Source organism: Xiphophorus hellerii, chromosome 10 (assembly GCF_003331165.1).
Source record: "Xiphophorus hellerii strain 12219 chromosome 10, Xiphophorus_hellerii-4.1, whole genome shotgun sequence".
NCBI classification, from domain to species: Eukaryota; Metazoa; Chordata; class Actinopteri; order Cyprinodontiformes; family Poeciliidae; genus Xiphophorus; species Xiphophorus hellerii.
The window spans coordinates 21,487,801-21,548,748 of NC_045681.1; the positions used below are offsets into that span (position 1 = coordinate 21,487,801).

A 60,948-nucleotide genomic window follows, 5' to 3' on the forward strand; every position below is an offset into this window, starting at 1 on the left:
AAATTAAATAGTAAAGAAATGGCTACAAAACGTGATATGTCACTTTTTTATTTTCAAATCTTTATTAAATCTTTATACAAAATTATATTAGTAACAAACAATCTAGAATAAGCAACAATAAGGAAACATGGAGATGTATTTATCTATCCTTACACCCAATCTATCTCAAACAAAAGTAATAAAACATGAATCAAATCAATATTTTGGAGACAAATATACATTACATTAAGAGCACATTTATCCATCCATTAATTATCATGAATTATCCCTATAGTTGGGTCATGAGGGCTGCTGACCCTGGACATATCGCCAGTCCGTCGCAGATTAAGAAAACAGATATAAACAAATGAAGTTCAAATAATTCAGGAATTGTATTTATTAAAAGAAAAGTAAAACATTTCTGTATAACTGTGCAATGTCATGTTTTAAAATTTCCCAAGAAACAATAAAATATTTTGAAAAGAAAAAACATTTCACTGTAATTTGTATGGTTTTTGCTCATCTATAGTCATGTTAGAAGTTACATCTCTCTTTTCATAAATGTAAATGATCATTTTTGTATAATTTCATTCCAGTTTAATTTAAAATTTTATTTCTATGACCAAGCCACACAGGTGCACCCAGGTTGTATCTGTGTGGCTCTTGAGTGGAGACTGCCTGAACTCTGGGAAAATAGAGGATGCATAGTGCTTTATTGAAATAGTAGAATAAATAATAAGTGGGCAACTCATACAAAAAGGCCTATAACTAAAGTTGTGGAGAGTGTTATCCTTAAAAACTTTAATACAGGGGTCTCGAACTCCAGTCCTGGAGGGCCGCAGTCCTGCAACTTGTAGATGTGCCTCTGCTGCACCACACCTGAACAGAATAATTAGGTCATTAAGGCTCTGGAGAACTGATCTACACAAGGAGGAGGTCATTAAGTCATTTCATTCCAGTGTTTTGTACCTGTGGCACATCTAAAAACTGCAGGACTGTGGCCCTCGAGGCCTGGAGTTTGAGACCCCTTCTTTATTATAAACACGTCATGGCTTTTTTGTCATATGAAAGGAGGAGTCCAAAATGGAGGGTGGAGGGATAATTGCTGATTGGGGTCAAAGAGACAAAACAGAGGTGATGTAAAAGCAACAGGGTTCCCTGCTTATTATGACAGGTAAATGGAACAGTCTGTGTGCAGGATGTGTGGAGTCCTTCATGATGTGAACACTGACGTTTGTAGCTTTGGGACAAAAACGTGCAAAAGTTACAAGAAGGAATTTTCATGGCATCTGACCTCATTGTCCTTTTCTACAGGTGTTGCATGTTAAGTGGAGTTAGTGATGCTCTGAGGTTATGCAGCCAAAGTCGACCAGCAGTTGCTTGCTAGAAGCTCTTTCCCTCCAGGAAGGTGCGTTGTGCAATTGATACCTGTCATTTTTATGGTCTTTCTGCATCAAAGTCTATGAATCGCTCTTGGTCTGACCCCGCCCTGAAGCCTTTATGCCATGTGAGACCCCACCAGAGATGAAACTCACAGACAGCCAAGACTTCAAAACCATAGGGGTACTCAAACCCCTCCACCACGTTAAGGTGGCGATTCTGCGAAGGGGAGGAAACCAGCAGATTGCATCAAAGCTCAGGATGCAATCCCCCACCCTGAGCAAGCACGGGGCGACAGTGGAGAGGAAACACTCCCCTTTCAAAGGAAGAGACCTCTAGCAGAACCAGGCTCAGGATGGGCGGCCGTCTGCCTCAACCGGCTGGGGTTGGAGAGGACAGGAAAGTGGACAAGACAAACAAAACATAGACTGGAGCTCTGGCTCTGATGGAAGAACAGAACCTAAAAATCAAAGACAAGGGGCAGGAGAGAAAGTGAGACAGGATAGGATGAACAATGGAAATGTGACTAATGACTAGCAAAAACAATATGCATTGCACAAATACATATGTAAACTACTAATTCAAGGATACTTTGTTCTTCATTTTCTCGGCTGCTCTCTATCTTTGTGTGCATGAAACTATGTGATAGTGCCTGTGGTTGTGTCCTAACTGATTTACCTAATGTGAAATCTGCATTTTTATTGTTAAAGAAAGTTATCAACAACATGAATGTACTGTAGGCCATTCCTATGCAACAAATGCCCCATAGAGGCATCTCACCCTGTATGGACTCTAGAGGACAGGAACAACTTATAACATATAAACTTGTAATTCAAAGTTTAATGAAAACAGTTTAAAATGCTTTGGGGATTTTTAAACCACCGCTGCTAAGTTATTGTGTGCAATGGATAAGAAGTGGAATAAAACCTAAACAACAACACATACCAAAGACAATTTTGCACACTCTATATCATCTAAAGATGATGCAGAATCTCCACCTAACACGTGTTTTATTTTTTCCAGAGGGTCAAAAATAGATCACCTAGTAAAATCTCAATGATCTCTACTTGAGCTAATGGACCCTTTTTAGTCTAATGGGAAGAAAGGAGCATAAACCTATTAATCTCAATTTGATCCAGCAAATTGTTTTGACTCAAGGATTACACCGGAGCATCCAGAGAAAATCCATGAAACTCCAATTATGCTAATAAACACCCATGGCCATAGATGAGGTCATAAATCCTAAAAATCTCGGTTTAAACATCGTCCCTCCAGCATGTCCTGGGTCTTCCCCGGAGCCTCCACCCTCTGGGACGTGCCCCGAACACCTCACCAGGAGGCGTCCAGGAGGCATCCGAACCAGATGCTCCAGCCACCTCATCTGGCTCCTCTCGACGTGGAGAAGCAGCGGCTCTACTCTGAGTCCCTCCCGGATGACTGAGCTTCTCACCCTATCTCTAAGGGAGAGCCCAGACACCCTATGGAGAAAACCCATTCCGGCCGCTTGTATCCGCGACCTCGTTCTTTTGGTCATGACCGAAAGCTTATGACCATAGATGAGGGTGAGAACGTAGATCAACCGGTAAATCGAGAGCTTCGTCTTTTGACTCAGCTCTCTCTTCACCACAACAGATCGGTACAGCGCCCGCTTCACTGCAGATGCTGCTCCAATCCGCCTGTCGATCTCCAGCTCCCTTCTTCCCTCATTCGTGAACAAGATCCTGAGATACTTAAACTCCTCCACTTGGGGCAGGACATCCCCCCCGACCCGTAGAAGGCACTCTACCCTTTTCCGGCTCCAGTACCCTCTTGTTCCGGGGCAAACCCCAATGTACAGGCACCGAGATGGGGGGCAACAAGTATGCCCACTCCTGCCCGGAGCCTCTCACCGTGGTCAACTCCAGAGTGGAAGTACATCCAGTCCCTCTCAAGGAGACTGGTTCCAGAACCAGAGCCATGCGTCGAGGTGAGATCGACTATTTCTAGCCAGAACCTCTCAACCTCACACACTAGCACTGGCTCCTTCCCCACCAGAGAGGTGACATTCTACATCCCAAGAACCAGCTTCTGCAACCGAGGATCGGACCGCTAGGGCCCCCTCCCTTGGCCATCACCCATTCCACACTGCACCCGACCCCTTTGGCTCCTCTCACAGGTGGTGGGCCTATGGGAGGGTCCTGAAAACATGCTAGAAAAACAAATGTTCAACCAGAGGAGGAAACCAGAGACCCCATAAAAACCCCAACTTACAAACCTGTCCTTGAACCCTAAACCTTAATCCTCATCCCAAACTAAACTAAACTAACTACCAATGATTAAATTTAATAATTTAATGTTTGTGTGAGGTATAGTTAAGAAAACCATCGGTGATTGAGCAGCTCTTCCAGTGTGGGACGCTCCTCTGGGTTTGTCTTCAGGCACCTAGTCAGAATATCATGGCAGTCTGGAGGGTCAGGGGTCAAAGTGCAACAACAGTTAGAGTTGCGGATAGATTTATATATGCTGTGAGAAGATATAATACAATGTTTATCTCACTTTTGGGAAGCCTCTTGCTGATCTTTAGCTTCTTTTTGAGAAATTTGTTGGTGTCAAAATTTGTATCGTGGAGAATTTCAAACAGGACCACTCCCAGCTGCCACACTGTTGTGGGTCCAGCAAAATATTTCTTTTGTGTGCGATACTCTGGTGATTCAAGAGCATGGGTCCCTAGAAAATGTGTCAGAATTCAGAGAGTCAGAAAGAAGAAGAACAGTAAAAAGAATCTTTGTTTTTTCAGAACTGGCAGAAAGAAGCAGGATATCGTACCTTGGAAGATGGTAAATTTCCTTCCGTGGTCAAAGCAGCTTAGACCGAAGTCTATGAGATAGGCTTGTAGGCCTTCTGAGCTCCTCTCAATAAGGACATTTTCCAATTTAATATCTCTGTGGAAGATGTTTGCATCCTGAAGTTGAATCGTTGCTTCCACCAACTGTTTTAAAATGACCTAAAAGACAAAAATGATTTGAAGCTCATAATTCTGCACATTGATGTTGGACTTCAGTGAGAAATACAGTGACTTGTAAAGATTTTTATTTTCATATGGATATTTTTCACATTGTCACATTACACCCACACACTTCAATGTTTGTAGAGACATTATGACATGCATTATTTTAAGTTTTACAAAATTGTTTTGCGGAGGGATTATTGCACTGTATTTCATCTCTCTGATTTGATCACATTCAGTATGAAACAAAATCCCCAACTGAAGCAGTAAGTGACAATATTTAAAAAAAAAACTCGAATTTCCATCCAGCAGCTTACCTTGGCGTCCTCCTCATGTAGACAACCTCCATTCTCATCAAGGTAGTCATTGAGGTCCTGCGAAGGCGTGGGCCTCTCCATCACTATGAGCAGCTCCTCCTCCAGTTCATACCAGTCCAGCAGGGACACGGTGGCTAACTGCCCTGATGAACTGCTACTCAGATTCTTCAGTTTCAGCATGATGGCCACCTCCAACGCCATCTCCCTACCGTTCTCATCCTGAAACATCGAAGCAAACAGGAGAAACCCACAATGCATCTGGAATCCAGTAGGACTTAAAGTCAGTCCTAGATGATGTTGCTCACTTACGTTATGTTTGCGGTCCACCTTTTCCTTTGGAATGTGTTTGATAGCCACCTGTACAATAGAAACAAAGCATTGCTCAACAATGGGAATGTTCAGATTTCTGAAGTTGCTTGACGTTGAGTTATCAGTATTTTGAGTATTATGATTGATGTGCGGAATGCATTTGTTGTGAATGCACCATTAGAATTGAAAGAAAATGTAGCTATCTAGTTTGGTCTTTCCCAAATCTAATTTAAAACTACAAGAACTGAAAATGTTCACAATTGTGCAATTCAAGTATGTATTAGTAAATACATGTACCTTAATTCTTAAAGTCTCATTGGTTAATGAAATTATTTATCTAATATAGTCTTATTTTACGGATCTGAACTTTTTCAGTTTGAGATGTTATTAGCTAAAATCAGCTAAAACAGAGTCTGACTAGCTGTTAGACTTGCACCTCTATGAGGATATTAACTCTTTTTTACAAACTTTGACACCTACTGGCCACTGTTAGAAGAACTATTACTGATAACTTCACAGAGTCTCATTTTAAGTATTCCAAATACACCTACAGGTAATTTATCCACCTCTCGATGTCCAGCAAACACAGATCCATAGCCTCCTTTTCCCAGTAGATGCAGCTCAGTATATTTTTCCTGGAATTCAGCTAAACACATGAACGCATCTTTAAATTTCATAAAGCATCAGAATAAACTATGTTCACTAATGTTACCTTAGATCTAATTATCACCACACCTTAAGTCTCTCTAACAAATGTTTATATTACAATTCTATTGTGACTTAAACTCTGACCTCTTTGGGAATCCATTTCTTTTGTCTTCTTCGTCTTCTTCCTGGTATTCTTCCTCCTATTCCTCAGCTGTGGTTCCTCAATGTCCTTGTCCTCCTTCTTCAGATTCCTCTTCCGTAAATCGCCTATTCCTGAGCTGCAAAGTACCAGGCTGGAGCTGTTGGACTCTAATAATGAGAAAAACCCATAGAAACAGCATGAGCATTTTAACAATATTTTCCATAAGAGAAAAACATCCCGACAGAAACATAAGACTTATAGTGACTTGTAAAAACACTTGTCCTCCTTGCTTTTTCACATTTTGTCTCATGACAACCACAAAACTTAGGTTATATTACAGGAATTTCATAAGAAGGACCAATATAAGGTAAAGCATCACTTTGAAGTGCTGAGCATATATTTATAAATGTAGATCTGAAAAGTTGTAGCATGGAACTGTATTCAGCCGCCCTCTCTTTAAAGAACCACTTTTTGCTGCAACTTCAGGTGATAATCTTTTGAAGTTTGTCTCAATCAGTTTTGAATAATCAGATATATTCAATCCTTGCAATAGATTATCAATCTGGTAAGAGAAAATTAACAGAGGTTTCACCAAAGTAGCCAACCTGTGCTGACGTCCACTGAGGATGGGGGCTCTTTGGTTGCGTCCTGCTGCAGGAGTCCCTTATTCTCATTCTCTGCCGGTGTTGGAGATCCCTCTCCTTCTTCTGTTATTTTTCTCCTCAGTCTCCTCACAATCCTCGTTCCGTCCTGGTGGCTTTTGGATGGTCCAAACATCTTAGTAACCCTGGTCCATTTTCGGCGGGTCTCTTTTTTAGCCCTTCTCCTTCTCTTCGGTGTGCTGTCTCCAATGGACTCAGCACACCGTGGCATCGTGCTGCTGCTGTTGATCTCTAAAGTAAGAGATGTTGGGAATAAATAGTGATTATTTTTTACATGTTTGCTCTGTCAACAAAAGCCAATGAACATTAGTTTCATCAAAGCAGCCAACCTATGAGGATGTCCACTGAGGAGGAAGACTCTCTGGTTGGAAGCTGATCCTGGAGTTCTTCCTTCCTGCACTTGGCTGGTGTTGAACCTTCTTCTTTTCCTTCTGTCATCTTCCTCTTCAGCATCCTCCTGGTTCTGATCAGGTCCTGGCAGCTTCTTGAGGTTCCAGGGATCTCAGAGGCCCTGATCCTTTTCCCGTGGATCTCATCACCAGAATTTCTCCTGTTATTTGGTCTGCAATCCTCAGCAGACTCACCACTTGGTAGCTTCACGCTGCTGCTTCTCTCTAAAGTAAGAGAAATCCGAGGAGAATTTGTGATTTCGTTTTACAGTTTGGTCTGACATTTTGGTCTGTCAACATACAGAAGAGAAAATGAACATTAGTTTCATCAAAGCAGCCAACCTATGATGATGTCCACTGAGGAGGAAGACTCTCTGGTTGGAAGCTGATCCTGGAGTTCTTCCTTCCTGCACTTGGCCGGTGTGGAACCTTCCTCTTTTCCTTCAATCATCTTCCTCTTCAGCATCCTCCTGGATTCGATCAGGTCCTGGCAGCTTCTTGAGGTTCCAGGGATCTCAGAGGCCCTGATCCTTTTTCCATGGCTCTCTAAAGAAAGAGAAATATTGTGGAAAATTAAGGATTGTTTAGAGTACATGTTTAGTATTTCTGAATCACCTCACATACTGATATCTGATCAGGGACTTTATTACATAAACTGTTGAACATTTAACTCATTTTCATCCAGATTCATGCTTCTCCAAGAAGCCAACAGAGATTAACACATTTCAATGTTCCTAACCAATGGAAGTTAATAAAACAGAATTTCTGAGCAATAAAAATTCAAACTCTCTTAACTATATATTAAGAGGTTTACAAGACTGTTATTGTTAAGTGTGTAAAATGACTTGTTAGATCCTCTACACTCTAAAACATTTGAGCCACATTTAGTTTTGTCTACTATCTTCTACTCTTTAAATTGCAGCATTAAGTTAAAACTCAATTCAAGATTAGTGAACTTAAAAAAGAAGTTTGAATAACTTGTCTCTTGTTAAATCAACTGCATGAACTTTAATTTCTTAATTAAAACCAATAAAATTTTCTTGTTGACTTCAGATGCATTTTCAAGGCACCAGGCGGACTTTCATTTTCAAGTTAAACCACCGTCAAATATTTTACAGTATAATTTTCCAAAAAACTGAAACATAAACCTTGTCTTAATAAGTAAGAGTGAAACTCAAACTCATTACCTTTAGATCTCCTGGAGGCTGGCCTTTTGTGTTCCTGGTCAGATTTATCCATTTTGGTGTAAATTTATTCACAAGAGAAAGCTGGTTTAACTCACAAAGTTACGTCTTACTCTATCAGATTTCTGACGAACTGAGCTCAAACAGAATGTTGGGTTCTGACACCAACCAGTGTGACATCAGGAAGAACATTCCAAACTTTTGGTCACAAATGTTAGCATGGAATGATGATGCCTAGTTACCCTCTGACTTAAACCTAAACAAACCCACAGAACAGAAAAATCCCCCCAAACAAACAAAAATGATATATTTGCTGTTGGTTTACCAGGAAAGAGTTAGAGGAATGAATCCCAACTATTATAGCCACACAAAGCTCTTCATTAGTTTTTATTTGCTTCAAAATCTTAAGAGCTTCAGCTGCTATTTATAGCGTTTTATTTATCAAAAACGATTCAAAGCAGCAACTTAAAGCATTTCCAAATAAAATTTCATTTGACAGGCAGACTTGCACCACCGGTGTCCGAACCTTTTGCCATGTGTGCCAAATATGTTCATAATAAAAGAATGCAAATAGGCCAAAGAAATATACTTTTATATTTTATGATTTTTTTTTTCATTTTATCTGAACAAAAAAAACAAAACAACACAGAATATTTTAATGAAACAAGCATTGTAAAGTATTTTCCAGACTATAGAGTGCACCTTACTGCAAGCCGCATCTACAAAGTTTTGTTTTTTTTAAAATCTGGAAACGTACATATAAAAGCCGCACAGGGCTATAAGCCGCTGATATCTCCGTCATTCTCAGTTTTTCACAAGGACCCAGCAGAGGGCTGCACAGGGGCGGATCTAGAAAAATATCTATGGGGTGGCAGCATATGCCACCATATTCACACACACACACATATAGTATATATATATATATATATATATATATATATATATATATATATATATATATAATAAATAGTAAATAGTAGCTTTAGCCAAAATAAGTGGCCATTTAAAGAACAAATCAAACAAATAGATTAATAGATTAACAGTAAATACATAAATATTTCCTACGTTACATGACTTTCTGTGTGTTTTATTCAAAAATGTTGATATATGTTAAGTTGCACAAAATTTGAGACCAAACTTCAGCTTTAAAAGAGAACAAACACAGCTTTAATTAACATTTGCAAATGGAGAAAACATACAAAGCTCACATCTCAGTGAGAATCGGATGAGTTCTGACTTGGGGCTGAACGTCCCCTCATTTACATAGGATACATCACACATTACTTAGTCACACCCCCTGGCTCAAGTGTCAGGTAAAAATCTATACGTTACTTATCTGTCAGTTTCAGTCGAGCAGAGTTGCATACACATTCACAGCTCAACTTTAGGCGTTTCTCCAAAAAACCTCTCTGCTGATGGCTAAACAGATACTAGAAACTGAATTTCCACAACCTAGGCTTATAACCTTAGCCATGTCTCACATTTCTAACTGCTGAACACCCTGTTCTTCACTTCTTTGAGGAGGGTCAGAAGAGCATATATCCTGTTGAGCTGCAACTGAATGCAAACCTTTAATAGAAACATCATAAAGTGTACATTTAAATTTATTCAAACTTTGCTACTAAATCTTTCCTTCACATATACTTTATGAATAATTGTTCTTGCCACACCAAGAGAAGCCACCAGATCCGCATAGGCCACACTAAGCAAAAATGCACCAAACCTGCAGCCCAGGAGCGCTTCTAGACTGGGGGCCAAGAGGGGTTCTGAAGAAATGATACTAAATAAATGTCTTTTAAATATTCAATGGAAGATATTTTTTAAATCTTCACAATTTTATTTTAACAATGAATTAAAATTATAGTACTGCACTTAAAGGTATTAGCTGCTATATGGAGATAGGATCACACTTTCCATCTGCTAGATCAGGGATCTGCAACCTGAACAATTTAATATAAACACGTCATGGCTTTCTTGTCATATGAAAGGAGGAGTCCAAAATGGAGGGTGGAGGGATAATTATTGATTGGGGTCAAAGAGACAAAACAGAGGTGATGTAAAAGCAACAGGGTTCCCTGCTTATTATGACAGGTAAATGGAACAGTCTGTGTGCAGGATGGGTGGAGTCCTTCATGATGTGAACACTGACGTTTGTAGCTTTGGGACAAAAACGTGCAAAAGTTACAAGAAGGAATTTTCATGGCATCTGACCTCATTGTCCTTTTCTACAGGTGTTGCATGTTAAGCGGAGTTAGTGATGCTCTGAGGTTATGCAGCCAAAGTCGACCAGCAGTTGCTTGCTAGAAGCTCTTTCCCTCCAGGAAGGTGCGTTGTGCAATCGATACCTGTCATTTTTATGGTCTTTCTGCATCAAAGTCTATGAATCGCTCTTGGTCTGACCCCGCCCTGAAGCCTTTATGCCACGTGAGACCCCACCAGAGATGAAACTCACAGACAGCCAAGACTTCAAGACCATAGGGGTACTCAAACCCCTCCACCACGTTAAGGTGGCGATTCTGCGAAGGGGAGGAAACCAGCAGATTGCATCAAAGCTCAGGATGCAATCCCCCACCCTGAGCAAGCACGGGGCGACAGTGGAGAGGAAACACTCCCCTTTCAAAGGAAGAGACCTCTAGCAGAACCAGGCTCAGGATGGGCGGCCGTCTGCCTCGACCGGCTGGGGTTGGAGAGGACAGGAAAGTGGACAAGACAGACAAAACATAGACTGAAGCTCTGGCTCTGATGGAAGAACAGAACCTAAAAATGACAAAGAACATGTTAGTGGGTCGATATTGTTGTCTGAGTGGAGTTACAAAAACAGCTCATAGACGTCTTCAGGATGACGTAGGAGGAAAACATAGTCAACAGAACACCTAAACAACTAAGTGACAGTGACAGTCTTTTAGGCGTATACCTCCCACTGCAGGTGGGAGGCTAAAAGCCGGTGGGAGCTTTTAACCTCCCACCGGCATACGCTTTTACACAGAAATTTTTAGAACATTTTAAACTGAAAGAAGAGGAGAGCAGGATTTTAACTAACCATCATTTTACTATTTCTATTGTGCAGGACTGGAGACCAGTGACTCCAGTGCGCGGCCTCCAGTGCGGAAATGCCACCGCAGTTTGGCGCAACGTGAGCCATCCCGTCTTTCCAAACAGACTCCAGGACTTGTCATGGATGATGGATCATCCATGGTGATCATGGATCACTATGGATGACAGACTCCTCCATGGGATCATCCATGGAGGAGTCTTCAACTGAGGAGGAAGACTCCTCAGTGGACTGGTCGGAAGCTGCTCCTGGAGTTCTTCCTTCCTACACTTGGCTGGTGTTGAACCTTCTGGATGACAGACTCCTCCATGGGATCATCCATGGAGGAGTCTTCCACTGAGGAGGAAGACTCCTCAGTGGACTGGTCGGTAGCTGCTCCTGGAGTTCTTCCTTCCTACACTTGGCTGGTGTTGAACCTTCCGGATGACAGACTCCTCCATGGGATCATCCATGGAGGAGTCTTCCACTGAGGAGGAAGACTCCTCAGTGGACTGGTCGGAAGCTGCTCCTGGAGTTCTTCCTTCTTACACTTGGCTGGTGTTGAACCTTTTGGATGATGGATTCCTCCATGGGATCATCCATGTGTAGTTAAGAAAACCATCACCCATGAGCAGCTCTGCAGTGTGGGACACTCCTCTTTGTGTGTCTTCAGGCACCTACTCAGAATATCCTGGCAGTCTGGAGGGTCAGGGGTCAAAGTGCAACAACAGTTAGAGCTGCGGACAGATTTATATACGCTGTGAGAAGATATAATACAATGTTTGTCTCACTTTTGGAAAGACTTTTTCTGATCTTCAGCTTCTTTTTGAGACATTTGTTGGTCTCAAACTTGATATTGTCAAGAATTTCAAACAGGATCGCTCCCAGCTGCCACACTGTTGTGGGTCCAGCAAAATATTTCCATTGTGTGCGATACTCTGGTGATTGAAGAGCATGGGGTACCTAGAAAATGTGTCAGAATTAAGAGAGTCAGAAAGAAGAAAAACAGTAAAAAGAACCTTCTGTATGATGGACCACTCATTTCAGGTAATTATGTTACATTAAATGTCAGTAATTTATGTCGTCAGTTATGTTTGCCAGTCTGTCAGTTTGTTTTAAAATCGAGCACATTTCTTAAAGAACACATTACATCTAACAACTGTAAGCAGTTATAATAATATTGTAATCAAATTAAATATTGAAATAGTTTATCTTACCTTGACCAAAGCAGACTCGGAAGCAGAATGTTCCAGAAGCTTCAGCAGCTTGGGAATACGTGTCAGCCAATCAGAGATTGTAATTTTCCTGCGTGTATGACGTGCTGCTGCCTCATGCCCTGTCCTTGCTACTCAGGAGTAGGTGTCAGGTTACATTGTGGTGCATTCAATGTTGTCGGGAAAAAGAGATTCATGCGCTTAACGTCTGATTTGCCATAACTATTTATTGAATTCATAGTCGCCAGCTGGGGTGGCAAGGCTCTCATTTGACCCCAGTAGATCCGCCCCTGGGGCTGCATCCTTAATAAACCTACTGGATTTATTGGATTCTGATACTGGATAATGGATTCTCCAACGCTCAACCATGGATTCGTTCACGCAGAGCTTACATGCAGCGGCTCTATTTCCCTCCTGTACTACCAGATCGATAGCCCTCAACTTAAAAGCTGCATCAAATGAACTTCTTCGTGTGGTTTCCATGATGAGGGGGTATAAGTTTGAAGAAATTTCTCCGTGGAGAAATTTGCTGCCAGCATGTGCTTGTTCTAAATGAAAATTAGCTCTTTCTTCAATGACTCACGTTCTGCTAAGGAGCCCCGTGGCGGTTGAAGAAAAATCCACAAAAAAGCCACACCGGGCTATCCACCTTATTCCTGCGAGGCTTACTGGGGAAACGATTATGGGTCTAACTTCTGGCGCCCACCGGAAGTAGCTGTATTTCACTGTCATTTGTCGCTTCTCTGCCTTTTGGCTAAGACAGCAGTCCCCTCCATTGGGTGGTGATAGTGGTGGTCTTTGTGACTTGGCTGTTACCACTGATTTAGAGGTCCATTAAATCAATCAATCAATCAATCAAATTTTATTTGTATAGCACATTTCAGCAGCAAGGCATTTCAAAGTGCTTTACATCATTACAAACACAGAAACACAATGCAACATAGAATCAACAATCAAAACACAGCATTAAGTCAAATTCCATCAATAAATTTGTAATTGATTACATTTCAAATACAATTTTAAACTGATGGGTTTTTAGTTGAGATTTAAAAGAAGTCAGTGTTTCAGCTGTTTTACAGTTTTCTGGAAGTTTGTTCCAAATTTGTGGTGCATAGATGCTGAAAGCTGCTTCTCCTCGTTTGGCACTGGTTCTGGGGATACAGAGCAGACCAGAACCGGAAGACCTGAGAGGTCTGGAAGGTTGATACAACAACAGCAGATCTTTAATGTATTGTGGTGCTATGCCGTTCAGTGATTTATAAACTAACAACAGTATTTTAAAGTCTATTCTTTGAGCTACAGGGAGCCAGTGTAGGGACTTTAAAACTGGTGTTATGTGCTCTATCTTCCTGGTTTTAGTGAGAACGCCAGCAGCAGCATTCTGGATCAGCTGCAGCTGTTTGATTGATTTGTTGGACAGACCTCTGAAGACGCTGTTGCAATAATCAATACGACTGAAGATGAACGCATGGATGAGTTTCTCTAGATCTGGCTGAGACATTAGTCCTTTAATCCTGGAAATGTTCTTCAGGTGATAGAAGGCTGACTTTGTAACTGTCTTTATGTGGCTCTGGAGGTTCAGGTCAGAGTCCATCACTACTCCCAGGTTTCGGGCTGATCGCTGGTTTTTAGTTGTAATAACTGAAGCTGTGCATTGGCTCTAGATCTATAACTCTAGATCGTTCCTCTTTAGGTCCAAAAATAATAACTTCAGTTTTGTTTCTGTTCAGCTGGAGAAAGTTTTGGCACATCCACACATTTATCTGTTCTAAGCATCTGTTCAGTGATTGGATGGGCTCTGAGTCACCTGGTGACATTGTAATAAAGAGCTGTGTGTCATCTGCATAGTTATGGTAGCTAATATTATTTCCTGTTATAACCTGAGCTAGTGGGAGCATATAAATATTAAATAAGAGGGGTCCTAGGATTGACCCTTGGGGTACTCCACATGTGACCTTTGACCTCTTTGATGAGAAGTTTCCAATTGAAACAAGGAAATCCCTGTTCTTTATGTAGGATTCAAACCAGTTAAGCACTGGACCGGAGAGTTCGACCCAACTCTCCAGTCGATTCAGTAATATGTCATGGTCAACATTGTCAGAAGCTGCACTGAGGTCCAATAGAACCAACACTGTGGTTCTCCCACAGTCTGTATTTATATGGATATCATTGGACACTTTTACGATGGCGGTCTCTATGCTGTGGTGAGCACGAAAACCAGACTGGAAGGAGTCAAAGCGGTTGGTTATCCGGTTATCCATTCAGTATACTAAACATGGCTAATAAGTAAGAAAAATTGCTTATAGCTTATTTAAGCTAAAATGCTTAAATAAGTGATGCGCCTTTGTAGTCCTAATCAGCTGCTCTGTGTTCCGTTGCTATGGTAATTAAGCATGTCTGCCAGCTGTGAGTGAGACACAGCAGCTCCCCAAGCTTTTTCTCACTCTAATGGAGCGGCAGTTGGTGTCATGCTGGTGACTCTCCCCATGCTTTTCGAAAAAGCATGGGGAGAGTCACAAGCATGTTGACTAACATGGACTTGAACCATTCAATATGATGAAATTATTGTATATGCTAAAATTGGCTAAAATGCTAATGTAAGCCTAAATGCTATTGTTATTATAATATAATATTAGTTCAATAATATTAAACATTATTTAATTTTTCTTTGAAATCAATAAAATATTTTAAAATTTATACGTTAGTTACTTTTGTCACTTATACAGGTAAATTAATGTACTTCATAATAGTGACAAAAGATTTTATTTAAAAAACCCACACAAACAACAGATCACGTTTAAATATATATTGAACTTATGTTAAAGATTTCTACAAACTTTTTACAGGTAAAGTTTACAATGAACAAAAATTACAACTCCTTCCCTAAATGCTGTCAATAGCATGTGGGGTATCATTAGAATGTTGTGTGTAATTGACCTACTCCATTCAGTATATTAAACATGGCTAATAAGTAAGAAAAATAGCTAGTAGTTTATTTAAGGTAAAAAGCTAATGCTAATGAACCTCAGAGAAAAATATAATGCATGCTAATGTTATTGAGGGGGATAGTGAGGCTTTTATTTTGAAAAAAAACCCATAAGCTTCATACTAAATGATCACACTAATCCAATGTCTGACAGTGTTTGGGATAAATTCGTTATTTACCGGCCAAAACAGCCAGTAGTTCTAAATGGCAGCTCAGCCCTCTGTTTTAATTGAATGTTGATTAGAACTACAGAGATGCGTATTTGTAGTCTTAACCAGCAGCCAATCCCCTCCTGTGTTCCGTTGCTATGGTTATCAAACCTCTGCTAACTGTCGTGTGTGTAAGACAGAGAGGTGGAGAAAGAATTCTATCTTTGTGAGACACTCAGTCAGTTTATATGGAAAACGCAGTCTGAACAACCCTTTCCCGTTCAGGAACCGAGAGACATATTCGAAAACCGTTTGAAGCGTATGAGAGGGCTATTTGTCGTCTCCCATAGTACCGCGATTCATATTTGTAGCTCACTCACAGTAATTGCAGTGATGAGACAAAGATGGTGGGTGTTGAGCTCAGAAATTTTTCAGGAATACATGGAAGTGAATCTGGGAGATCTGTCAGTTACCCTGGCGCATGATTTCACTCTGAAACACCTTGACAGAAAACCGTAAGCCCTAGAGAAATTTCGAAATCATTTCAGGCATTCGTATCAATGTCATGACCAAGTTTGATACCAATAGCGCAATATTTGTGGGCGTGACAGCAATTTCAAAATTGTTTTGGGGTCAAAATCCACTTCAATTCTCACTCTAACAAAGCGGCAGTTGGTGTCAGTTATGCTCTGCGTTTCGGCAGTTGGAAATTTTGCTCGTTTTTCGCTTTTTACGTCGCCATCGTAACTCCAATTCCCAACAAAAGTAATGGGCTCTTTGCACCTCAGCTTCCGCGTTCGAGGAAAAGCGGCTCGATCGTTTCCGATCTATTGAAAATGGCACTTTACACTGGGTATTTGCAGGGCTTGTCCAAGGTAACAATTAATGATGTACATCGATACGAAGCCCCAACAAGTAAGCTGGAGAAAGGTTTTAAGATGTTCGCCTCGTTATACACAGATACGAAGGTGAGTTTTACTTTCTTTGAACTTTGTGGCTAACATGCTTATGCTAGTAGGCATTATTCTCAGACATTTTTCTTGTAAAAATGTGCTATTTAAGTATCTAAACATTTTTATCCATTCTAATGGACAATGTTTTTACCTTATTTTCAAGTATATTACATGTGTTTATTGTCGTTAGTGTCAGAGACCAAGTAACGGTGGATTTTACGGTTCAGGCTTTTTGCTTCTGAAGCCTGAGGAACAACAAGCCCATAGCTTAACAGTAGAGCAGCTCTGGTGTCGGAGTTCTAGTTCAGCTGACGGTTCAGGTTCAGAGTTGTTGCTTTTAGAAAAATATGGCCGTGTTCCTGAAGGTCTCCGTGTTATTTCGCTTTATTAGTTTTGCATGCTTCTTGTGAAGCAGGACAGTGTTTACAGCAGTGTGTACAGGCGGATCAGTAGCTCGGCTGTCTGGCTCTGGTCTGCTCTCTGGTTCCCATAAACTCGCTCTTTCAGGCTGAATACAGAAGTGATTCATTCATGGAAATAACACAGAACGGCTCCTCTACCTTCTTCTTTAGACTGAAGAAGTTGATCCGGAGTGAATTGAAGGCTGCAAACGTTGCTGTGCAGCTTTAACTGGCTTTAACTGGTAGCGACGAATATTTACAAGCCATCGTCTTCTTAATTTGGACCGTTTGGAAATCCATGAAAACTTAAAAGCCCATTATATTAGGAAGACAACAAAGTGCATAGTATTGTTTTATTTGCGTCTGAAATACGACTTTGTCTTTTCTAGCCGTCATGGTAACTCAAAGTGGGAAAAAGAGAGCCGCATTTGCGCATGCAGTTGTGACGTCAGCGAGGCAGGTGCAAAGAGCCCATAGCTCCCCTCCTGGCATTGAGCTGCACGTTTTGATACCACTTTTGTGGGTGGGCACGCAGCGGTACGAGCCGCATTAACGGTAGTAGGAAGCGGCAGTTATTTTGAGGTGTAGAACAATAGGTGCCTGCCATGCAATGCATGCTTTGCAAGTCAGTCACTGCTCTCCTTATGCATTGTTATGGGCAGGCCCCAATAATAGGTGGGCAACTCATACAAAAAGACCGATAACTAAAGCTGTGGAGAGAGTTATCCTTAAACACTTAAGTGTCATCATGGTTTTTCTGTCATATGAAAGGAGGAGTCCAAAATGGAGGGTGGAGGGATAATTGCTGATTGGGGTCAAAGAGACAAAACAGAGGTGATGTAAAAGCAACAAGATTCCCTGCTTATTATGACAGGTAAATGAATAAATAAATAAAAAAATAAACAGTCTGTGTGCAGGATGTGTGGAGTCCTTCATGATGTGAACACTGACGTTTGTAGCTTTGGGACAAAAACGTGCAAAAGTTACAAGAAGGAATTTTCATGGCATCTGACCTCATTGTCCTTTTCTACAGGTGTTGCATGTTAAGCGGAGTTAGTGATGCTCTGAGGTTATGCAGCCAAAGTCGACCAGCAGTTGCTTGCTAGAAGCTCTTTCCCTCCAGGAAGGTGCGTTGTACAATTGATACCTGTCATTTTTATGGTCTTTCTGCATCAAAGTCTATGAATCGCTCTTGGTCTGTCCCCGCCCTGAAGCCTTTATGCAATCTGGTGATGGACATCTGGTGCCATCACCACATGATGACTTTGATCATCTGGTGATGAGTTTCATCATCTGGTGAGTTTCATCTCCACTCACAGACAGCCAAGACTTCAAGACCATAGGGGTACTCGAACCCCTCCACCACATTAAGGTGGCGATTCTGCGAAGGGGAGGAAACCAGCAGATTGCATCAAAGCTCAGGATGCAATCTCCCATCCTGAGCAAGCACGGGGCTACAGTGGAGAGGTAACACTCCCCTTTCAAAGGAAGAGACCTCTAGCAGAACCAGGCTCAGGACGGGCGGCCGTCTGCTTCGACCGACTGGGGTTGGAGAGGACAGGAAAGTGGACAAGACAGACAAAACATAGACTGAAGCTCTGGCTCTGATGGAAGAAAAAAACCTAAAAATGACAAAGAACATGTTAGTGGGTCGATATTGTTGTCTGAGTGGAGTTACAAAAACAGCTCATAGACGTCTTCAGGATGACCTAGATGTGGAGGAAAACATAGTCAACAGAACACCAAAAAGACTAAATGACAGAACATTACAAAAGCATCTGAGGTTTGTTGAGTCTGGGGCCCGTCTAATGTCTGGATTTGATGAAAGACAAGAAATCGAAGACAAGGGGCAGGAGAGAAAGTGAGACAGGATAGGATGAACAATGGAAATGTGACTAGCAAAAACAATATGCATTGCACAAATACGTATGTAAACTACAAATTCAAGGATACTTTGTTCTTCATTTTCTCGGCTGCTCTCTATCTCTGTGTGCATGTAACTGTGATAGTGCCTGTGGTTGTGTCCTAACTGATTTACCTAATGTGAAATCTGCATTTTTATTGTTAAAGAAAGTTATCAACAACATGAATGTACTGTAGGCCATTCCTATGCAACCCATGCCCCATAGAGGCATCTCACCCTGTATGGACTCTAGAGGACAGGAACAACTTATAACATATAAATTGTTTATAACATATCAGTTATGCCAATAAACACCCATGGTCATAGATGAGGTAATGAAGTCTAAAAATCTCAGTTTAAACATAGCCCCTCCAGCGTGTCCTGAGTCTTCCCCGGGGCCTCCTCCCTGTGGGACGTGCCCGGAACACCTCACCAGGAGGCATCCGAACCAGATGCTCCAGCCACCTCATCTGTCTCCTCTCGACGTGGAGAAGCAGCGGCTCTAATCTGAGTCCCTCCCGGATGAATGAGCTTCTCACCCTATCTCTAAGGGAGAGCCCAGACACCCTACGGAGAAAACCCATTCCGGCCGCTTGTATCCGCGACCTCGTTCTTTTGGTCATGACCGAAAGCTTATGACCACAGATGAGGTTGAGAACGTAGATCAACCGGTAAATCGAGAGCTTCGCCTTTTGACTCAGCTCTCTCTTCACCATGACAGACCGGTACAGCGCCCACTTCACTGCAGACGCTGCTCCAATCCGCCTGTCAATCTCCAGCTCCCTTCTTCCCTCATTCGTGTACAAGATCCTGAGATACTTAAACTCCTCCTCTTGGGGCAGGACATCACCCCCGACCCGGAGAAGGCACTCTACCCTTTTCCGGCTCCAGTACCCTCTCGTTCCGGGGTAAACCCCAATGTACAGGCACCGAGATGGGGAGCAACAAGTATGCCCACTCCTGCCCGGTGCCTCTCACTGTGGTCAACTCCAGAGTGGAAGTACATCCAGCCCCTCTCAAGGAGACTGGTTCCAGAACCAGAGCCATGCGTCGAGGTGAGGCCGACTATTTCTAGCTGGAACCTCTCAACCTCACACACTAGCACTGGCTCCTTCCCCACCAGAGAGGTGACATTCTACATCTCAAGAACCAGCTTCTGCAACCGAGGATCAGACCGGCAGGGCCCCCTCCCTTGGCCATCACCCATTCCACACTGCACCCGACCCCTTTGGCTCCTCTCACAGGTGGTGGGCCTATGGGAGGGTCCTGAAAACATGCTAGAGGAGGAAACCAGAGAGCCCATAAAATCCCAACTTACAAACCTGTCCTTTAACCCTAAACCTTAATCCTCATCCCAAACTAGACTAAACTAACTACCAATTATTAAATTTAATCATTTAATGTTTGTGTGATCTGTAGTTTACGAAAACCATGGGTGATTGAGCAGCTCTTCCAGTGTGGGACGCTCCTCTGGGTGTGTCTTCAGGCACCTAGTCAGAATATCATGGCAGTCTGGAGGGTACAATGTTTGTCTCACTTTTGGAAAGACTTTTTGTGATCTTCAGCTTCTTTTTGAGAAATTTGTTGGTCTCAAAATTGATATTGTGAAGAATTTCAAACAGGACCACTCCCAGCTGCTGTCATGTTGGGTTTAACGTTCTTTGCCCACATGCAGAAACACTCACAGAGAGACTGGTGTAAAAGTTCAAAAGGGTTTATTTTTCTTATTCACAAAAACTCAGAACTGGTAGTTGGACTTGGTATCAATAAAGGGTTCCGGGTTCAGCCACTCATTGTGGGAGTCGGGGTCCGAACAGAGGAGGAGGAAGGCCAGGCACCAGGAGGTGGGTATGTCCAAAGGCGACAGCTGGGCAGAGAGTCGGAGGGTGGAAAGGTTGTGCTTAGACCGCACGGAGAAGTAATGGAGCTGACTGCCAACTGAGGACTGCACCGGTAAGTAACTGGGAAGGTGATGGTGAGGCTCGGGCTCCCAGTTAGAACTCTGACAGCGCCTCTGGAGGATTCCTTCCAAAGAAGGGATGGCTCGAGTTCTCCTGAAGGCTTCCTGGAAAAAGGATCACAAAGGGAGTTTTAGATCTCCAAACAACTCGAATTTCAACAAGTGTACTCAGCGAAACAACTCTAGGGGGCTCAGTGTACCAGTTCAGGCAAACACTCTGGCGAAGATGTGCTGGCAGTCAGCTGCTCATATACTCCACCAGGAGATGGCAATTCCCCACAGGTGCGTCTGGTTAGGACCTGCCGGCATGCCCTCCAAGAACCAGCTGTCATCAGGCGCCCTCTGGTGGATGATCCGAAAAGAACCCACCAGCCTGGTACCTAACAGCTGCCACACTGTTGTGGGTCCAGCAGAATATTTCTTCTGCGTACTGAAGCAGCAAGTGACAATATTTAAAAAACCCACTCGAATTTCCATCCAGCAGCTTACCTTGGCCTCCTCCTCATTTAGACAACCTCCATTCTCATCAAGGTAGTCATTGAAGTCCTGCGAAGGCGTGGGCCTCTCCATCACTATGAGCAGCTCCTCCTCCAGTTCATACCAGTCCAGCAGGGACACTGTGGCTAACTGCCCTGATGAACTGCTAGTGAGATTCTTCAGTTTCAACATGATGGCCACCTCCAACGCCATCTCCCTACCGTTCTCATCCTGGACCATCGAAGCAAACAGGAGAAACTCACAATGCATCTGGAACCCAATAGGACTTGAAGTCAGTCCTAGATGCTGCTGCTCACTTACCTTATGTTCCCGGTCCACCTTTTCATTTGGAATGTGTTTGATAGCCACCTGTACAATAGAAACAAAGCGTTGCTCAATGTCCTTAAAGGGAATGTTCAGATTTCTGAAGTTGCTTGACGTTGAGTTATCAGTACTTTGAGTATTATGGTGAGTTCACACCAAACACTTTTTGAGTGTCAGGCACTTTTGGTTTACATTCAAAGTCTATGTGTAAGCGTGTCGAGGGCTGTTGTTTCGACTTTCCAGCGAAACGTGATTTGAACCGTTTGGAGCATTTGACACGTCAAGAGCAACCGATGCGCCTCCACATAGATTTATAATATAAACCAGCGACCAGATTTTGGTCTTTCCAAAATCTAATTTAAAACTACAAGAACTGAAAATGTCCACAATTGTGCAATTCTAGTATGTATTAGTAAATATTACCCATCTGCACCTTTATTCTTAAAGTCTCATTGGTTAATGACAGAGCCGGGGCGAAGCCTGGGAACAGGCTGCGGAGGAGAGCCGGGGCGAAGCCTGGGAACAGGCTGCGGAGGCGAGCCGGGGCGAAGCCTTTGGGGCTGGCTGCGGAGGCGAGCCGGCGCGAAGCCTCGGGACCGGCTGCGGCTCCAGAAAGCGACGAGGGGCCGGGTGCACCGGCGGCTCACGTCGCTGTCTCCGAGCGGGCAGCGGAGGTGGCGGCTCCGGAAAGCGACGAGGGAACGGCTCCACCGGCGGCTCACGTCGCTGTCTCCGGGCAGACAGCGGAGGAGGTGTTTCCGGAAAGCGACGAGGGGCCGGCTCCACCGGCGGCTCACGTCGCTGTCTCCGGGTAGGCAGCGGAGGTGGTTCTCCCACAAGACGACCAGGGGCCGGATCCACCGGCGGCTCAGGTCGCTGGCTTCCCAGACGGAGGTATCGACGGGGGCCGAATCCGGGGGGTGCTAACACCAGCCTAGTTCCCCGGAAAAGCTCCCGCTGCAGGTCGGCTAGAGCTTCAGCCAGCGCCCTGTCCTCCCTGCCGGACCTCCGCCTCGGGCTGCTCTGCCCTTTAGGAGGTAACCTCACTCCAGCTGGGTCCATAATAGCAGCCTCACCGATCGGTATGGTCGGGTCCTTCTGTCATGAAGTGGTGAGGTGAGGGATGGTGAGGCGAGGGATGGTGAGGCAGAGGCAGCGGACCCAGGTATGATGAATAATGATATTTAATGTCGAAAACACAGTCCAAAACAACAGGCAGCTCGCACAGAGACGCATCGACAAAACATTGACAAGGACCCGACGAGGAACAAGGAACACAGGTGGAGTTAAATACACGGGAGGGTAATCACAGAAACGAGACACACCTGGGAACAATCAAGGGGAGGACAGGACAACGAAGAGACTTAAGGACACAGAAAACTCTAAATAAACACAGAAAAACACAGATCCTGACACCAACCTGTTCTGATGACCACTGAGGATGGGGGCTCTTTGGTTGCGTCCTGCTGCAGGAGTCCCTTATTCTTCCTCTCTGCCGGTGTTGGAGATCTTTCTCCTTCTTCGGTTATTTTTCTCCTCAGTCTCCTCACAATCCTCGTCCGGTCCTGGTGGCTTTTGGATGGTCCGAAAATCTTAGCAACCCTGGTCCATTTTCGGCAGGTCTCTTTTTTAATCCTTTTCCCTTTCTTTGTTGTGCTGTCTTCAATATACTCAGCACACTGTGGCATCATGCTGCTGTTGATCTCTAAAGTAAGAGATATTGGGAATAAATAGTGATTATTTTTTACATGTTTGCTCTGTCAACATAAGCCAATGAACATTAGTTCCATTAAAGCAGCCAACCTATGAGAATGTCCACTGAGGAGAAAGACTGTTTGGTTGGAACCTGCTCCTGGAGTTCTTCCTTCATGGCGCTGTTGAAGATTCATTTTCTTCCATCGTCTTCCTCTTCTGTATCGTTTTGGCTCTGATCAGGTCCTGGCAGCTTTTTGAGGTTCCGGCCACCTCAGAGGTCCTAAACCTTTTTCCATGGCTCTCACAGTCCTCAGCAGACGCTTTATGTTGTAACATCATGCTGCCGCTTCTCTCTATAGTGAGAAATATTGTGGAAAATTAAGGATTGTTTAGAGTACATGTTTAGTATTTCTGAATCACCTCACATACTGATATCTGATCAGGGACTTTATTACATAAACTGTTGAACATTTAACTCATTTTCATCCAAATCCATGCTTCAAAGTTTGTAAAAAAAAAAAAGAAAAAAGAGTTAATATCCTCATAGATGTGCAAGTCTAACAGCTAGTCAGACTCTGTTTTAGCTGATTTTAGCTAATAACATCTCAAACCTAAAAAGTTCAGGTCTGTCAAATAACACTATATTAGATCAATTATTTCATTAACCAATGAGACTTTAAGAATAAAGGTGCAGATGGGTAATGTTAAGGAGGAAAGTTATTAGGTTAGCTTAAACTTTGGAAAAAGCATGGCTCTCCTTCCCTCCTGTTAGCCGGGTCGCGAGCGGATGTCTTCACGGCCGGCAAGGAGACGGCGAGGCAGAATGACGTCACAGAGATACAGAGTTTAATTCAATAGAAAACACCGTATGAATTTAACAAGAAACTTCAGAGTATACAGAAGCACATTCTTTACCTGAGACAAAAGAATTAAAAGAAAAAGAAAACAAAGGCGCCTTTGGAGACAGCTGATGCCTAAAAGCAAAACAGGGCAGTTGTCTAAATTCTTATTATTGAGCATTCCCTTTTCTAGTGAAGGCGTTTCTCTTTGTTAATATATGCAAATAGGGCGTACCTCTATTTTGACCAACCAAGAGCTACCTTGGAAAAACTTAAACCTTCCCCTGAGCTTTAATGACAAATATCAAGAGTCATTTTAGTTATTAAAGTTATAAGTTATTTTCACAAAACCTATCTTGCTCCTCTGCAGTCAGCTTCTCCAAAGATTTGAATCTTTGCCTTATCACAAACAATAATGAGATAGAAGTCTTTTTCAACCTGTAAAACATAACATTCAAACCATTCCCTTTTTTGGTTCCGATATTGTCATAGTTAGTACATTTTCAAATACATTCCATTTACTAAATTAGTACTTGTAACTTGAGTAATATACTTTAATCTAACACACTATTGCTATTAATATTAAGAAGGTATATCAGAAATTAAACCTAAGTGTTTCCAAGATTCCTAAGTTTGTGATCAACTCCAGATGCAACTCTGAGCTCCTGAGAAACCCCCGACCTCTGACCTGTGAGCCGGGGAAGATATTCTTTATGGCCTCCTAATTTAAAGCCTTTCAGGAGCATGTTGTTTTATGGCTGCTTTAAGTTACAGCCTTGACAGGAGAATGTTTATCTAGGACTGTTGATCTACTTAAACACACATGGCACTCGCTTAACTATATTAAACAATCAAAAATAGCCATATTTCCTTAACAGTAATATTTACTAATACATACTAGAATTGCACAATTGTGAACATTTTCAGCTCTTGTAGTTTTAAATTAGATTTTCTAAAGACCAAACTATATAGCTAAATTTTCTTTCTATTCTAAAGGTGCATTCAGAACAAATGCGTTCGGCACATCAAATATGCGTCCAACGCTTCAAGTTCAACGCGTGTTCCCTTTGAATACAGACGCTTGACATATCCTGCGTTTCGCTGGTTTATATTATAAATCTATGTGGAGGTGCATCGGTTGCTCTTGACGTGTCAAATGCTCCAAACGGTTCAAATCACGTTGCGCTGGACAGTCAAAACACAACAGTCCTCGACACGCTTACACATAGACTTCGAATGTAAACGGAAAGTGCCTGATACTCAAAAAGCGTTTGGTGTGAACTCACCATAATACTCAAAATACTGATAACTCAACGTCAAGCAACTTCAGAAAATCTGAACGTTCCCTTTGAGGACATTTTTATTGCTGAGCAATGCTTTGTTTCTATTGTATAGGTGGCTATCAAACACATTCCAAATGAAAAGGTGGACCGCAAACATAACGTAACTGAGCAGCAGCATATAGGACTGAAAATTATGAGCTTCAAATCAATTTGGTCTTTTAGATCATTTTAAAACAGCTGGTATAAGCAACAATTCAACTTCAGGATGCCACAGACATATTAAATTGGAAAATGTCCCTATTGAGAGGAGCTCACTAGGCCTATGAGCCTATCTCATAGACTTCGGTCTAAGCTGCTTTGACCACGGAAGGAAATTTACCATCTTCCAAGGAACGATGTCCCACTTCTTTCTGTCAGTTCTGAGAAAACAAAGATTCTTTTTTACTGTTCTTCTTTACTGACTCTCTTAATTCTGACACATTTTCTAGGGACCCATGCTCTTGATCCACCAGAGTATCGCACACAGAAGAAATATTCTAATGTTGTAGTGCTTTTGTAGTTTGTAATTGTGCTTCGTTAATGTTGTAGTGCTTTTGTAGTTTGTAATTGTGCTTCGTTAATATAGTGCTTTCTTTAATGTTGTAGTGCTTTTGTAATTTGTAATTGTGTTTTGTTAATGTTGTAGTGTTTTTGTAGTTTGTAATTGTGCTTCGTTAATATAGTGCTTTCGTTAATGTAGTGCTTTTGTAATTTGTAATTGTGCTTTGTTAATGTTGTAGTGCTGTTGTAATTTGTAATTGTGCTTCGTTAATGTTGTAGTGCTTTTGTAATTTGTCATTGTGCTTCGTTAATATTGTAGTGCTTTTGTAATTTGCAATTGTGCTTTCAATTTGCTAAAGTGGTTTGCACCTCAGGGCCACCCTAATTAAGTGACCACTGAACAATTATTCATAAAATATATGAACTTTTCCGAATAAAACACAGAAGGTAATGTAATGTAGGAAATATTTATGTATTTACTGTTAATCTATTCATATGATTTGTTCTTTAAATGGCCACTTATTTTGGCTAATGCTATTATTTATTAAATATCATCCAACCTCGACATCCTAAGCAAAAAATCAAACCACAATACTGTAGTCAACTAAAATCACAATAAGAAACTTAATCAATCATAACAAAATGTTCTGTACCATATCAGCATCAGGAGATGATTGACTACGAAGAAACTCTGATTCTTTAGAGTCTCTTTAGAGCCTGGTTCTTTAGGTTCTGACGGGTCTGTCTGACTGATATACAGGAGCACACTGCGCCATTACGGACACTTTTTTTTTTTTTTGGCTTTTGATGTAGACAGTATCCATCCTCTCTGAAATTGTTCAGCTTATAATGCGCGTATTTTCACTCGCGTCTGTATTTTTAAAAGCGTTTTTGCTTCTAAGGACATGGAATCGGGTCGAGGACGTTTTAAAAAGAAGCGGGTTGATAGCAGCTCACCGCGGCTGCGTAGTGTCCGTATCTAGGCAACCGTTACGGCAGGTCGGTCCGCAGCGTTCAAGGGGTCCTTTTTCCTCCCGCCACGACAATTTAGCTGACCTTAACATTTCCTGTGTTTTATTTTGGTCAATATTGTTAAACTTAGTGTTGATATGTGTATGATAGGCGTGTCTATCGAACAGTTATCGGTTCAATACGAGACGCACATTTAATAGCCAAATATGGGACGACTCCGTATTTTACGGGATAGGTGGCAACCCTATTCAGGGGATTCGCCACTGGGAAGTCAGAATTGGAAATCAGAGAAGAAAGAGCTAATTTTCATTTAGAACAAGCACATGCTGGCAGCAGGCACGACGGAGGAATTTCTTCAAACTCATACCCCCTCATCATGGAAACCACATGAAGAAGTTCATATGATGCAGCTTTCAAGTCCAGGACTATCGATCTAGTAGTACTGGAGGGAAATAGAGTCGCTGCATGTAAGCTCGGCGTGAACGATTCGAATCCATGGTTGAGCGTTGGAGAATTTAGTATCAAATATCAGAATCCAATAAATCCAGTAGGTTTATTAAGGATGCAGCCCCAGGGGCGGATCTTCTGAGGTGGCAGTTGCCACCCCAAATGAGAGCTTTGCCACCCTTGTTGCCACCCCAGCTGGCGACTATGAATTCAATAAATAGTTATGGCAAAAAATCAGACATTAAGCGCATGAATATCTTTTTTCCGACAACATTGAATGCACCACAATGTAACCTGACACCTACTCGTGAGTAGCAAGGACAGAGCATGACGCAGCAGCATTGATATATACACTGCTCAAAAAAATAAAGGGAACACTTAAACAACACAATATAACTCCAAGTAAATCAAACTTCTGTGAAATCAAACTGTCCACTTAGGAAGCAACACTGATTGACAACCAATTTCACCTGCTGTTGTGCAAATGGAATAGACAACAGGTGGAAATTATTGGCAATTAGCAAGACACACTCAATAAAGTAGTGGTTCTGCAGTTGGGACCACAGACCACTTCTCAGTACCTATGCTGTCTGGCTGATGTTTTGGTCAGTTTTGAATGTTGGTGCTTTCACACTCGTGGTAGCATGAGACGGACTCCACAACCCACACAAGTGGCTCAGGTAGTGCAGCTCATCCAGGATGCCACATCAATGCGAGCTGTGGCAAGAAGGTTTGCTGTGTCTGTCAGCGTAGTGTCCAGAGGCTCGAGGCGCTACCAGGAGACAGGCCAGTACACCAGGAGACGTGGAGGAGGCCGTAGGAGGGCAACAACCCAGCAGCAGGACCGCTACCTCCGCCTTTGTGCAAGAAGGAACAGGAGGAGCACTGCCAGAGCCCTGCAAAATGACCTCCAGCAGGCCACAAATGTGCATGTGTCTGCACAAACGGTTAGAAACCGACTCCATGAGGATGGTATGAGGGCCCGACGTCCACAGATGGGGGTTGTGCTCACAGCCCAACACCGTGCAGGACGCTTGGCATTTGCCAGAGAACACCAGGATTGGCAAATTCGCCACTGGCGCCTTGTGCTCTTCACAGATGAAAGCAGGTTCACGCTGAGCACATGTGACAGATGTGACAGAGTCTGGAGATGCCGTGGAGAGCGGTCTGCTGCCTGCAACATCCTTCAGCATGACCGGTTTGACAGTGGGTCAGTAATGGTGTGAGGTGGCATTTCTTTGGAGGGCCGCACAGCCCTCCATGTGCTCACCAGAGGTAGCCTGACTGCCATTAGGTACCGAGATGAGATCCTCAGACCCCTTGTGAGACCATATGCTGGTGCGGTTGGCCCTGGGTTCCTCCTAATGCAGGACAATGCTAGACCTCATGTGGCTGGAGTGTCAGCAGTTCCTGCAAGATGAAGGCATTGAAGCTATGGACTGGCCAGCCCGTTCCCCAGACCTGAATCCGATTGAGCACATCTGGGACATCATGTCTCGCTCCATCCACCAACGTCACGTTGCACCACAGACTGTCCAGGAGTTGGCGGATGCTTTAGTCCAGGTCTGGGAGGAGGTCCCTCAGGAGACCATCCGCCACCTCATCAGGAGCATGCCCAGGCGTTGTAGGGAGGTCATACAGGCATGTGGAGGCCACACACAATACTGAGCCTCATTTTGACTTGTTTTAAGGACATTACATTAAAGTTGGATCAGCGTGTAGTGTTATTTCACTTCAATTTTGTGTGTGGCTCCAAATCCAGGCCTCCATTGGTTAATAAATTTGATTTCCATTGATGATTTTTGTGTGATTTTGTTGTCAGCACATTCAACTTTGTACAGAACAAAGTATTCAATGAGAATATTTCTTTCATTCAGATCTAGGATGTGTTATTTGAGTGTTCCCTTTATTTTTTTGAGCAATGTATATTACTGGATTAGACATTACTTGACTCATTGTGCGCAACACACCCGCCATTGCTGTCCATTGAATAAGGAATATCGGTACGTAGTCCGAAAAATACCACAATCACTCAAAGAATCTGAGAAAAGGACGCAATGTTTTCCTGTCAATTCAACACTTTGACCGTAGTACATCACAAGGTTCATTGGTTTAACAGGTGAGGAAAAAGTTTTAGTTTGAAGAAAATATTGAGAAAGTGAGCAGTGGGTCACTTATGCTAGCCTAACTGTTGCTAGCCTGCTACCTACTTCGGCAACCTTAACATGTGCTGCGCAGTTCGGTGTGTTTTGGTTCCGTTAGCACTAAAGAGAACAACCCACACACCAAGTCATCAGTAGAGCAGGTGTTTAAATCAGCTAATGAACCACCGCTGTGTTCAGACGAAAATTTATTAATATCGCAATATAGACATCAAGCCTGACAACATAATGTAACAGACTGAATGTTATGTGTGGCTGTTTTTGCGTACTTTTTTTGTGTGGGAAATTTTTGTTTTTTGGTAATCCTGATAGGATTGAAGGTATTTCTGCTTTATCCCCTCATTGAACTTTTGTCTGTCGGTTTAGAAGTGGTTATAAGAAGTTATATTTCATACTCAGTACTAGGTGAAGCTGATTTTGAAACAATGCAAGTTAAAAACAATATTTTGTAACAAGTAAATCAAGTGAATTAAGTCCAATGTTAGATCTGTGTAAGCTAAACGTGGTATCTATCTAGCTATATAAATAGATAAATAGATAGGCCTATATATACATTTACAGGCCTGTCCCGATAAACAATAATTCAATTAATCGCACGATACATTAAAACTATCGACCTCATTTTAATTATCGGCTTTATCGTCTCTTCCGGCCTTTTTCTCTTACTGTTGATGACACTGAATGAAAAAACGCTCAACTCCGGTGCTCTCCACTGACTCCTCCCTTTCTCATTTCCTTGGTGTAATGCCCAGCGCATTACACAATCTTAGAGTTGTCGGTCCATTGTCAGCCCATTTTCAAAATCCGAGAGACCACACATTAGCCAACAGAAATCCTAGGTATAACGGTTCTAGCGGGTTCGTTCCTGCCGTGTGGTGTCCAACAATGGGCACGAAATAATGGCTACAAGTCCAGTTAACTAATTTTAAAACCTGGCATTAATCAATGCTTTACTACAAACTACCTGCAACGCATGTGGATCGTGTCAGCGTAAAGTCCTGACTGAATGAAAATCATTATAACCTATTTACGTCATGTTAACGAAGAACAGCTGAAAAGTTACCGACTTTCTCAACTGCGGTAGCAATTTCGCTCCAACTCCTCTCCTTGTCATTTCTATATTCTTTGCACGAAATGTTGAATAAACATTAATTTTGTTTCCACATATCATCTCCAATGTCCGCTGGACTTCGTGTCAGCTGTTTGGTATTTCCCTCCGTAATTTCCCCTCAGAAAGCACGGAGGGAGCGACAATCTTAGAACGGCCAACGTTCTAAGATTGTCATAAGGGGAAAATCTGGGCAAAAAAAACGTGTGGTATGAACTATTGCATCATGTAGTCGGATGTGTCTATTTTCTCTATTTAAATTTAATTATTGCTATACAGCAACATAGTATACAGACTTCATAATCTGCACTCTTTTGGTTGAATGCAGTATTTATTTCCACTTTGGCTTTATGTTGTTTAGTTTGTATTCAAGTATATTTTTTGTTAATGGAGACTGAGAATCCATTTTATTTTGGTTTTTGGTAGTTTTGTTTCAGTGTTTAGTGTTCTTTTGAAAATAAAGTGTATCTAACTTTGCCAGGAAATCGCATGCATTATTATGTCATTTCAATTAAATCAGTGTAAAAAGGTCTTCAAACAATATTATCGTTTATCGCAATAATTTTTGAGACAATTGCTCAACAAAATTTGTTATTGTGACAGGCTCATATATATATATATATAGTATATGGGGTGGATTTTTCCATAGATGGCAAAATCTATCATTAATTTTCCACAATGTTTCTCACTGATGATGGAAGCAAAAGAAGGTTCAACAGTGGCCAAGTGCAAAAAGGAAGAACTCCAGGAGCAGGTTCCAACCAGAGTCTTCCTCCTCAGTGGACATCCTCATAGGTTGGCTGCTTTGATGACACTAATGTTCATTAGCTTATGTTGACAGACCAAACGTGTAAAAAATGATCACTACTTATTCCCAACATCTCTTACTTTAGAGATCAACAGCAGCAGCACGATGCCACGGTGTGCTGAGTCTATTGGAGACAGCACACCAAAGAGAAGGACTGTCAGAGGTGCTGTGCAAGTGCAAGATGACAACTTTGGGACACCTGGTGGAGACAGCTGGACCGGACTTTGCCAACACCCAAGCCATTGCTTCTCCGCTTGGGGTCCGGTCTGCTAGACTGGTGCAGCGCTTCCTGGGCCTGGTGAAAGAAAGACTGACGGCCGAGGAGAGGCATCTCCTGCAGCTGCTTCAGGAAAGAGAGGTTTCACTGGACCCGACAGACCCGATCCCTGATTTGACCCTGAATGCCAGCTTCACAAAAGACAGTGGTCCTCTGCTATTCAGTAAAAACTCACAGATGAGTCTACAGAACACGAGCCCAAAGGTACTCTACAGAAACTGCGTTAAAATCCTGAATTAAAGAACTCTGCGGAATCGAGCCGTGAGCGTGTGGGCGGACCGATTGGAAGGACAAACCCCTCCATGGAGGACCCTCTACAAACCTCCTATAAAAATACGGACTGGCGATCTCCAATGGAGGATCCTACATGGCGCCATAGCGACAAACTCGTTTTTATCGGTTATTAGTCCAGGGGTTTTAAATGAGTGTCCTTTCTGTGGTTTGTCTGAGAGTGTTTTTCATGTTTTTATTGATTGTAGGAGACTGATGACATTTTTTAGTTTATTGATGAGTGTTTTTAGCTGTTTTGGCATTGTTTTTACCAGTTCTATTTTTATTAATGGACTGCGTTTTAACAAAGCCAACAAATCAAAGGGTCAGATTTTACATTTTTTAATTGCAGAAGCAAAAAATGGCTATTTATTTATCTCGTAGAGACAGACTCCAGACTGGACCTCAACTCGATGCAGTGGCTCTGTGGAAGTGCAACGTCAAGGCCAGGCTGAAGCTGGAGTTTTGCTTCCACAGAGTCACTGGGAACATGCAAAATTTTCTGCAGCTATGGGGTTTTAATGGGATATTGTGCAATAAAACAATGCAAGGAAAACTGAAATTTAACAAGCACCTTATTTAATTATTTTTAAGCTTGTCATGATGTGATACCTTGTGTTTTATTTCATTGTATTTTGTACATTTCATAAATTGTAAATAAATGTTTTGTTAAAAATCAAATCAAAATCTTTCTGACTCTTAATTTTCTCTTAACACATTTTCTAGGGACCCATGCTGTTGAATCACCAGAATATCGTACACAGAATAAATATTTTGCTGGGAGCGATCCTGTCTGAAATTCTCCACAACAAGAATTTTGAGCGCCCCACACTGGAAGAGCTGCTCAATCACCCATGGTTTTCTTAAACTACACATCACACAAACATTAAATGATTAAATTTAACTTTTTTGTTGGTAGTGTAGTCTAATTTGGGATGAGGATTAAGGTTTAGGGTTCAAGGACAGGTTTGTAAGTTGGGGTTTTTATGGGGTCTCTGGTTTCCTCCTCTGGTTGAACATTTGTTTTTCTAGCATGTTTTCAGGACCCTCCCATAGGCCCACCACCTGTGAGAGGAGCCAAAGGGGTCAGGTGCAGTGTGGAATGGGTGATGGCCAAGGGAGGGGGCCCTAGCGGTCCGATCCTCGGTTGCAGAAGCTGGTTCTTGGGATGTGGAATGTCACCTCTCTGGTGGGGAAGGAGCCAGAGCTAGTGTGTGAGGTTGAGAGGTTCTGGCTAGAAATAGTCGATCTCACCTCGACGCATGGCTCTGGTTCTGGAACCAGTCTCCTTGAGAGGGGCTGGATGTACTTCCACTCTGGAGTTGACCACGGTGAGAGGCGCCGGGCAGGAGTGGGCATACTTGTTGCCCCCCATCTCGGTGCCTGTACATTGGGGTTTGCCCCGGAACAAGAGGGTACTGGAGCCGGAAAAGGGTAGAGTGCCTTCTATGGGTCGGGGGGGATGTCCTGCCCCAAATGGAGGAGTTTAAATATCTCGGGATCTTGTTCACGAATGAGGGAAGAAGGAAGCTGGAGATCGACAGGCGGATTGGAGCAGCGTCTGCAGTGAAGCGGGTGCTGGAGATTCTGCATCATCCTTAGATGATATAGAGCTTTGTCTCTCAGCTGAAGTTTCAAGTCAGCTGACAAGTCCTCGATTCTCCTCACCACTGTATTTCTGGGTAAGCTCACTGTAATGAAGAGATCTTCATTACTGGGACTATTTTTACTGAAATCACTGTATAGCACTTTTAAAAGTACTTCTTGCACTTTATTAACAAGCACTTTATTTAGCACTGCACTTTAAGCATGGATTTGCACATCAATAACAATTTGCACACAAGAAGTTTTAATTGTATTTATTGAGTATTTTAGAGATTAGCATGTAGCCTTCTGTTCTGGGCTCTGCACAGCTGCTCCTCATTGACGAGTGAGGTGGTTGCCTGTGGAGAGAGGATAATTGTTACTCAGAGCAATGAGCTACTGGTGGGTAAAGCTGAGCAAATGTGTTGTGCATAATCTGTTGAGTGTGGAGTGCTAATGTAGAGTGACTCACCTGTCTTTTCTGTGTCCTCTCCAGGGTGTTTGGACAAATACTGCCCGGGGGTCCAGACACCATATATAGTCTCCGGGAGAGGCCATTGAAAAGTGTGGGGGAGAATTGTTTATGGGTTTTGTGGTGTTTCATATGGTGTAATGATAAAACATAAAATGTTTATAAAAAATAAATTTAAATGTTTGTATTTAGTAAAAGGTATTTTAATTAAATAAGTGGATATTGATGAATTTAGATTCCCCTGTGAATTAAAGGTGGTTTGGTCTGTCACAGCTGGGACTATTTAAGACGGCAGTTTCATTTGTGAAGTGTTGTTGATTCTGTGTGAAGAATAAACCACTGCTGTTTTCCACCTGACTCTGCCTCAAAGCTTCATCCTCACTGTAAAATCCAACCACAAAAGGCTACCTTGTTACACTCACATTGTTGAAATCAGGCACTTTTTCTGGGCACATTATTTCTGTGACTTTTTATGAGGCACTGCTTTATGAAATTTGCCATGCTGGGCAATAAGTTTAGCAACTTCATAACTTGCTGTTGTGGCTAGCTGCCATTTGGTTAACTTTCTGTGTTTGTTCAGCACCAGTGTACGATATGTAGCTCTGATGTCTGGTCTCATAGTGCCGACGGACATTATACTCTTTCATCACAGAAACATTTTCATTGCAAATCAAACAGACACACTTTCCTTTGATTTCTTTGAAAAAATACTCATTTTCCCACCATCTCCTATCACTCACTTGCTATTTTGGGTTTCTTCGGTGCTGCCATTTCTGGTGACTCCCAGTAAAAGTTTTTCTTCACTTAATTTCGTTTCTGTGGCTGGCTCCATCTAGTGTTGAAACTGAGAAGTGCAACAAAGTTGAGCTCAAGCTTCGTGTGCGGGCCATATTCAATTGTATTTTCAGAATATGATGCGGGCCAATAAAAACTGGACCGCGGGCCGCATTTGGCCCGCAGACCATAGTTTGGACAACCCTGGCATAAAGGCTTCAGGGCGGGCTCAGACCAAGAGCGATTCATAAACTTTGATGCAGAAAGACCATAAAAATGACAGGTATCAATTGCACAGCGCACCTTCCTGGAGGGAAAGAGCTTCTAGCAATCAACTGCTGGTCGACTTTGGCTGCATAACCTCAGAGCATCACTAACTCCACATAGCAGCTAAAACTTTTAAGTGCAGTACTATAACTTTTAATTCATTGTTAAAATAAAATTGTGAAGATTTAAAAAATATCTTCCATTGAATATTTAAAAGACATTTATTTAGTATCATTTCTTCAGAACCCCTCTTGGCCCCCAGTCTAGAAGCGCTCCTGGGCTGCAGGTTTGGTGCATTTTTGCTTAGTGTGGCCTATGCGGATCTGGTGGCTTCTCTTGGTGTGGCAAGAACAATTATTCATAAAGTATATGTGAAGGAAAGATTTAGTAGCAAAGTTTGAATAAATTTAAATGTACACTTTATGATGTTTCTATTAAAGGTTTGCATTCAGTTGCAGCTCAACAGGATATATGCTCTTCTGACCCTCCTCAAAGAAGTGAAGAACAGGGTGTTCAGCAGTTAGAAATGTGAGACATGGCTAAGGTTATAAGCCTAGGTTGTGGAAATTCAGTTTCTAGTATCTGTTTAGCCATCAGCAGAGAGGTTTTTTGGAGAAACGCCTAAAGTTGAGCTGTGAATGTGTATGCAACTCTGCTCCACTGGAACTGACAGATAAGTAACGTATAGATTTTTACCTGACACTTGAGCCAGGGGGTGTGACTAAGTAATGTGTGATGTATCCTATGTAAATGAGGGGACGTTCAGCCCCAAGTCAGAACTCATCCGTTTCTCACTGAGATGTGAGCTTTGTATGTTTTCTCCATTTGCAAATGTTAATTAAAGCTGTGTTTGTTTTCTTTTAAAGCTGAAGTTTGGTCTCAAATTTTGTGCAACTTAACATATATCAACATTTTTGAATAAAACACACAGAAAGTAATGTAACGTAGGAAATATTTATGTATTTACTGTTAATCTATTAATCTATTTGTTTGATTTGTTCTTTAAATGGCCACTTATTTTGGCTAAAGCTACTATTTACTATTTATTATATATATATATATATATATATACTATATGTGTGTGTGTGTGAATATGGTGGCATATGCTGCCACCCCATAGATATTTTTCTAGATCCGCCCCTGTGCAGCCCTCTGCTGGGTCCTTGTGAAAAACTGAGAATGACGGAGATATCAGCGGCTTATAGCCCTGTGCGGCTTTTATATGTACGTTTCCAGATTTTAAAAAAAACAAAACTTTGTAGATGCGGCTTGCAGTAAGGTGCACTCTATAGTCTGGAAAATACTTTACAATGCTTGTTTCATTAAAATATTCTGTGTTGTTTTGTTTTTTTTGTTCAGATAAAATGAAAAAAAAAATCATAAAATATAAAAGTATATTTCTTTGGCCTATTTGCATTCTTTTATTATGAACATATTTGGCACACATGGCAAAAGGTTCGGACACCGGTGGTGTAAGTCTGCCTGTCAAATGAAATTTTATTTGGAAATGCTTTAAGTTGCTGCTTTGAATCATTTTTGATCAATAAAACGCTATAAATAGCAGCTGAAGCTCTTAAGATTTTGAAGCAAATAAAAACTAATGAAGAGCTTTGTGTGGCTATAATAGTTGGGATTCATTCCTCTAACTCTTTCCTGGTAAACCAACAGCAAATATATCATTTTTGTTGGTTTGGGGGGATTTTTCTGTTCTGTGGGTTTGTTTAGGTTTAAGTCAGAGGGTAACTAGGCATCATCATTCCATGCTAACATTTGTGACCAAAAGTTTGGAATGTTCTTCCTGATGTCACACTGGTTGGTGTCAGAACCCAACATTCTGTTTGAGCTCAGTTCGTCAGAAATCTGATAGAGTAAGACGTAACTTTGTGAGTTAAACCAGCTTTCTCTTGTGAATAAATTTACACCAAAATGGATAAATCTGACCAGGAACACAAAAGGCCATCCTCCAGGAGAACTAAAGGTAATGAGTTTGAGTTTCACTCTTACTTATCAAGACAAGGTTTATGTTTCAGTTTTTTGGAAAATTATACTGTAAAATATTTGACGGTGGTTTAACTTGAAAATGAAAGTCCGGCTGGTGCCTTGAAAATGCATCTGAAGTCAACAAGAAAATTTTATTGGTTTTAATTAAGAAATTAAAGTTCATGCAGTTGATTTAACAAGAGACAAGTTATTCAAACTTCTTTTTTAAGTTCACTAATCTTGAATTGAGTTTTAATTTAATGCTGCAATTTAAAGAGTAGAAGATAGTAGACAAAACTAAATGTGGCTCAAATGTTTTAGAGTGTAGAGGATCTAACAAGTCATTTTACACACTTAACAATAACAGTCTTGTAAACCTCTTAATATATAGTTAAGAGAGTTTGAATTTTTATTGCTCAGAAATTCTGTTTTATTAACTTCCATTGGTTAGGAACATTGAAATGTGTTAATCTCTGTTGGCTTCTTGGAGAAGCATGAATCTGGATGAAAATGAGTTAAATGTTCAACAGTTTATGTAATAAAGTCCCTGATCAGATATCAGTATGTGAGGTGATTCAGAAATACTAAACATGTACTCTAAACAATCCTTAATTTTCCACAATATTTCTCTTTCTTTAGAGAGCCATGGAAAAAGGATCAGGGCCTCTGAGATCCCTGGAACTTCAAGAAGCTGCCAGGACCTGATCGAATCCAGGAGGATGCTGAAGAGGAAGATGATTGAAGGAAAAGAGGAAGGTTCCACACCGGCCAAGTGCAGGAAGGAAGAACTCCAGGATCAGCTTCCAACCAGAGAGTCTTCCTCCTCAGTGGACATCATCATAGGTTGGCTGCTTTGATGAAACTAATGTTCATTTTCTCTTCTGTATGTTGACAGACCAAAATGTCAGACCGAACTATAAAACGAAATCACAAATTCTCCTCGGATTTCTCTTACTTTAGAGAGAAGCAGCAGCGTGAAGCTACCAAGTGGTGAGTCTGCTGAGGATTGCAGACCAAATAACAGGAGAAATTCTGGTGATGAGATCCACGGAAAAAGGATCAGGGCCTCTGAGATCCCTGGAACCTCAAGAAGCTGCCAGGACCTGATCAGAACCAGGAGGATGCTGAAGAGGAAGATGACAGAAGGAAAAGAAGAAGGTTCAACACCAGCCAAGTGCAGGAAGGAAGAACTCCAGGATCAGCTTCCAACCAGAGAGTCTTCCTCCTCAGTGGACATCCTCATAGGTTGGCTGCTTTGATGAAACTAATGTTCATTGGCTTTTGTTGACAGAGCAAACATGTAAAAAATAATCACTATTTATTCCCAACATCTCTTACTTTAGAGATCAACAGCAGCAGCACGATGCCACGGTGTGCTGAGTCCATTGGAGACAGCACACCGAAGAGAAGGAGAAGGGCTAAAAAAGAGACCCGCCGAAAATGGACCAGGGTTACTAAGATGTTTGGACCATCCAAAACCCACCAGGACGGGACGAGGATTGTGAGGAGACTGAGGAGAAAAATAACAGAAGAAGGAGAGGGATCTCCAACACCGGCAGAGAATGAGAATAAGGGACTCCTGCAGCAGGACGCAACCAAAGAGCCCCCATCCTCAGTGGACGTCAGCACAGGTTGGCTACTTTGGTGAAACCTCTGTTAATTTTCTCTTACCAGATTGATAATCTATTGCAAGGATTGAATATATCTGATTATTCAAAAGTGATTGAGACAAACTTCAAAAGATTATCACCTGAAGTTGCAGCAAAAAGTGGTTCTTTAAAGAGAGGGCGGCTGAATACAGTTCCATGCTACAACTTTTCAGATCTACATTTATAAATATATGCTCAGCACTTCAAAGTGATGCTTTACCTTATATTGGTCCTTCTTATGAAATTCCTGTAATATAACCTAAGTTTTGTGGTTGTCATGAGACAAAATGTGCAAAAGCAAGGAGGACAAGTGTTTTTACAAGTCACTATAAGTCTTATGTTTCTGTCGGGATGTTTTTCTCTTATGGAAAATATTGTTAAAATGCTCATGCTGTTTCTATGGGTTTTTCTCATTATTAGAGTCCAACAGCTCCAGCCTGGTACTTTACAGCTCAGGAATAGGCGATTTACGGAAGAGGAATCTGAAGAAGGAGGACAAGGACATTGAGGAACCACAGCTGAGGAATAGGAGAAAGAATACCAGGAAGAAGACGAAAAAGACAAAAGAAATGGATTCCCAAAGAGGTCAGAGTTTAAGTCACAATAGAATTGTAATATAAACATTTGTTAGACAGACTTAAGGTGTGGTGATAATTAGATCTAAGGTAACATTAGTGAACATAGTTTATTCTGATGCTTTATGAAATTTAAAGATGCGTTCATGTGTTTAGCTGAATTCCAGGAAAAATATACTGAGCTGCATCTACTGGGAAAAGGAGGATATGGATCTGTGTTTGCTGGACATCGAGAGGTGGATAAATTACCTGTAGGTGTATTTGGAATACTTAAAATGAGGCTCTGTGAAGTTATCAGTAATAGTTCTTCTAACAGTGGCCAGTAGGAGTCAAAGTTTGTAAAAAAGAGTTAATATCCTCATAGAGGTGCAAGTCTAACAGCTAGTCAGACTCTGTTTTAGCTGATTTTAGCTAATAACATCTCAAACTGAAAAAGTTCAGATCTGTAAAATAAGACTATATTAGATAAATAATTTCATTAACCAATGAGACTTTAAGAATTAAGGTACATGAATTAACTAATACATACTAGAATTGCACAATTGTGAACATTTTCAGTTCTTGTAGTTTTAAATTAGATTTTGAAAAGACCAAACTAGATAGCTACATTTTCTTTCAATTCTAATGGTGCATTCACAACAAATGCATTCCGCACATCAATCATAATACAGTACTCAGAATACTGATAACTCAACGTCAAGCAACTTCAGAAATCTGAACATTCCCATTGTTGAGCAATGCTTTGTTTCTATTGTACAGGTGGCTATCAAACACATTCCAAAGGAAAAGGTGGACCGCAAACATAACGTAAGTGAGCAACATCATCTAGGACTGACTTTAAGTCCTACTGGATTCCAGATGCATTGTGGGTTTCTCCTGTTTGCTTCGATGTTTCAGGATGAGAACGGTAGGGAGATGGCGTTGGAGGTGGCCATCATGCTGAAACTGAAGAATCTGAGTAGCAGTTCATCAGGGCAGTTGGCCACAGTGTCCCTGCTGGACTGGTATGAACTGGAGGAGGAGCTGCTCATAGTGATGGAGAGGCCCACGCCTTCGCAGGACCTCAATGACTACCTTGATGAGAATGGAGGTTGTCTACATGAGGAGGAGGCCAAGGTAAGCTGCTGGATGGAAATTCGAGTGTTTTTTTTAAATATTGTCACTTACTGCTTCAGTTGGGGATTTTGTTTCATAGTGAATGTGATAAAATCAGAGAGATGAAATACAGTGCAATAATCCCTCCACAAAACAATTTTGTAAAACTTTATATTAATGCATCTCATAATGTCTCTACAAACATTGAAGTGTGTGGGTGTAATGTGACAATGTGAAAAATATCCGTATGAAAATAAAAATCTTTACAAGTCACTGTATTTCTCACTGAAGTCCAACATCAATTTGCAGAATTATGAGCTTCAAATCATTTTTGTCTTTTAGGTCATTTTAAAACAGTTGGTGGAAGCAACGATTCAACTTCAGGATGCAAACATCTTCCACAGAGATATTAAATTGGAAAATGTCCTTATTGAGAGGAGCTCAGAAGGCCTACAAGCCTATCTCATAGACTTCGGTCTAAGCTGCTTTGACCACGGAAGGAAATTTACCATTTCCAAGGTACGATATCCTGCTTCTTTCTGCCAGTTCTGAGAAAACAAAGATTCTTTTTACTGTTCTTCTTCTTTCTGACTCTCTGAATTCTGACACATTTTCTAGGGACCCATGCTCTTGAATCACCAGAGTATCGCACACAAAAGAAATATTTTGCTGGACCCACAACAGTGTGGCAGCTGGGAGTGGTCCTGTTTGAAATTCTCCACGATACAAATTTTGACACCAACAAATTTCTCAAAAAGAAGCTAAAGATCAGCAAGAGGCTTCCCAAAAGTGAGACAAACATTGTATTATATCTTCTCACAGCACATATAAATCTGTCCGCAACTCTAACTGTTGTTGCACTTTGACCCCTGACCCTCCAGACTGCCATGATATTCTGACTAGGTGCCTGAAGACACACCCAGAGGAGCGTCCCACACTGGAAGAGCTGCTCAATCACGCATGGTTTTCTTAACTACACCTCACACAAACATTAAATTATTAAATTTAATCATTGGTAGTTAGTTTAGTTTAGTTTGGGATGAGGATTAAGGTTTAGGGTTCAAGGACAGGTTTGTAAGTTGGGGTTTTTATGGGGTCTCTGGTTTCCTCCTCTGGTTGAACATTTGTTTTTCTAGCATGTTTTCAGGACCCTCCCATAGGCCCACCACCTGTGAGAGGAGCCAAAGGGGTCAGGTGCAGTGTGGAATGGGTGATGGCCAAGGGAGGGGGCCCTGGCGGTCCGATCCTCGGTTGCAGAAGCTGGTTCTTGGGATGTGGAATGTCACCTCTCTGGTGGGGAAGGAGTCAGAGCTAGTGTGTGAGGTTGAGAGGTTCTGGCTAGAAATAGTCGATCTCACCTCGACGCATGGCTCTGGTTCTGGAACCAGTCTCCTTGAGAGGGACTGGATGTACTTCCACTCTGGAGTTGACCACGGTGAGAGGCTCCGGGCAGGAGTGGGCATACTTGTTGCCCCCCATCTCGGTGCCTGTATATTGGGGTTTGCCCCGGAACAAGAGGGTACTGGAGCCGGAAAAGGGTAGAGTGCCTTCTACGGGTCGGGGGGTGATGTCCTGCCCCAAGTGGAGGAGTTTAAGTATCTCAGGATCTTGTTCACGAATGAGGGAAGAAGGAAGCTGGAGATCGACAGGCGGATTGGAGCAGCGTCTGCAGTGACGCGGGCGCTGTACCGGTCTGTCATGGTGAAGAGAGAGCTGAGTCAACAGGCGAAGCTCTCGATTTACCGGTTGATCTACGTTCTCACCCTCATCTATGGTCATAAGCTTTCGGTCATGACCAAAAGAACGAGGTCGCGGATACAAGCGGCCGGAATGGGTTTTCTCCATAGGGTGTCTGGGCTCTCCCTTAGAGATAGGGTGAGAAGCTCAGTCATCCGGGAGGGACTCAGATTAGAGCCGCTGCTCCTCCACGTCGAGAGGAGCCAGATGAGGTGGCTGGAGCATCTGGTTCGGATGCCTCCTGGACGCCTCCTGGTGAGGTGTTCGGGGCACGTCCCAGAGGGTGGAGGCTCCGGGGAAGACCCAGGACACGCTGGAGGGACGATGTTTAAACCGAGATTTTTAGGATTCATGACCTCATCTATGGCCATGGGTGTTTATTAGCATAATTGGAGTTTCATGGATTTTCTCTGGATGCTCCGGTTTAATCCTTGAGTCAAAACAATTTGCTGGATCAAATTGAGATTAATAGGTTTATGCTCCTTTCTTCCCATTAGACTAAAAAGGGTCCATTAGCTCAAGTAGAGATCAGTGAGATTTTTCTAGGTGATCTATTTTTGACCCTCTGGAAAAAATAAAACACGTGTTAGGTGGAGATTCTGCATCATCTTTAGATGATATAGAGTGTGCAAAATTGTCTTTGGTATGTGTTGTTGTTTAGGTTTTATTCCACTTCTTATCCATTGCACACAATAACTTAGCAGCGGTGGTTTAAAAATCCCCAAAGCATTTTAAACTGTTTTCATTAAACTTTGAATTACAAGTTTATATGTTATAAGTTGTTCCTGTCCTCTAGAGTCCATACAGGGTGAGATGCCTCTATGGGGCATTTGTTGCATAGGAATGGCCTACAGTACATTCATGTTGTTGATAACTTTCTTTAACAATAAAAATGCAGATTTCACATTAGGTAAATCAGTTAGGACACAACCACAGGCACTATCACAGTTACATGCACACAAAGATACAGAGCAGCCGAGAAAATGAGGAAAAAGTATCCTTGAATTTGTAGTTTACATATGTATTTGTGCAATGCATATTGTTTTTGCTAGTCATTAGTCACATTTCCATTGTTCATCCTATCCTGTCTCACTTTCTCTCCTGCCCCTTGTCTTTGATTTTTAGGTTCTGTTCTTCCATCAGAGCCAGAGCTCCAGTCTATGTTTTGTTTGTCTTGTCCACTTTCCTGTCCTCTCCAACCCCAGCCGGTTGAGGCAGACGGCCGCCCATCCTGAGCCTGGTTCTGCTAGAGGTCTCTTCCTTTGAAAGGGGAGTGTTTCCTCTCCACTGTCGCCCCGTGCTTGCTCAGGGTGGGAGATTGCATCCTGAGCTTTGATGCAATCTGCTGGTTTCCTCCCCTTCGCAGAATCGCCACCTTAACGTGGTGGAGGGGTTTGAGTACCCCTATGGTCTTGAAGTCTTGGCTGTCTGTGAGTTTCATCTCTGGTGGGGTCTCACATGGCATAAAGGCTTCAGGGCGGGGTCAGACCAAGAGCGATTCATAGACTTTGATGCAGAAAGACCATAAAAATGACAGGTATCAATTGCACAACGCACCTTCCTGGAGGGAAAGAGCTTCTAGCAAGCAACTGCTGGTCGACTTTGGCTGCATAACCTCAGCATCACTAACTCCGCTTAACATGCAACACCTGTAGAAAAGGACAATGAGGTCAGATGCCATGAAAATTCCTTCTTGTAACTTTTGCACGTTTTTGTCCCAAAGCTACAAACGTCAGTGTTCACATCATGAAGGACTCCACACATCCTGCACACAGACTGTTTATTTTTTTATTTATTTATTCATTTACCTGTCATAATAAGCAGGGAATCTTGTTGCTTTTACATCACCTCTGTTTTGTCTCTTTGACCCCAATCAGCAATTATCCCTCCACCCTCCATTTTGGACTCCTCCTTTCATATGACAAAAAAACCATGATGACACTTTATATTAAAGTGTTTAAGGATAACTCTCTCCACAGCTTTAGTTATCGGTCTTTTTGTATGAGTTGCCCACCTATTATTGGGGCCTGCCCATAACAATGCATAAGGAGAGCAGTGACTGACTTGCAAAGCATGCATTGCATGGCAGGCACCTATTGTTCTACACCTCAAAATAACTGCCGCTTCCTACTACCGTTAATGCGGCTCGTACCGCTGCGTGCCCACCCACAAAAGTGGTATCAAAACGTGCAGCTCAATGCCAGGAGGGGAGCTATGGGCTCTTTGCACCTCCCTCGCTGACGTCACAACTGCATGCGCAAATGCGGCTCTCTTTTTCCCGCTTTGAGTTACCATGACGGCTAGAAAAGACAAAGTCGTATTTCAGACCCAAATAAAACAATACTATGCACTTTGTTGTCTTCCTAATATAATGGGCTTTTAAGTTTTCATGGATTTCCAAACGGTCCAAATTAAGAAGACGATGGCTTGTAAATATTCGTCGCTACCAGTTAAAGCCAGTTAAAGCTGCACAGCAACGTTTGCAGCCTTCAATTCACTCCGGATCAACTTCTTCAGTCTAAAGAAGAAGGTAGAGGAGCCGTTCTGTGTTATTTCCATGAATGAATCACTTCTGTATTCAGCCTGAAAGAGCGAGTTTATGGGAACCAGAGAGCAGACCAGAGCCAGACAGCCGAGCTACTGATCCGCCTGTACACACTGCTGTAAACACTGTCCTGCTTCACAAGAAGCATGCAAAACTAATAAAGCGAAATAACACGGAGACCTTCAGGAACACGGCCATATTTTTCTAAAAGCAACAACTTTGAACCTGAACCGTCAGCTGAACTAGAACTCCGACACCAGAGCTGCTCTACTGTTAAGCTATGGGCTTGTTGTTCCTCAGGCTTCAGAAGCAAAAAGCCTGAACCGTAAAATCCACCGTTACTTGGTCTCTGACACTAACGACAATAAACACATGTAATATACTTGAAAATAAGGTAAAAACATTGTCCATTAGAATGGATAAAAATGTTTAGATACTTAAATAGCACATTTTTACAAGAAAAATGTCTGAGAATAATGCCTACTAGCATAAGCATGTTAGCCACAAAGTTCAAAGAAAGTAAAACTCACCTTCGTATCTGTGTATAACGAGGCGAACATCTTAAAACCTTTCTCCAGCTTACTTGTTGGGGCTTCGTATCGATGTACATCATTAATTGTTACCTTGGACAAGCCCTGCAAATACCCAGTGTAAAGTGCCATTTTCAATAGATCGGAAACGATCGAGCCGCTTTTCCTCGAACGCGGAAGCTGAGGTGCAAAGAGCCCATTACTTTTGTTGGGAATCGGAGTTACGATGGCGACGTAAAAAGCGAAAAACGAGCAAAATTTCCAACTGCCGAAACGCAGAGCATAACTGACACCAACTGCCGCTTTGTTAGAGTGAGAATTGAAGTGGATTTTGACCCCAAAACAATTTTGAAATTGCTGTCACGCCCACAAATATTGCGCTATTGGTATCAAACTTGGTCATGACATTGATACGAATGCCTGCTCCCGTAAAATGATTTCGAAATTTCTCTAGGGCTTACGGTTTTCTGTCAAGGTGTTTCAGAGTGAAATCATGCGCCTGGGGTAACTGACAGATCTCCCAGATTCACTTCCATGTATTCCTGAAAAATTTCTGAGCTCAACACACACCATCTTTGTCTCATCACTGCAATTACTGTGAGTGAGCTACAAATATGAATCGCGGTAATATGGGAGACGACAAATAGCCCTCTCATACGCTTCAAACGGTTTTCGAATATGTCTCTCGGTTCCTGAACGGGAAAGGGTTGTTCAGACTGCGTTTTCCATATAAACTGACTGAGTGTCTCACAAAGATAGAATTCTTTCTCCACCTCTCTGTCTTACACACACGACAGTTAGCAGAGGTTTGATAACCATAGCAACGGAACACAGGAGGGGATTGGCTGCTGGTTAAGACTACAAATACGCATCTCTGTAGTTCTAATCAACATTCAATTAAAACAGAGGGCTGAGCTGCCATTTAGAACTACTGGCTGTTTTGGCCAGTAAATAACGAATTTATCCCAAACACTGTCAGACATTGGATTAGTGTGATCATTTAGTATGAAGCTTATGTTTTTTTTTCAAAATAAAAACCTCACTATCCCCCTCAATAACATTAGCATGCATTATATTTTTCTCTGAGGTTCATTAGCATTAGCTTTTTACCTTAAATAAACTACTAGCTATTTTTCTTACTTATTAGCCATGTTTAATATACTGAATGGAGTAGGTCAATTACACACAACATTCTAATGATACCCCACATGCTATTGACAGCATTTAGGGAAGGAGTTGTAATTTTTGTTCATTGTAAACTTTACCTGTAAAAAGTTTGTAGAAATCTTTAACATAAGTTCAATATATATTTAAACGTGATCTGTTGTTTGTGTGGGTTTTTTAAATAAAATCTTTTGTCACTATTATGAAGTACATTAATTTACCTGTATAAGTGACAAAAGTAACTAACGTATAAATTTTAAAATATTTTATTGATTTCAAAGAAAAATTAAATAATGTTTAATATTATTGAACTAATATTATATTATAATAACAATAGCATTTAGGCTTACATTAGCATTTTAGCCAATTTTAGCTTATACAATAATTTCATCATATTGAATGGTTCAAGTCCATGTTAGTCAACATGCTTGTGACTCTCCCCATGCTTTTTCGAAAAGCATGGGGAGAGTCACCAGCATGACACCAACTGCCGCTCCATTAGAGTGAGAAAAAGCTTGGGGAGCTGCTGTGTCTCACTCACAGCTGGCAGACATGCTTAATTACCATAGCAACGGAACACAGAGCAGCTGATTAGGACTACAAAGGCGCATCACTTATTTAAGCATTTTAGCTTAAATAAGCTATAAGCTATTTTTCTTACTTATTAGCCATGTTTAGTATACTGAATGGATAACCGGATAACCAACCGCTTTGACTCCTTCCAGTCTGGTTTTCTTGCTCACCACAGCATAGAGACCGCCATCGTAAAAGTGTCCAATGATATCCATATAAATACAGACTGTGGGAGAACCACAGTGTTGGTTCTATTGGACCTCAGTGCAGCTTTTGACAATGTTGACCATGACATATTACTGAATCGACTGGAGAGTTGGGTCGAACTCTCCGGTCCAGTGCTTAACTGGTTTGAATCCTACATAAAGAACAGGGATTTCTTTGTTTCAATTGGAAACTTCTCATCAAAGAGGTCAAAGGTCACATGTGGGGTACCCCAAGGGTCAATCCTAGGACCCCTCTTATTCAATATTTATATGCTCCCACTAGCTCAGGTTATAACAGGAAATAATATTAGCTACCATAACTATGCAGATGACACAGAGCTCTTTATTACAATGTCACCAGGTGACTCAGAGCCCATCCAATCACTGAACAGATGCTTAGAACAGATAAATGTGTGGATGTGCCAAAACTTTCTCCAGCTGAACAGAAACAAAACTGAAGTTATTATTTTTGGACCTAAAGAGGAACGATCTAGAGTTATAGATCTAGAGCCAATGCACAGCTTCAGTTATTACAACTTAAAACCAGCGATCAGCCCGAAACCTGGGAGTAGTGATGGACTCTGACCTGAACCTCCAGAGCCACATAAAGACAGTTACAAAGTCGGCCTTCTATCACCTGAAGAACATTTCCAGGATTAAAGGACTAATGTCTCAGCCAGATCTAGAGAAACTCATCCATGCGTTCATCTTCAGTCATATTGATTATTGCAACAGCGTCTTCACAGGTCTGTCCAACAAATCAATCAAACAGCTGCAGCTGATCCAGAATGCTGCTGCTGGCGTTCTCACTAAAACCAGGAAGATAGAGCACATAACACCAGTTTTAAAGTCCCTACACTGGCTCCCTGTAGCTCAAAGAATAGACTTTAAAATACTGTTGTTAGTTTATAAATCACTGAACGGCATAGCACCACAATACATTAAAGATCTGCTGTTGTTGTATCAACCCTCCAGACCTCTCAGGTCTTCCGGTTCTGGTCTGCTCTGCATCCCCAGAACCAGAACCAAACGAGGAGAAGCAGCTTTCAGCATCTATGCACCACAAATTTGGAACAAACTTCCAGAAAACTGTAAAACAGCTGAAACACTGACTTCTTTTAAATCTCAACTAAAAACCCATCTGTTTAAAATTGTATTTGAAATGTAATCAATTACAAATTTATTGATGGAATTTGACTTAACGCTGTGTTTTGATTGTTGATTCTATGTTGCATTGTGTTTGTGTTTGTAATGATGTAAAGCACTTTGAAATGCCTTGCTGCTGAAATGTGCTATACAAATAAAATTTGATTGATTGATTTAATGGACCTCTAAATCAGTGGTAACAGCCAAGTCACAAAGACCACCGCTATCACCACCCAATGGAGGGGACTGCTGTCTTAGCCAAAAGGCAGAGAAGCGACATATGACAGTGAATACAGCTGCTTCCGGTGGGCGCCAGAAGTTAGACCCATAATCGTTTCCCCAGTAAGCCTCGCAGGAATAAGGTGGATAGCCTGGTGTGGCTTTTTTGTGGATTTTTCTTCAACCGCCACGGGGCTCCTTAGCAGAACGTGAGTCATTGAAGAAAGAGCTAATTTTCATTTAGAACAAGCACATGCTGGCAGCAAATTTCTCCACGGAGAAATTTCTTCAAACTTATACCCCCTCATCATGGAAACCACACGAAGAAGTTCATTTGATGCAGCTTTTAAGTTGAGGGCTATCGATCTGGTAGTACAGGAGGGAAATAGAGCCGCTGCATGTAAGCTCTGCGTGAACGAATCCATGGTTGAGCGTTGGAGAATCAATTATCCAGTATCAGAATCCAATAAATCCAGTAGATTTATTAAGGATGCAGCCCCAGGGGCGGATCTACTGGGGTCAAATGAGAGCCTTGCCACCCCAGCTGTCGACTATGAATTCAATAAATAGTTATGGCAAATCAGACGTTAAGCGCATGTATCTCTTTTTCCCGACAACATTGAATGCACCACAATGTAACCTGACACCTACTCACACGCGGGAAAATTACAATCTCTGATTGGCTGACACTATTCCCAAGCTGCTGAAGCTTCTGGAACATTCTGCTTCCGAGTCTGCTTCGGTCAAGGTAAGATAAACTATTTCAATATTTAATTTGATTACAATATTATTATAACTACTTACAGTTGTTAGATGTAATGTGTTCTTTAAGAAATGTGCTCGATTTTAAAAGTTTGACTGCTGTGGAATATTTCGTCTTGGCTCTGATAGCGGACCTGCTAGCTTGATGGAACAGGATTTTTCTGGATTTAGCCACTTTATTTCTAGCCCTCATGATATATGATATAGCTCCACAAGTGCGTCTTTCGTGACTTTCCAGTGGCAAGATGCTCTCTATAACAGGTTAATGTGTGATTCGGTTCGGTTGGAGTCCAGTGGGGGATGATTATCCGTATTATGGTCTGAAGCGCAACACCTGCGGTCATTTCTCTGTTGATTTGCAGCGTCACTCAGCAACGGAGAACCTCGAGGTTCTGGTTCTGATGGACTAAATAAACCCAGCTATTATATTTTGTCTTATAGAAATTTATTACTGGCCCAAACATAATGATAAAAAACACTGTCTGCGCCCACTTCATGAACTTTATTATTTTTTAAATTGAAATGAAAAATCAAAGTCACATCACACCAAGTTAATATAATGTAGTTCTGCTGTTTTATTTAGTAAAACTTGTGTACCGACACGCCGCCTGCTAAGATGCTCAGTACAAAGGATAGAAATTATGAGATTATTCACACACCCGCCATTGCTGTCCATTGAGTCAAGAATATAAACATCGGTAAAATACCACAATCACTCAAAGAATCTGAAAAAAGGACGCAATGTTTTGCTGTAACTTCAACACTTTGACCGTGATATGTAACAAGGTTCGTGGGTTTAACAGGGGAGGACCTAAAAGTTAAACAAGCGACACAAACTGAACCAATCATCAAACTATGGCTCCTACAGCATATCTAAAATAAAACAGTTGACCAACATAGGAGAAATTCGGCCTTTCTTGCATCTTGACAGAACTAACAGAAACCAAACTGTTTATAGGTTTGTATCAGGGAGACTTTATGTAGCAAACATCAGTGTTCTCAACTTTATCTTTAGTTGTATATAATAGATATATCTGATCAAAATGATGGTGCTACTAATATTTTAGTGACACATTTCTGCTCGTTCTGAATCGAATGGCTTTCTGGACATAACTCAATGGCGCAACACATAGCGACTACTAGGCGCTGTCCAATCCGGTAATACAAATCAATTAGCAGAAGTACGAAAGACGTAAAAATAATCAACTATACTACATTAAGATATTATATTTAATCCTCAGTGCTACATGAAGCTGATTTTGAAACAATGCAAGTTAAAAAACAGTATTTTGTAACAAGTAAATCAAGTAAATTCTTAAATAATTATTAAATTACTTAGTATCACCCTCTGGTGGTTCACAGAAAATAAAGCTGGCCACGTCATGTCGTCATAGAAACAACTAACAAACAAACTGACAGACTGGCAAACATAACTGACGACATAAATTACTGACATTTAATGTAACATAATTACCTGAAATGAGTGGTCCATCATACAGAAGGTTGATTGTTTTTACTGTTTTTCTTCTTTCTGACTCTCTTAATTCTGACACATTTTCTAGGTACCCCATGCTCTTCAATCACCAGAGTATCGCACACAATGGAAATATTTTGCTGGACCCACAACAGTGTGGCAGCTGGGAGCGATCCTGTTTGAAATTCTTGACAATATCAAGTTTGAGACCAACAAATGTCTCAAAAAGAAGCTGAAGATCAGAAAAAGTCTTTCCAAAAGTGAGACAAACATTGTATTATATCTTCTCACAGCGTATATAAATCTGTCCGCAGCTCTAACTGTTGTTGCACTTTGACCCCTGACCCTCCAGACTGCCAGGATATTCTGAGTAGGTGCCTGAAGACACACAAAGAGGAGCGTCCCACACTGCAGAGCTGGTCATGGGTGATAGTTCTCTTAACTACACATGGATGATCCCATGGAGGAGTCCATCATCCAAAAGGTTCAACACCAGCCAAGTGTAGGAAGGAAGAACTCCAGGAGCAGCTACCGACCAGTCCACTGAGGAGTCTTCCTCCTCAGTGGAAGACTCCTCCATGGATGATCCCATGGAGGAGTCTGTCATCCGGAAGGTTCAACACCAGCCAAGTGTAGGAAGGAAGAACTCCAGGAGCAGCTTCTGACCAGTCCACTGAGGAGTCTTCCTCCATGGATGATCCCATGGAGGAGTCTGTCATCCATAGTGATCCATGATCACCATGGATGATCCATCATCCATGACAAGTCCTGGAGTCTGTTTGGAAAGACGGGATGGCTCACGTTGCGCCAAACTGCGGTGGCATTTCCGTACTGGAGGCCGCGCACTGGAGTCACTGGTCTCCAGTCCTGCACAATAGAAATAGTAAAATGATGGTTAGTTAAAATCCTGCTCTCCTCTTCTTACAGTTTAAAATGTTCTAAAAATTTCTGTGTAAAAGTGTATGCCGGTGGGAGGTTAAAAGCTCCCACCGGCTTTTAGCCTCCCACCTGCAGTGGGAGGTATACGCCTAAAAGACTAAGTGTCACTGTCACTTAGTTGTTTAGGTGTTCTGTTGACTATGTTTTCCTCCTACGTCATCCTGAAGACGTCTATGAGCTGTTTTTGTAACTCCACTCAGACAACAATATCGACCCACTAACATGTTCTTTGTCATTTTAGGTTCTGTTCTTCCATCAGAGCCAGAGCTTCAGTCTATGTTTTGTCTGTCTTGTCCACTTTCCTGTCCTCTCCAACCCCAGCCGGTCGAGGCAGACGGCCGCCCATCCTGAGCCTGGTTCTGCTAGAGGTCTCTTCCTTTGAAAGGGGAGTGTTTCCTCTCCACTGTCGCCCCGTGCTTGCTCAGGGTGGGGGATTGCATCCTGAGCTTTGATGCAATCTGCTGGTTTCCTCCCCTTCGCAGAATCGCCACCTTAACGTGGTGGAGGGGTTTGAGTACCCCTATGGTCTTGAAGTCTTGGCTGTCTGTGAGTTTCATCTCTGGTGGGGTCTCACATGGCATAAAGGCTTCAGGGCGGGGTCAGACCAAGAGCGATTCATAGACTTTGATGCAGAAAGACCATAAAAATGACAGGTATCAATTGCACAACGCACCTTCCTGGAGGGAAAGAGCTTCTAGCAAGCAACTGCTGGTCGACTTTGGCTGCATAACCTCAGAGCATCACTAACTCCGCTTAACATGCAACACCTGTAGAAAAGGACAATGAGGTCAGATGCCATGAAAATTCCTTCTTGTAACTTTTGCACGTTTTTGTCCCAAAGCTACAAACGTCAGTGTTCACATCATGAAGGACTCCACCCATCCTGCACACAGACTGTTCCATTTACCTGTCATAATAAGCAGGGAACCCTGTTGCTTTTACATCACCTCTGTTTTGTCTCTTTGACCCCAATCAACAATTATCCCTCCACCCTCCATTTTGGACTCCTCCTTTCATATGACAAGAAAGCCATGACGTGTTTATATTAAATTGTTCAGGTTGCAGATCCCTGATCTAGCAGATGGAAAGTGTGATCCTATCTCCATATAGCAGCTAATACCTTTAAGTGCAGTACTATAATTTTAATTCATTGTTAAAATAAAATTGTGAAGATTTAAAAAATATCTTCCATTGAATATTTAAAAGACATTTATTTAGTATCATTTCTTCAGAACCCCTCTTGGCCCCCAGTCTAGAAGCGCTCCTGGGCTGCAGGTTTGGTGCATTTTTGCTTAGTGTGGCCTATGCGGATCTGGTGGCTTCTCTTGGTGTGGCAAGAACAATTATTCATAAAGTATATGTGAAGGAAAAATTTAGTAGCAAAGTTTGAATAAATTTAAATGTACACTTTATGATGTTTCTATTAAAGGTTTGCACTCAGTTGCAGCTCAACAGGATATATGCTCTTCTGACCCTCCTCAAAGAAGTGAAGAACAGGGTGTTCAGCAGTTAGAAATGTGAGACATGGCTAAGGTTATAAGCCTAGGTTGTAGAAATTCAGTTTCTAGTATCTGTTTAGCCATCAGCAGAGAGGTTTTTTGGAGAAACGCCTAAAGTTGAGCTGTGAATGTGTATGCAACTCTGCTCCACTGGAACTGACAGATAAGTAACGTATAGATTTTTACCTGACACTTGAGCCAGGGGGTGTGACTAAGTAATGTGTGATGTATCCTATGTAAATGAGGGGACGTTCAGCCCCAAGTCAGAACTCATCCGTTTCTCACTGAGATGTGAGCTTTGTATGTTTTCTCCTTTTGCAAATGTTAATTAAAGCTGTGTTTGTTCTCTTTTAAAGCTGAAGTTTGGTCTCAAATTTTGTGCAACTTAACATATATCAACATTTTTGAATAAAACGCACAGAAAGTAATGTAACGTAGGAAATATTTATGTATTTACTGTTAATCTATTAATCTAGTTGTTTGATTTGTTCTTTAAATGGCCACTTATTTTGGCTAAAGCTACTATTTACTATATTATATATATATATATAGATATATATACTGTATGTGTGTGTGTGTGTGAATATGGTGGCATATGCTGCCACCCCATAGATATTTTTCTAGATCCGCCCCTGTGCAGCCCTCTGCTGGGTCCTTGTGAAAAACTGAGAATGACGGAGATATCAGCGGCTTATAGCCCTGTGCGGCTTTTATATGTACGTTTCCAGATTTAAAAAAAAAACAAAACTTTGTAGATGCGGCTTGCAGTAAGGTGCACTCTATAGTCTGGAAAATACTTTACAATGCTTGTTTCATTAAAATATTCTGTGTTGTTTTTTTTTTTTTGTTCAGATAAAATGAAAAAAAAATCATAAAATATAAAAGTATATTTCTTTGGCCTATTTGCATTCTTTTATTATGAACATATTTGGCACACATGGCAAAAGGTTCGGACACCGGTGGTGTAAGTCTGCCTGTCAAATGAAATTTTATTTGGAAATGCTTTAAGTTGCTGCTTTGAATCGTTTTTGATAAATAAAACGCTATAAATAGCAGCTGAAGCTCTTAAGATTTTGAAGCAAATAAAAACTAATGAAGAGCTTTGTGTGGCTATAATAGTTGGGATTCATTCCTCTAACTCTTTCCTGGTAAACCAACAGCAAATATATCATTTTTGTTGGTTTGGGGGGATTTTTCTGTTCTGTGGGTTTGTTTAGGTTTAAGTCAGAGGGTAACTAGGCATCATCATTCCATGCTAACATTTGTGACCAAAAGTTTGGAATGTTCTTCCTGATGTCACACTGGTTGGTGTCAGAACCCAACATTCTGTTTGAGCTCAGTTCGTCAGAAATCTGATAGAGTAAGACGTAACTTTGTGAGTTAAACCAGCTTTCTCTTGTGAATAAATTTACACCAAAATGGATAAATCTGACCAGGAACACAAAAGGCCAGCCTCCAGGAGATCTAAAGGTAATGAGTTTGAGTTTCACTCTTACTTATCAAGACAAGGTTTATGTTTCAGTTTTTTGGAAAATTATACTGTAAAATATTTGACGGTGGTTTAACTTGAAAATGAAAGTCCGGCTGGTGCCTTGAAAATGCATCTGAAGTCAACAAGAAAATTTTATTGGTTTTAATTAAGAAATTAAAGTTCATGCAGTTGAACAAGAGACAAGTTATTAAAAGTTTTTTTTAAGTTCACTAATCTTGAATTGAGTTTTAACTTAATGCTGCAATTTAAAGAGTAGAAGATAGTAGACAAAACTAGAAAATTTCTGAAGAAATTTAACCGGGGCCTGCCAAAGCATGCCCATCGGTTTGGGCCCGGCGTTGTCATGCTAGAAATTAGCATCAATGCTAAAGAACGCTGCAATGTAATCAATAGCATGTGGAAAATCACAAGAACGTTAAGTAAGGTGGACGTGCACCATTCAGTATGATTTAAAATTTGTCAAGGCTTTTATTTTGGAATTATTAATATGCTTCATTTTAAAGTTCCGAACTAATCCCATGTATAACAGTCATTGGGTTAAATCAGTTATATAATGCTCAACAGAGCAATTACCTGATTTAAAAATATTCAAGGCTTTTATTTTGAAATTATTATTATGCTTCATTTTAAAGTTCCAAACTAATCCCATGTGTAACAGTTACTGAGTTAAATCAGTTATATACAGCCCATAGCAGCAAGTAGTTCTAAAGGCCAGTTCAGTCCTGCTCTGTTTCAACTGAGCGTTCCACTATAGTTAGAACTACAGTGATGCTTATTTGTAGTCCTAATCAGCAGCCAATAGCCTCTTGAGTTCCGTTGCTATGGTAAATAATTGTCTCAGCAAAGTGTGAACTGTTAGTGAGAGAGGCTGGGGCAGACAATACTCTGTTTGAGCCAGCCAGTTTTACCCAAAAAAAGCATTGGAAACAACTCCTTTCCATTCGGGAACCGTAATACATATTCGAAAACCGTTTGAAGCGTATGAGAGGGCTATGTGTCTTCTGCGATAGTCCCAAGATTCATGTCTGTACCTCCCTCACAGCAATAACAGCGATGAGAGAAAGAAATGTTTTGCACAGATCTGAAATTCTAGTCAAATACATGGGAGAGAGCATCAGACAGCATCAGAAAATCCTGTCGCATGACTTTGCTCTGAAGCACCGTGACAGAAAACCGTACGGTCTAGATAAATTTCGAAAACATTTTACCGGAGCAGGCATGCGTGTCAATGTCAGGACCGATTTTGATACCAATCATGCGATATTTGTGGGCGTGATGGCGATTTCAAAAATGATTTGGGGTGAAAAATTATCTTCATTTCTCACTCTAGCAGAGGGGCAATCACTAAGAGACACACTCTAATTTTAGGAAAAATGAGAAACTTTGGGTCGCTTAGAGACAAATTGTGGACAAACCGTAACTGGTATCGACGAGCCGTCTTCACTTTCGAAGACATCACAGACGTATCTACAAAATGAAATTTGAATGGCATTTCTACGTGAATTCGTGACGACACAGAAAATCCTCAAAAATAGGGTATTTGTAGGATTTTTCCCATTGACTTATAATGGGGTTTTTTTCGTAGTTTTTTGCGAATTATGTCGCCATGTTAACCCCGAATCCCACCAAAAGTAATAGCTCCAATGGCGTGAATTTTCTGCACGTTTTGATACCTCATTTGTAGGTGTACACGCAGCGGTATGAGCCGCATTAAAGGTTACGGATGAAAAATAAAGAATTGGGAGAATAGTAATAGGTTCCTGCCATTGCTTTGCATGGCAGGCCCCAACTAAATGTGGCTCAAATGTTTTAGAGTGTAGAGGATCTAACAAGTCATTTTACACACTTAACAATAAGAGTCTTGTAAACCTCTTAATATATAGTTAAGAGAGTTTGAATTTTTATTGCTCAGAAATTCTGTTTTATTAACTTCCATTGGTTAGGAACATTGAAATGTGTTAATCTCTGTTGGCTTCTTGGAGAAGCATGAATCTGGATGAAAATGAGTTAAATGTTCAACAGTTTATGTAATAAAGTCCCTGATCAGATATCAGTATGTGAGGTGATTCAGAAATACTAAACATGTACTCTAAACAATCCTTAATTTTCCACAATATTTCTCTTTCTTTAGAGAGCCATGGAAAAAAGATCAGGGCCTCTGAGATCCCTGGAACCTCAAGAAGCTGCCAGGACCTGATCGAATCCAGGAGGATGCTGAAGAGGAAGATGATTGAAGGAAAAGAGGAAGGTTCCACACCGGCCAAGTGCAGGAAGGAAGAACTCCAGGATCAGCTTCCAACCAGAGAGTCTTCCTCCTCAGTGGACATCATCATAGGTTGGCTGCTTTGATGAAACTAATGTTCATTTTCTCTTCTGTATGTTGACAGACCAAAATGTCAGACCGAACTATAAAACGAAATCACAAATTCTCCTCGGATTTCTCTTACTTTAGAGAGAAGCAGCAGCGTGAAGCTACCAAGTGGTGAGTCTGCTGAGGATTGCAGACCAAATAACAGGAGAAATTCTGGTGATGAGATCCACGGGAAAAGGATCAGGGCCTCTGAGATGCCTGGAACCTCAAGAAGCTGCCAGGACCTGATCGAAACCAGGAGGATGCTGAAGAGGAAGATGACAGAAGGAAAAGAAGAAGGTTCAACACCAGCCAAGTGCAGGAAGGAAGAACTCCAGGATCAGCTTCCAACCAGAGAGTCTTCCTCCTCAGTGGACATCCTCATAGGTTGGCTGCTTTGATGAAACTAATGTTCATTGGCTTTTGTTGACAGACCAAACATGTAAAAAATAATCACTATTTATTCCCAACATCTCTTACTTTAGAGATCAACAGCAGCAGCACGATGCCACGGTGTGCTGAGTCCATTGGAGACAGCACACCGAAGAGAAGGAGAAGGGCTAAAAAAGAGACCCGCCGAAAATGGACCAGGGTTACTAAGATGTTTGGACCATCCAAAAGCCACCAGGACGGGACGAGGATTGTGAGGAGACTGAGGAGAAAAATAACAGAAGAAGGAGAGGGATCTCCAACACCGGCAGAGAATGAGAATAAGGGACTCCTGCAGCAGGACGCAACCAAAGAGCCCCCATCCTCAGTGGACGTCAGCACAGGTTGGCTACTTTGGTGAAACCTCTGTTAATTTTCTCTTACCAGATTGATAATCTATTGCAAGGATTGAATATATCTGATTATTCAAAACTGAGTGAGACAAACTTCAAAAGATTATCACCTGAAGTTGCAGCAAAAAGTGGTTCTTTAAAGAGAGGGCGGCTGAATACAGTTCCATGCTACAACTTTTCAGATCTACATTTATAAATATATGCTCAGCACTTCAAAGTGACGCTTTACCTTATATTGGTCCTTCTTATGAAATTCCTGTAATATAACCTAAGTTTTGTGGTTGTCATGAGACAAAATGTGAAAAAGCAAGGAGGACAAGTGTTTTTACAAGTCACTATAAGTCTTATGTTTCTGTCGGGATGTTTTTCTCTTATGGAAAATACTGTTAAAATGCTCATGCTGTTTCTATGGGTTTTTCTCATTATTAGAGTCCAACAGCTCCAGCCTGGTACTTTACAGCTCAGGAATAGGCGATTTACGGAAGAGGAATCTGAAGAAGGAGGACAAGGACATTGAGGAACCACAGCTGAGGAATAGGAGGAAGAATACCAGGAAGAAGACGAAGAAGACAAAAGAAATGGATTCCCAAAGAGGTCAGAGTTTAAGTCACAATAGAATTGTAATATAAACATTTGTTAGAGAGACTTAAGGTGTGGTGATAATTAGATCTAAGGTAACGTTAGTGAACATAGTTTATTCTGATGCTTTATGAAATTTAAAGATGCGTTCATGTGTTTAGCTGAATTCCAGGAAAAATATACTGAGCTGCATCTACTGGGAAAAGGAGGCTATGGATCTGTGTTTGCTGGACATCGAGAGGTGGATAAATTACCTGTAGGTGTATTTGGAATACTTAAAATGAGGCTCTGTGAAGTTATCAGTAATAGTTCTTCTAACAGTGGCCAGTAGGAGTCAAAGTTTGTAAAAAAGAGTTAATATCCTCATAAAGGTGCAAGTCTAACAGCTAGTCAGACTCTGTTTTAGCTGATTTTAGCTAATAACATCTCAAACTGAAAAAGTTCAGATCCGTAAAATAAGACTATATTAGATAAATAATTTCATTAACCAATGAGACTTTAAGAATTAAGGTACATGTATTTACTAATACATACTAGAATTGCACAATTGTGAACATTTTCAGTTCTTGTAGTTTTAAATTAGATTTTGGAAAGACCAAACTAGATAGCTACATTTTCTTTCAATTCTAATGGTGCATTCACAACAAATGCATTCCGCACATCAATCATAATACTCAAAATACTGATAACTCAACGTCAAGCAACTTCAGAAATCTGAACATTCCCATTGTTGAGCAATGCTTTGTTTCTATTGTATAGGTGGCTATCAAACACATTCCAAAGGAAAAGGTGGACCGCAAACATAACGTAAGTGAGCAACATCATCTAGGACTGACTTTAAGTCCTACTGGATTCCAGATGCATTGTGGGTTTCTCCTGTTTGCTTCGATGTTTCAGGATGAGAACGGTAGGGAGATGGCGTTGGAGGTGGCCATCATGCTGAAACTGAAGAATCTGAGTAGCAGTTCATCAGGGCAGTTAGCCACAGTGTCCCTGCTGGACTGGTATGAACTGGAGGAGGAGCTGCTCATAGTGATGGAGAGGCCCACGCCTTCGCAGGACCTCAATGACTACCTTGATGAGAATGGAGGTTGTCTACATGAGGAGGAGGCCAAGGTAAGCTGCTGGATGGAAATTCGACTGGTTTTTTTAAATATTGTCACTTACTGCTTCAGTTGGGGATTTTGTTTCATAGTGAATGTGATCAAATCAGAGAGATGAAATACAGTGCAATAATCCCTCCGCAAAACAATTTTGTAAAACTTTATATTGATGCATGTCATAATGTCTCTACAAACATTGAAGTGTGTGGGTGTAATGTGACAATGTGAAAAATATCCATATGAAAATAAAAATCTTTACAAGTCACTGTATTTCTCACTGAAGTCCAACATCAATGTGCAGAATTATGAGCTTCAAATCATTTTTGTCTTTTAGGTCATTTTAAAACAGTTGGTGGAAGCAACGATTCAACTTCAGGATGCAAACATCTTCCACAGAGATATTAAATTGGAAAATGTCCTTATTGAGAGGAGCTCAGAAGGCCTACAAGCCTATCTCATAGACTTCGGTCTAAGCTGCTTTGACCACGGAAGGAAATTTACCATTTTCCAAGGTACGATATCCTGCTTCTTTCTGCCAGTTCTGAGAAAACAAAGATTCTTTTTACTGTTCTTCTTCTTTCTGACTCTCTGAATTCTGACACATTTTCTAGGGACCCATGCTCTTGAATCACCAGAGTATCGCACACAAAAGAAATATTTTGCTGGACCCACAACAGTGTGGCAGCTGGGAGTGGTCCTGTTTGAAATTCTCCACGATACAAATTTTGACACCAACAAATTTCTCAAAAAGAAGCTAAAGATCAGCAAGAGGCTTCCCAAAAGTGAGATAAACATTGTATTATATCTTCTCACAGCATATATAAATCTGTCCGCAACTCTAACTGTTGTTGCACTTTGACCCCTGACCCTCCAGACTGCCATGATATTCTGACTAGGTGCCTGAAGACAAACCCAGAGGAGCGTCCCACACTGGAAGAGCTGCTCAATCACCGATGGTTTTCTTAACTATACCTCACACAAACATTAAATTATTAAATTTAATCATTGGTAGTTAGTTTAGTTTAGTTTGGGATGAGGATTAAGGTTTAGGGTTCAAGGACAGGTTTGTAAGTTGGGGTTTTTATGGGGTCTCTGGTTTCCTCCTCTGGTTGAACATTTGTTTTTCTAGCATGTTTTCAGGACCCTCCCATAGGCCCACCACCTGTGAGAGGAGCCAAAGGGGTCGGGTGCAGTGTGGAATGGGTGATGGCCAAGGGAGGGGGCCCTAGCGGTCCGATCCTCGGTTGCAGAAGCTGGTTCTTGGGATGTAGAATGTCACCTCTCTGGTGGGGAAGGAGCCAGTGCTAGTGTGTGAGGTTGAGAGGTTCTGGCTAGAAATAGTCGATCTCACCTCGACGCATGGCTCTGGTTCTGGAACCAGTCTCCTTGAGAGGGACTGGATGTACTTCCACTCTGGAGTTGACCACGGTGAGAGGCTCCGGGCAGGAGTGGGCATACTTGTTGCCCCCCATCTCGGTGCCTGTACATTGGGGTTTGCCCCGGAACAAGAGGGTACTGGAGCCGGAAAAGGGTAGAGTGCCTTCTACGGGTCGGGGGGGATGTCCTGCCCCAAGTGGAGGAGTTTAAGTATCTCAGGATCTTGTTCACGAATGAGGGAAGAAGGAAGCTGGAGATCGACAGGCTGATTGGAGCAGCG

At 41.6% G+C, this 60,948-nt stretch overlaps 3 protein-coding genes across 3 annotated transcripts; 2 read left to right on the forward strand and 1 right to left on the reverse strand.

The window, feature by feature from the left end:
• Positions 1-3,710: 3,710 nt before the first annotated feature.
• LOC116727394 (serine/threonine-protein kinase pim-2-like) lies at positions 3,711-8,051 on the reverse strand. The gene is made up of 10 exons (XM_032574797.1): positions 8,000-8,051; positions 7,155-7,358; positions 6,367-6,654; positions 5,764-5,886; positions 5,523-5,617; positions 4,972-5,019; positions 4,663-4,881; positions 4,165-4,342; positions 3,895-4,065; positions 3,711-3,802 (listed from the first exon to the last, which is right to left on the reverse strand). The coding sequence occupies exons 1-10, from the start codon at positions 8,049-8,051 to the stop codon at positions 3,711-3,713; spliced, it is 1,470 nt and encodes a 489-aa protein (XP_032430688.1).
• Positions 8,052-36,818: 28,767 nt separating this feature from the next.
• LOC116727395 (serine/threonine-protein kinase pim-2-like) lies at positions 36,819-41,164 on the forward strand. The gene is made up of 10 exons (XM_032574799.1): positions 36,819-36,870; positions 37,512-37,715; positions 38,216-38,503; positions 38,984-39,106; positions 39,253-39,347; positions 39,856-39,903; positions 39,994-40,212; positions 40,534-40,709; positions 40,808-40,980; positions 41,073-41,164. Exons 1-10 carry the CDS (start codon positions 36,819-36,821, stop codon positions 41,162-41,164), a joined length of 1,470 nt encoding a protein of 489 aa, XP_032430690.1.
• Positions 41,165-54,403: 13,239 nt separating this feature from the next.
• Positions 54,404-60,257, forward strand: LOC116727399 (serine/threonine protein kinase KIN1-like). The gene is made up of 11 exons (XM_032574810.1): positions 54,404-54,455; positions 56,609-56,812; positions 56,930-57,214; positions 57,313-57,600; positions 58,081-58,203; positions 58,350-58,444; positions 58,948-58,995; positions 59,086-59,304; positions 59,626-59,803; positions 59,903-60,073; positions 60,166-60,257. Exons 1-11 carry the CDS (start codon positions 54,404-54,406, stop codon positions 60,255-60,257), a joined length of 1,755 nt encoding a protein of 584 aa, XP_032430701.1.
• Positions 60,258-60,948: the final 691 nt, after the last annotated feature.

Coding starts and splice junctions, on each gene's coding strand:
- LOC116727394 (XM_032574797.1), bottom strand. CDS start 8,051: ATGGATAAATCTGACCAGGAACACAAAAGGCCAGCCTCCAGGAGATCT. Junction 7,359..7,999: donor AGCCTCCAGGAGATCTAAAG/GTAATGAGTTTG, acceptor CTCTTTCTTTAG/AGAGCCATGGAAAAAGGATC. Junction 5,887..6,366: donor CTCAGTGGACGTCAGCACAG/GTTGGCTACTTT, acceptor GCTCAGGAATAG/GCGATTTACGGAAGAGGAAT.
- LOC116727395 (XM_032574799.1), top strand. CDS start 36,819: ATGGATAAATCTGACCAGGAACACAAAAGGCCATCCTCCAGGAGAACT. Junction 39,904..39,993: donor AGGTGGACCGCAAACATAAC/GTAAGTGAGCAA, acceptor TCGATGTTTCAG/GATGAGAACGGTAGGGAGAT. Junction 40,710..40,807: donor AGGAAATTTACCATTTCCAA/GGTACGATATCC, acceptor GACACATTTTCT/AGGGACCCATGCTCTTGAAT.
- LOC116727399 (XM_032574810.1), top strand. CDS start 54,404: ATGGATAAATCTGACCAGGAACACAAAAGGCCAGCCTCCAGGAGATCT. Junction 58,204..58,349: donor AGAAATGGATTCCCAAAGAG/GTCAGAGTTTAA, acceptor TCATGTGTTTAG/CTGAATTCCAGGAAAAATAT. Junction 58,996..59,085: donor AGGTGGACCGCAAACATAAC/GTAAGTGAGCAA, acceptor TCGATGTTTCAG/GATGAGAACGGTAGGGAGAT.